Genomic DNA, 72,089 nt, shown 5'->3' on the forward strand with positions numbered 1-72,089 from the left:
GACATGGTTTATTCGCCCAGAGACCTGCAAGGTGCATTCCAGTGACCCCTGGTCACAGAAGAGCCCGTAAAGCCTGGTGTCAAGAACACAGTACTTGGTCATTGGAACAGTGGTCCCAGGTCATGTTCACGGACGAGTCAAGGTATAGTCTGAACAGTGATTCTCACCGGGTTTTCATCTGGCGTGAACCGGGAACCAGATACTAACCCCTTAATGTCCTTGAAAGGGACCTGTATGGAGGTCGTGGTTTGATGGTGAGCGATGGTATTGTGACTGGTGCACATACACCCCTGCATGTCTTTGACAGAGGAACTGTAACAGGTCAAGTGTATCGGGACGCCATTTTGCACCAGCATGTCCGCCTTTTCAGGGGTGCAGTGGGTTCCACCTTCCTCCTGCTGGATGATAACGCACGGCCCCACCGAGCTGCCATTATGGAGGAATAACTTGAAACAGAAGATATCAGGTGAATGGCCTGCCTGTTCTCCAGACCTAAACCCCATCGAGCACGTCTGGGATGCTCTCGGTCGACGTACCGCTGCACGTCTTCAAACCCCTACGACACTTCAGAAGCTCCGACAGGCACTGGTGCAAGAATGGGAGGCCTTACTCCAGGAGCTGCTTGACCACATGACCCAGAATATGCCAACCCGTTGTGCGGCCTGTGTACGTGTGCATGGTGATCAAAAAATGGTTCAAATGGCTCTGAGGTCGTCCCCTAGAACTTAGAACTACTTAAACCTAGCTAACCTAAGGACATCACACACATCCATGCCCGAAGCAGGATTCCAACCTGTTACCGTAGCGGCCGCGCGGTTCCAGATTGTAGCGCCTAGAACCGCTCGGCCACCCTGGCCGGCGCATGATGATCATATCCCATACTGATGTAGGGGTACATGTGTTTCGGGACGGTTTTCTCAACTTGTCATCAATACCGTGGACTTACAGATCTGTATCGTGTGTGTTCCCTATGTGCCTATGGTATTGGCGCCAGTTTTGTGTAGTGCCACGTTGTGTGGCACCACATTCTGCAATTATCCTTAATTTATGAGCACGAGTGTAGATAGATAAGACTTGGAATTAGTAGGTCCTCCGCGGAATCGGCAAAGAAAACGTATATGGAAAACGCTCACTAGAAGAAGAAACAGTAGGATATATCTTGTGGTGAGATATGGAATTACTTTCACGGTTCTACAGGCAGCGGCAGGGGTAAAATTGGGGAAGGACGGAGATCATTTTTATTTCGCCGAGTAGTTGAGAACGCTGGGTGCAAATGCTACTATGAGACATTGAAAGTGGCTCTGGAGAGAAAGCTGTAACTCATAAGGCTGATGGGAAAATGAAAACGGAAAAAACAGAGAGTGTGCAAAGAAAGTCAACGTTGTGTCTCATAAGTAATACGCCACGTAGAGAGTTCAATAATGAATAATAGAATTTGCGCGTATCAGATTACCAGCCTGGATCAGAACTTTGAAGACAGCTCTGGCAGCCGTCTGGTAACGTAAATAACATTTGTACAGCTACCTGCAATATACAGTATAGTATAAACTCATGCACCAAAGACTGTATAACTCAAACTTGCGCTTGAAATTTACAAATATTTTACGCTTCCTCCGTCAGAATTGAATCTTCTTTGTGAATTCACAATGGAAAAGTGGTCGATATAGATATCAGGAAAACGCTCAGTCGCAAGGAAGTATGTTAGCTACTTGTCTCCAAATGTGTACTGATTAGTCAGTCACAACTCTCACCATTTATGCAGACGACATTGCACTGACTGCAGAGGCGAAGATTTTGAAACAGGGGAGGATTCTTTAGAAACCGAACTTGGTGGTTTCACTGCACAATATACGAGCAGTAGACCGAAACATAATCCATCCAAACCGAAAATATATGCTTGCCATTTACCAGCCAAATATACAAGCTAAGAGAAAATTGGATTCAAGTGGATGGCCTCTGCTTCAACCTGAAAAATCGTGTAGTAATTTCGAACAGTAGTCTTAGACATAAATATCAGAAAGTAGCTGCGAGAAACAGTAAGATAAGGACAGCTGCAGGTACGAAATCGGCTGCACACGTGGAAATACTACTTTTATCAGGCCTTGAACTTTGGCTTTCAACTGCATAATATTAAGCAGAAGACGACTGCCAAAGCTAATATCCTAGTTACAACCAAACCAAGTAACATAAGGCATGAAGTAGTAGTAAATGTGGAAGGGAATGAGGTGGAATGTGGTAAAGACGACATTATGTACTGGCGCCAGCCAACCACTCAGACACTGAAGTCGACAAAGAATTTTCTGAGCACTACGATGAACACACGAGTAGAGTACCTTGACTGCACCTTTGTCAAACTTGACTCAAGCTGGATCTCACATAGGGAAATCCATCCACCTGCTGAAAGTCTAATGAAGGCTAATTGAGGATCAAATCACTCTGTGAGACAGGGGTGGGACATAGTCTACGTAACACCTGTACTTCTGTCCGCATTGTCCCACAAATTGCACAGTGGAGACAAGGCCGTCGAGCTTTCAGATTTGTCGACTGAAATAACATTTGTAACTGCGCTTCTCTTTGTCAGTATCATTTTGCTGTAGTGGGTTTCAGCCTGAAGACGGATTATACTTGATGCAAGTCTCCATGATAACTTGTCGTGTGTAAGTATTTTCATCTCTGTAGAACAACTGCAACCGACATCCATTTGAAGCTGCTTATTGTAGTCAAACCTTAGTCTACTATAGTTTTTACTTTCTGCACTTTTCTCAGTTACCAAACTGACGACTAGTTCATGCCTCAAGAAGTGTTCTGTCAACCACTTGTATTTTAAATCCTCTCTATTTCAGAAATCATCAGCTGTGTTACTGTTGAAAACTTATCTACCATTTTATGTGGTTCACTATTGTTAAGTGTATCATAATAAAGTGTAATTTTTGTGGTCACTGTGTGCATCCCTTTTAAAGCGAAACGGCTGAGGAATTATAGTTCCCCAGAGACGTATGATTTTTTGAATGCCAAAGAACTATTCACGGATGTACTGGAACTTTGGACGACCATGGAAGATTCAGGTAATATACCCTGTTCTAGAAATGTAAATCAAGCTCGGCAGTCACAAGACCTGCCAATTTTGAATCTGTGTAGCAGCTATTTGCTGACTGAGCGTAGCATATAGCAGGATTGTAATTGTCAGCTCAGAAAAAAATGTGGCGTGGAAACTTTCAGTCTATTAGCTGCGGCCGGTCTTCATTGCCCAAAGGCGTAGCAGCAAATTTCTTCCTCAGTGACTCAGGTACCTATTAGAATATGGTTGAGCGAAATATTCATAGACGTTAGCACGCCAGTAAAACAAGGAAAATCAGCTGCATTTATGCCATTACATTTACTACAATGTGGTGCTACTAGCTGTAAGTGTAGCCATAGCGAAACCAGTAACGCTGGTAATTCAAAGCATGGAACCTGTTTAATCATGTACAGTGTTGAGCTACTTAGTAGCTGAGCCGTGCGTGGCTCGTGTTCGTGCCATATCTCATTTGACATCCTGTTTTTACTGTACTACCACCGCGTTATGTTAATGTCAATTACTGGTGTCACTGAGTTGCCGCCTAGCCTGCCCGTGAGGGGCAGTAGCGGCGCTTATCAATATAAGCCCTGGCGTATTATATATACTGACTGCTATTAGTTCCCGGTTGTCGTGTGTTGGGAGTTAGTTCATATCTGACAGTGAGTTGCAACGCGCCAGCAGTCGAGTTCGCACCTGGCAGTCGGACTGTTGGGACGCGGCAGGAGTCGGTTGGATTGGAGCGGCAGTGAGGTTCGGATAGCCGTGACTCGCCCAATCGTTGCCGGCACACATGGTTTCAATAGGGACGGTCTTGGTTGATCGTCAGTTAGTCGTCTTACTGGACGACGTGATGGCTAGCCGATCATTTATGGAGAAGTGTGTGTCTCAACTCGTGGTTCGTTCAAATGGTTCAAATGACTCTGAGCACTATGCGACTTAACTTCTGAGGTCATCAGTCGCCTAGAACTTAGAACTAATTAAACCTAACTAACCGAAGGACATCACACACATCCATGCCCGAGGCAGGATTCGAACCTGCAACCGTAGCGGTCTCGTGGTTCCAGACTGAAGCGCCTAGAACCGCTCGGCCACACCGGCCGGCCGATGTTTTGCCGTGCTGGGGCATGCAGCGTCAGGAAGGTGCGGATAGCCACCACTTGCCCGACGATTGGCGACAAACATGTTTTGCGTTGGGACGACTTTGGTCTTCCGTCGGTCGGTCGTCTTGTTAGACGACGTGTATTTGGCCGGCGATTGCTTATGGTTTGGCTGTGTGCGCCGACTCGTGGTTCGTCCTCGTTATTGCACAGTCACTGCCGTGAGCATCGTCTAGTCCTCGTACAGATGTTAGTTGGGTTGTGTGTAATTATGAGATTTTCACTGACAAGTTTATTTAAGTGTTGTCGGCGTACTGCCTCTGAGTTAGTCGGTCGTTAGATTAAACTATGTGGGTTTACGGGTCGTCCACCCGTTATGGGTTGTCTGGGATCCGTTTTGTTTGGTTCCACAGTCTCTGCTGTTAGCATCGGTGGAATTTTGGTGCAAGTGTGGAGCGGAACTCTCCTTGATCATTGGTCTGTTGGCGTTCTGTCGGTGGGGTTGCCTGCGGATCGGATATAGCTGGGCCGACTACCTGTCTCTCCTAAGCGAACGTTAATATTTCAAGTGCAGACCGACTACCCCGAAACTTCTGAGCGTCGCTGGCTGTACTGCCCTTTCTTATTGATGTTTGATTGTGCATTTTAATAGCTCATAGCCGACGGTTTGAATAAGTATGCGTTTAGTTGGATTTTAAATAATGGGCCTTGAGCCATTTTAGAATTGAAAGTTCCTTACTTGTTAAGTCTTAGATTGTTAGGGCCTTCAGCCTCTTTTAAAACATTTTTGGATACAGCTTTGGGCCTTCTGCCTTTTGAAAATTTGTTGTAGTTGTGTTTTTCAATCACGGGCCTTCAGCCGTCTTAAAATTTAACTTCAATACTTGTTAAATCTTAGATTGTTTGGGCCTTCAGCCTCATCTGAAATATTGTTTAAGGATAAAACCTGGCGATAGTTAAGGTTGGAAATTTGCGCTGTAATGTTTGGGCAACTAAATAAAGTTATACGTGTTCGAGTATAACTGACAGCCGTTTATTTTGGCCCCTTTCCACAATTCCAACTACCTGTCCTGACTTGCTGGTTTAACCTGGCGTTTCAGTAGCCTGTCCGTGTTGACTTGTAGAACAAATGTCCTCATTCTGGTCACATTGTACTGTGTCCGATATGATTAAAATAGCTCCAAATCAGTGCTGGATTGCACCACCACCATGTCCAGCGCTGGCAAAAATTCACTAACATTGGACAAAGTGCATCTCGATATGTCCTCTAATAAACCGATAGTCTGATGTCGTCACTTGACTTTTAACTAAGTACATTAATTTAGTGGACTATTCAAACAAATCCGACACAAATCAGAAATAGTGGGAAACATCGATCTGTAGCACACTATTTAAGATGAACGAATGGAGGCACATACGAGAGTGGATCGACATATTTAACATAGACTATACAATTATGATTGCGAACCTATCCAAGATAGTAGGCGCAGTAGATAACAGGCTGGCTTTGAATTTGGGGGACCGAGGCTCGGTTCCCCACCCAACCATAAAAATTTTCGTTTTCTGCTATTTCCATAGACATGCTAAGATGAACACAGGGATACTTCCTTTGAAAAGAGGACGATTGATTAGCTGCGTCATCTTTCCCCAGTAGTTAATTGTGCTCCGTCTGTAATGACCGCGACGTCGATGGGGCGTCAAACTTCAATCATTAGTCCTTTCACCATTCAACTCATAGAAGTTGGTCGGACAAGAATCTAAATTTTTAATTGTCTGAGAAAGGAAATGATGTGAATAAAACATGTCTTCAGCTGTTTTCACCTCTTCAAAAGGAGCGCAAAGATAAGTGTCTATAGTGTTCAGCATTGTGCAAAAGGAGAAAGTGCAAAAGGGCTCATGACTTCATAGAGTCCACCCAGGCGGTTCTGTACCAACAATAAAGTTAAGTCACTATTGGGGTCTTCTCATTTTCTGCAGTTCCTGTTCCCTAATGGTTGTGCTGATACCTGCGGCAAATCAACGAATTCATGCCCTACCACTGACAGATTGTCTTTGTGTTGAATTGTGACAGTATAACCAGAAAAAAAAGTCCGTAAGTTCGTGCTCACACTGTATAGTACCAGGAGTAGCCTCCCCTAGGCTACACTTATCTGCGTTTGTTACAGAGTCTCCTTCCTTCCAGGGCATGTCAGACGTTGACAGTCAAAACCATCAATTCACATCATGAATGTACGGCGTACGTGTCCCAATTAGGCGTGAAGGGAATACAGTTACAAGTACGCAAATCAGGGAATTCACATTTCTAGTGTTTATGTGACACCGTTTAAATTGTCCAAAGAAGAGAACATAATAAAACCTATAGATTGATACTGCTTTTGTACACTGATGGTAATACAAATCATAACAATAAGAAACAATTAAGATAGGATAATGAAATTTCAAAATACATTTTTCTATGTAACATATTTAGGTGATTAACGTTGCAAGATCACAAGTTAATGTAAGCGTGAGGTAAGCCTTTGCAAATGTAAAATGATGGTACATTAATAACCAGCGTAACCAACAATGTTGAATGCAAGGATGGAAATGTGTATGAATTGTATCGTACAGGTGCCAGATGTCAGTTTGTGGGATTGAGTTCCATGCCTGTTGCACTTTGTCGGTTAATACAGGTATGCTTAATGGCGGTTGTGGATGATACTGGAGTTGTTGTCCAGTCAGGTCCCATACGTGCTCGGCTGGAGACAGATCTGGTGATCGAGCAGGCCAAGGCAATATGTCAACAGTCTGTAGAGTATGTTAGGTTACAACAGCGGTATGTGGGCCAGCTTTATCCTGTTGGAAAACACCCCCTGGAATGCGGTTTACCGATTGAAGCACAACAGGTCGAATCACCAAACTGATGTAAAATTTCGATGTCAGGTTGCTTAGGATTACCGTGAGAGTACTCCTACTGTCTTACGAAATCGCATCCCACTCCAGGTGTAGGTCCAGTGTGTCTAGCATGCAGACAGGTTGGTTGCAGGCCCTCAACTGGCCTGCTTTTGACCAACACATTCATCGGAAAACAACAGATCTCTACCCTACCCTCCAATGAGCTCTCGCTTGACACCACTAAAGTAGGAAATGGCAATGATTTGGGGTTAGTGGAATTCACCCTACCGGGCATCTGGATCAGAGCTGTCCTTGCTGTAACCGGTTTGTAATAGTTCCTTCTGTCACTATGATGCCAACAGCTGCTCAGATTGCTGCTGCTGATGAAGTACTATGCGCCACAGCCATACGCCAAACACGACGGTCTTCCCTCTCGGTAGTTCCACACGGTTGTCTGAAGCCCAGCCTTTTTGCGACTTTACATTCCCAGAACCACCGCTGCCAGCAGTCATGTACAAACGTTATATTCCTCCCAAGTCTCTCTGCAGCATCGCCGAATGAACATCCAGCTTCTCGTAGCCCCATTACACGAGTTGTTAGGATCCTGTGAACTGGTTATAAAGACATCTTCGTCATCTTAAAGGCATTCTTGACTAACGTCGACTCACTACATCCAGTCTCAAAGGTAACTAACATTCACGACAGTAGCGCATATCTAAAGCAAATCCAATCTGCATCCTAATAGCGGCGCTGCCAATGCCACTCTTATGCGACTGGCACGAAATCTGGATATACGAGATCTTTGAGATGCCGAAACGCGCCTACCAACTTTTGAACACATCCTTCTTGATGTCGCGATTTTTTTGTCTTCAGCTTATGGATGCATAAGCTGAAGACAACCATCACTAACTGTTTCTGAGGGTGATCGCTTTGCATCCAAAGGGCCACAACAGTGAGTTCAGTGAATGAAGCTACAAAAGACTTTCTCAGTTATCTCTATCGAATGGGGTATCGTCTTCTTCGTCAGCTACTGCTGGTAGGATTCCAGTAACAGACAAGTAGGTGAGCTCTATAATGTTGACAAGCCTAAAGCCATTGAGAATCGCCGCTTCCGCTTTCGTTGTTAGCAACATGGTGGAGACTCGAGTATTCTCGGATGAGGACCCACTGTGGAGGCCTCTTGGTAGAACAGGTGCAAGTTGAAGATCTGGCCCGACAGCAGCAGGGCGTGTGCTGAAAGCGGATCACCCTAGGTACCAAGTGTGTGAAGCCCTCACATGGCCGCCACCGCCGCAGCTGAGGGAGCAGACCTCCCCTGCAAGCTCCACTACAGTCCCGTTAGGCCGTGATGCCAGCCGTGGTGGCCTAGCGGTCCTAGGCGCTACAGTCTGGAACCACATGACCGCTACAGTCGCAGGTTCGAATCCTGCCTCGGGCATGGATGTGTGTGATGTCCTTAGGTTAGTTACTTTTAAGTAGTTCTAAGTTCTAGGGGACTGATAACCTCAGCAGTTAAGTCCCATTGTGCTCAGAGCCATTTTAACCATTTAGGCCGTGATGACCACACACCAGAACACAGCAGTCACACCAGCAGCATGGCCTTCTCTGAAGACTCGCCGTCACAATATGCAACATGATTACCAGGAAGGCAATACAAATCCCACTAAATGTTCTTGTTATCAGTGGTACTAGCAACAATAGCTGTACAATAATTTTATAAAATGAGAGAGATCCTTCACACAAGGTTTCTTGATGAGAACTAAATCAGATCTGAGTTGAAGCCACCAAAAAACAAGCAGACTGACTTTAGATTACATTCTTCCTTCAGTACACTGTGAACCAAGCAAAACTCATTTTCACACTTACCCAACAAATATCCATCTTTTTGATTTGCAGCTCCTTGTATTGGCCGTGTTTCCAGTTAAATATTTTGGATTTGAGGTCCGCCAGTTATGTAAAACACCGTTTTTCTCAGTACCCAGACAACACAAGAAACACCCATGGATAAATTTAACAGGTCAGGAATATATGAATTCACATGCAACACCTGCCACTCAGTGTACGTAGGACAAACACGCAGAAACTTCAAAACAAGATATTCGGAACATCTCAGAGCTTTAAAAAGCAACAGCTCCCATAGCAAATTTGCTGACCACCTTGTAGCCAACAACCACCACCCAACCACTATAGAAACAGACTTAAGAATACTAAAACCCAGCCACAGCCTACACAGCAAACTGACCATGCAGGCCGGCCGCGGTGGTCTAGCGGTTCAGGCGCTCAGTCCGGAACCGCGCGACTGCTACGGTCGCAGGTTCGAATCCTGCCTCGGGCATGGATGTGTGTGATGTCCTTAGGTTAGTTAGGTTTAAGTAGTTCTAAGTTCTAGGGGACTGATGACCACAGATGTTAAGTCCCATAGTGCTCAGAACCATTTGAACCATTTTGAACAATCTGTCAACGCTATTCTCGTCAACAGTGTTGCAATGCGTTAAAGTGGTGAAGGGTCAACACTCTTTAGTATCAGTACTTATCCTTATTGTAATTAGAATTTAATTAAATCTTGTGCACGGTGCTCGTTATCTGAAACTTAAATACGCTCGTTCAATGAGCCTTAATGTGGGCCGCTACTGACAAAAGTAAATCAACAATTCTCAGTAAAATTGCGTACGTTGTTTTTGTTAACTTGTGCCAATTATGGCTTTAGTAGTAATTCATTTATATAATTTAGACCTCTTATTGACATCAAATAACTATAGCTATCGCTGATTATTTACGTCATTCACGCAAGCGATCGGTATAGTTTACTACGCGAAGATCGGTAATTTCCAAGAATGATTGCCTATGGAAGTCGCGGGGTCCAAACGATACATATCGAACGTGCTATCCTAAATCGCTCATGCGACTCTGGTGGCGGGCGTTATCATAAATTATTCGTGATCGTCTTTTTTTTTGTTTTCCGTCGTTCCCCTAGTTGCTCTAAATTACATACTCTGCGAATTGTTTGTGAGCTGCTAGGGAAATCCAGACGATTTATGTCGGTAGCGAGTGGGATGTCTGGTGGTCTTGACATTTCTTCGGCGGATTCTTTAAGATGGAAAAATCAGATTCCATGCTTATCCAGCACAGTAAATTGTTTGACTTTTTGTCGCAAATATGAAGTACTACCGGACGAGGTAACGAGGGTCTGTGTAGACAGTGGTGGTGCGAAGTGTGTAAAACTTCGTAAGAAGAGTTTCGATGCTGACATACCGTTACAATTTCATTGCGGACAGTGCGGAAAACGAACGAGTAACAGACAGAATACATAGTTCGGCTCTTCCAAATTATCCATCCAGACAAGCGTAATTCTTCTATCTTGCTGGATTCGAGACTACACCTTGCAAGCAACAGCATCGGAAACTGACTTATCTGCTAACACCGTGTGCGACTATTTCGAATTTCGCAGAGAAGTGTCTCATATGGTAGTGACGAACGACAGTGCACCGATGGGTGGACCGAGTAAAGTTGTTGAAGTGGACGAATCCCAAATAGCAAGAACGAAGAACCACAAAAGACGACCTTCAAAGAGTGAAATCTATCATGTTTGGGTATTTGGTGGAATAGAATGAAGGTCCCGGAAGTGTTTCGTTGTCAGACTATTGTCGAGAACCAGGTCACTTTAGTGTGCCCGACAAAGCACATCATACTGCATGGTAGTAAAGCCATTACAGAAGGTTTTCAGTCTTACAAGACACTCACAGCAGAAGAATTCGAACACGAGTTCGTCAACCACTCTGTAGAGTTCGTGTCCTCGGATGACCCCAGTGTGCACACGCAGACCGGCTGTGGAACTGACTTCCATTAAAAGAGAAGGGCGCCCAGGACAGAGAGACGAACTATACTTGTTTCAGTACCTCTATTTCAACAACTTGCGTTTGCAGGGAAAAGCTGTCGCATGTGACACACTACCCATATTCATGATTGATATTGGCAGAGTTTACCCAGGCTACGGCAAAAAGGAAATTATTCCCGTAGAGAACACATCACCTGGGCTTTCACATGACGACAACACCGACGAGTAACGTAACGTAAGTCGTCTCCTTTGCAACTGCAAGTATTTTTGTAACGCTCTTCTTTTGTCGTTGCTGTAGTTCAAATGGCTCTGAGCACTATGGGACTCAACAGCTGTGGTCATAAGTCCCCTAGAACTTAGAACCACTTAAACCTAACTAACCTAAGGACATCACACACATCCATGCCCGAGGCAGGATTCGAACCTGCGACCGTAGCAGTCGTGCGGTTCCGGACTGAGCGCCTAGCGTTGCTGTAATGACCATCGTAAACACACTCATAACGCCCGCCACCAGCGTCGCATGGTCGATTTGGGATCACACGTTCAATATGTATCGTTTGGACCTCGCAACTTCGATAGGCAATCATTCTTGGAAATTACCCTAAGATCTTTCACTCATTACTATAAAACAGAATCACCTAAAAACGCGTAATAAGTATTTACCGTGACCAACGCTTTACTTACTTACGCTAAATCTCAATGTCTTACACCCTTGTTCACCTAAATTTAGTAAACCGTTTCTTATTACGGTAATTCCGAAAGTAGCAACCAGAGTTATAATTTCATTGCAAATCATCGATATAGCGATAGCTATCTCTGCTATTCTATTAATTCTCTTACGATCTGTCAACGTTATTTCTTGTTGTTTCTTTTCCTTATTTCTCTCTCTTTAATCCTTAAAATAACCGTTAAGTGAATAAAGAAGTTAACACCTTTGCCTTTTCCTTAATGAAATCTAACTAAATCTCTTCTCTGTAATTACTGATTTTTAAATCGCAATAAAATCTCAAGATGACATTAATCCTTTGAGTGTAGTTCTCTGAGCTGGAATAACTGACTTATCTTTGCAAGACTGACTTGAAACTACTTTGTATCAATGTAGCTCTTCATTATTTACGACACTTGTGAATATTTTAGTGGTGGTTCAATCCTTTCCACTGTAGAATTAGACTCCGAACTCAGAATTCAGTTCAACTTTTCTTTATTAGGATCAAATTACTATCTCACATACATCTTATAAGCGCTACAGTCTGGAACCGAGCGACCGCTACGCTAGCAGGTTCGAATCCTGCCTCGGGCATGGATGCGTGTGATGTCCTTAGGTTAATTAGGTTTAAGTAGATCTAAGTTCTAGGGGACTGATGACCTCAGACGTTAAGTCCCATAGTGCGTAGAGTCGTTTGAACCACTTTAACCATACATCTTCCACATTAGGGAGTGACACTCAAAAAGTCCATTCCCTACACAAATCGGTATAGAAAGCACAAAACAAAAACACAAAAAATAATCCTATGTGCCACCACCACTTTTGTGCTAAGTTTAATACAACGATCAAGGCTCGATATCCACTTCAGATGTTGGCAGTCGCGTTCCCTTAAACAGTCCGTAAGTTAAATTTGCCACTCGTCACCTTGCCAAACAATGGAATTCAATATCGTCGAATAATATTAATTGATTTTGCTAGTATAAGAAGTCTGTTTTCAAAGATTAGTGTCAGGAATTTTCCGGGCAACAATAACTGTGTCCTCTTTTACATAAGTTGTGCCGATTCTGGTTCCTGGCCTTATAAAACACCAGCTGAGACATAAACTCAATATTGCACCAAACCACAATTATTACGCCACTAACCCTGCAGTATGTACTCAAATATATACATCAACATAAACCGCTCATCACTCTACTACCTTAGAGTGGTCGTCCCAAAGTCACACAATACCGCAACCGCTCAATTACCTTCTAGCGTGAGTAAGTACAACATTCACCAAGCTGAACCAAAACGATTTCTAGAGTCCCGTGTGGACTAGGAATACCACCAACCTCTCACTAAGTTCAGTCCAGTGACTGTCTAACACCTTCAAACATCAACTTCTCCAAATATGGACCACAGTTCTACAGAAATTAGAGTGTAACTTTACAACAGCATGCTAGCCCGTTTCTTCCTACGACACGTGAACACTAATTAATTTTATCCACGCTATTGCAGCATCAGTTAATCAATTCCTCCACATATTTGATCGTAACAAAGATGTCTCGCCGGCCGCGGTGGTCTCGCGGTTCTAGGCGCGCAGTCCGGAACCACGCGACTGCTACGGTCGCAGGTTCGAATCCTGCCTCGGGCATGGATGTGTGTGATGTACTTAGGTTAGTTAGGTTTAAGTAGTTCTAAGTTCTAGGGGACTGATGACCACAGCTGTTAAGTCTCATAGTGCTCAGAGCCATTTGAACCAGTTTTGAAAGATGTCTCCAGCCCTACTATCCACAATAACTCAAATCAGTTAGTTTAACGTACCCTACTTTCTCTTGCAGAACAATATAAACTGAAGTAGGTACACTGCTAAACACGTCCAACAACTCGACCACACTAAGTTCTGATCGATAACAACGACCGAATGCCACCTCAATAATTCAATAAACCCTCTTGACGATATTCTCATCCAGTTTATTAGTCGTATTCCCACCTAGATCCTCGATCTATTTTCTTTCCCGGTGACTGCTAGTCATGATAATTAATTAGAGCTTGCACCTACAAGCTTTAGCGCAGCTTTCTGTAGCAAGACTTAAATCAGAACTGAACTTCTAAATCCCAAAAACCATAGGGGAACCAATTTACAAAAAAATTGGCTCGGAGCACTATGGGACTTAACTTCTGAGGTCATCAGTCCCCTAGAACTTAGAACTACTTAAACCTAACTAACCTAAGGACATCACACACATCCATGCCCGAGGCAGGATTCGAACCTGCGACCGTAGCGGTCACGCGGTTCCAAACTGAAGCGCTTAGAACCGCACGGCCACACCGGCCGGCGAACCAATTTACACCATCACATCACAATTTCATTGCTTTAACATTAAAATGTAAGTTCTTCGGCAGCTTTTGTGGCGTTGAATAGCGGCCAGTTCGATGTGATAATATCTCTGGCTGGGACAGCTGACGTCTGCTTTTGCCGGCGCGAGGGGACTCTTCGCCGCAACTTGCTGTTTCCGTCAACCATGGTCGAAACCTCGCTTTTCTACAACATTTGCACACATAGAGACCAGTTACAGAACATACACTCCTGGAAATGGAAAAAAGAACACATTGACACCGGTGTGTCAGACCCACCATACTTGCTCCGGACACTGCGAGAGGGCTGTGCAAGCAATGATCACACGCACGGCACAGCGGACACACCAGGAACCGCGGTGTTGGCCGTCGAATGGCGCTAGCTGCGCAGCATTTGTGTACCGCCGCCGTCAGTGTCAGCCAGTTTGCCGTGGCATACGGAGCTCCATCGCACTCTTTAACACTGGTAGCATGCCGCGACAGCGTGGACGTGAACCGTATGTGCAGTTGACGGACTTTGAGCGAGGGCGTATAGTGGGCATGCGGGAGACCAGGTGGACGTACCGCCGAATTGCTCAACACGTGGGGCGTGAGGTCTCCACAGTACATCGATGTTGTCGCCAGTGGTCGGCGGTAAGGTGCACGTGCCCGTCGACCTGGGACCCGACCGCAGCGACGCACGGATGCACGCCAAGACCATAGGATCCTACGCAGTGCCGTAGGGGACCGCACCGCCACTTCCCAGCAAATTAGGGACACTGTTGCTCCTGGGGTATCGGCGAGGACCATTCGCAACCGTCTCCATGAAGCAGGGCTACGGTCCCGCACACCGTTAGGCCGTCTTCCGCTCACGCCCCAACATCGTGCAGCCCGCCTCCAGTGGTGTCGCGACAGGCGTGAATGGAGGGACGAATGGAGACGTGTCGTCTTCAGCGATGAGAGTCACTTCTGCCTTGGTGCCAATGATGGTCGTATGCGTGTTTGGCGCCGTGCAGGTGAGCGCCACAATCAGGACTGCATACGACCGAGGCACACAGGGCCAACACCCGGCATCATGGTGTGGGGAGCGATCTCCTACACTGGCCGTACACCACTGGTGATCGTCGAGGGGACACTGAATAGTGCACGGTACATCCAAACCGTCATCGAACCCATCGTTCTACCATTCCTAGACCGGCAAGGGAACTTGCTGTTCCAACAGGACAATGCACGTCCGCATGTATCCCGTGCCACCCAACGTGCTCTAGAAGGTGTAAGTCAACTACCCTGACCAGCAAGATCTCCGGATCTGTCCCCCATTGAGCATGTTTGGGACTGGATGAAGCGTCGTCTCACGCGGTCTGCACGTCCAGCACGAACGCTGGTCCAACTGAGGCGCCAGGTGGAAATGGCATGGCAAGCCGTTCCACAGGACTACACCCAGCATCTCTACGATCGTCTCCATGGGAGAATAGCAGCCTGCATTGCTGCGAAAGGTGGATATACACTGTACTAGTGCCGACATTGTGCATGCTCTGTTGCCTGTGTCTATGTGCCTGTGGTTCTGTCAGTGTGATCATGTGATGTATCTGACCCCAGGAATGTGTCAATAAAGTTTCCCCTTCCTGGGACAATGAATTCACGGTGTTCTTATTTCAATTTCCAGGAGTGTACATACATTTAAAACCATTTATCCGTATTTAATATTTACCAACCGCTAAGTTAATATGTTGAAGCGAGGCCGGCCGGTGTGGCCGAGCGTTTCTAGGCGCTTCAGCCCGGAACCGCGCTGCTCCTACGGTCGCAGGTTCGAATCCTGCCTCGGGCATGGATGTGTGTGATGTCCTTAGGTAAGTTAGGTTTAAGTAGTTCTAAGTCTAGGGGACTGATGACCTCAGATGTTAGGTCCTATAGTGCTTAGAGCCATTTTGTTGAAGCGAAGCAAATTCCGTGATGACTCGCCAAAAACTTTTCTCACGTCACATATTCTATTCCTGGTCATCTATGCTTTTGTAGTTGTCTCACCTAGCTCTTTTATTTGCTTTGATGAATTTCCACCTTGAATTTTTATTTCCCATTGGATAGCTTGTAAGCTAGTAAAGTCAAAGGCTGGAGATAAATGTAGCGGTGTGTCCGAGCTCGCCTCATTCTGTGCTGCTGCCATTTCGGAGAAGTTCATCCCGTACAACGGGATGTGTGTGACCTGCGGCCACTTTCCAGGCACTCAGCCCTAACATCCCCTGTTAGGTCCATGCTTTCCTTTGGTAGGGACCTCCTCACCGCTACCGACCGGTAACGCGGTCTGTTAGCTAGCGACCTCGCCTGCTGCATTCTTTGAACTTTCAACAGTTACAGCTTCCTGCAAATTCTCCTCCTCAGCAGAGCCAAAACAACCAGTGCTCCTTGCTTACGATGGCATTGGCACATTCATCGTGAAATTAGCTCAGAAGAAACTAGAGAATCGTAATTGCCTCAGACAGGTAATGTCGTTATCACCTAATCTCTTTCAGAAATTATCATAAGCTACAAACAACAAAACGATATGTGAATCAAACCGGTAGCCAAATAAAACAACCACAAACAACGACATATACACAGCAACACCCGTTTTTCTTTTCTTCCTTTTTTTAAACAAAGGTAAGCCAGAACTTCCCTGTGAATGCTAAGGAAAAACGTTAGTTACATACATACATAATTTTTTTCACTATCTGACACAGTTCATATGTGGTGTAGGTTGTGATTTTATTGTTTCGTAGCATGGAGTTACCTGATGCTAACTAATGATCTTAATCTCCATTGCTTTTCGAAAATAGGCAAAAATGTGACAGTAATCCCTTAATCACAAATTACTATTGTTCTTTTAAAACATCCACTGATGTGTCTTATCCCACTCGTGCAATGGCTACAATGCGGTTAATTAGAGTAGGAGGGATTTTTGCCCTGAAAATCTAGCGCAACGGTAACAAGCAGTGCAGTATGGGCTCATGAAACAATGTTTAGCCATCCCTCATAAAGTCTAACTCTATTGTATAGTGCATCTGAAAATAACTTGGGGAGCTCAAAGTAAAAGATGAATTTATTAGGAGTTACTTTTACAGGAAGGAAATTTTAATTGCGTAATAAGCAATATTCTTTAAGGCTAGTGTCCCTTATGAAGTGAAGACTTGACAATAAGTTAGCAAACGACAAGCATGGAGGGGTGCCCCTTTGGGAATAAGGGAAAGGATTTTATAAGTTAGTGCGCGATCCAACGTGCTGCAACAAAGATAAGCGTTGCTGAGGACAAGGAACAAGAGAGAAAAATGCTATTACTACTTCACAGAGATTCGTGGGGCTGATGAACTTCTAATTCCGTTTACCGATTTTCACGGAACAAGACCAGAGCGAAAGAAAAATGTATATATCAGAGTTTCCATTATTGAAGCAAGAGAACAAACATATTGGTCAGCCTAAAATAGGACATATAAGGAATTTAGCTTATGATACATTGGAAAAGATTTCAACCATTCTGAAAAATGTTGGTAGAAATAATTGTGGCTAAGAACTAGCTCTGATGGTGACCTAACCAGCAGTACGCCAGCAAGCAGTTGCATTGCTCCTCGCCAGTGTTACCTCGTGGTGCAGCTGCGTAGCGTGTCCCCATCGGCCTACAGGATCTCCCACATTGCCATTTTTTTCGCAGATTCCAGCCAGTCAAGGGCCTAGCTTTCCGGCGCAACACAATGGTCCATTCGGCGCGTCAAAAAGCGTCTGTGTTAACGGACAGATTTTCTAGAAAGAACTCGTAGCTTCTATCGCGGAGTTCCAGCAACCAATGAAAACACTAGACCACGGATTCGACGGGACAGGCCATTCCACTTACGAGCTCCAAGTCAAGTACGTCAAGAGAGAGAGGCTGGGGTCCTCCGCCAACCCCCTCCGCTACTATTGCCCTATGCGTTCCAGACGATTCAGTCCTCCGTTTCCAAGCTCGGAGAGAGCAGAAAATGCGCCTTAGGCCACGGTCAGACTAACAGTGAATTTCATGCAAGGCAGGGAGTGTGCATGAAATAGAGGCTGCTGATCATGCCGTGGAAATTAGGGTTAAATAAAACACTTACCCAATGGATCAATTTCTATAGGCATTGGACCGAGTAGAGTATGATAAAGATAGCATATAAAACGATAAAAGACCATTTATAGTCGATAGCATAAATTGTAATGAAAGATGCACTCAAATAAACGTACGTCTTTCACGATTTGAGAGGTTGTCTCTTCGTCGTGACTTCCGCACTAACTTGCTGTTGTACAACTGTTTCTTCAAAAAGTTCACTGACATTAGCAGTTTCAGGTTGTAAAACATTTGCAGTCGAATCTACCTTTTCCATTGCCGAGCCAGTGATATCGCTGCCATCAACAAGGACTTGGTTTTCCGTTTCGTGATCCGTCCCCATTATTGTCGGTTTTTCGATTTTAGTCATAATCCACTTCCCACAATGTTGTAATATTTAAGCGCCATTGACAACGTCTCATTTAACACTCTGAATAACTAAGTAATTGCTACGTAAAACAGGCAGTCAAGACGGACGCTCATGAAACAAAACATTAAAACGACTAAAATTCCATCTTGCTGGCGTGCAGAATACAGGTGGTCATATTGACAACTTCTTTCAACAAAGTTCTGAGTTATTTTACAACTAACAAAATACAAATACCATTCAAAATACAAAATGAGTCATGAGTTTTCTGATCAAATATTTGAGAAAGTTGTCGAACATGTAAAGCGGATAAGCAGCGATGGTATCTCTTACCTTTTCCTTACAGTGTTTACCTCCAGAAGCATAATCCCGCATTCTACAAGATTGTACAACTGGTAGACATTCCGCGCGACTGCTACGGTCGCAGGTTCGAATCCTGCATTGGGCATGGATGTGTGTGATGTCCTTAGGTTAGTTAGGTTTAAGTACTTCTAAGTTCTAGGGGACTGATGACCGCAGATGTTAAGTCCCATAGTGCTCAGAGCCATTTTTGGTAGACATTTTCCTTTGGTTTGCTGAGGGAGTCCTCCCAATAATTGTTGGTTGAAATACATGAAACAATGAAAACGGACATGTAAAACACATACAAATATTCTTCTTGGTCCAAAAAAAATGACGTTTTCCCGATTATTATTTTATTTTTCTTGAATTTTGTAACTTCACGGAGGATAACACATCATTTTAAGACGGTGAACCATCTAGATATTGAAACTGGGGCTGGTGTCTGACATGGGCAAAGATTGGCAGCATCGTTGTTCGGAGACGAATCACCGAATCATTCGTAATATACTTGCATGAAATGAACGGAAGATACATTACAATGATTATCCTTTAATCTGAGGGCTACTGATTGCTGTTAGCAAGCGTAAATTAATGACTGAACGCAATACACATTCGGTGATTACGTCTCTTCACAACGATCGGTCGACTTCGCTGGTTCCAAGCCATAACATTTTCCACAATAACAAAAGTAATGTATTTATCCGCACTAGGAATAGGTAGATTTAAAATAATTACAATAGTTCCAAATAGACGATACACTTAATGGGTTTAAGCCAGCAAACGATGAATTTTAAACACAAGTTAAATAGCATGTCTGTTTGTGACGATAGACCACCGAAGAAAGACCAAGTAACGGTGTGTGAAGGCTCATTTTATGAAAAGACAAGATAAATGTTTTTATAATTTCCTTTGTTTTAGCGACAGGCTGTTTCAACATCTCTGACCATCGATAAGTATCCACTAGGATGTCACAGAATACAATTCTTATTAAATTTTGTTGAACAACTAGACATTGTGTGATATTCTTCTTCTTCCTTGTACAAAAGCTATAAAAGAGAACACATTTGCACAGAAAAGTGGTTCTTTACGATTCTTCCTACAAAAAGACACCCTTCAGAAGATGTTTATCTCCTAACAAATGTAATGTAACCAAGAAACGGAAGATACTATATGTGTGAAAGTATGCTACAATAACGACTCTTCTTCGCAACACGCATGCCGGCACGTGCTCATAGAACAGGAACATAGTTACGTAATCTGTTTCTTGTTGGGACTCAATGTAAATGAATTAATTACTAAAAGAAGGCCTTTTATTTTCTTAATTGTTCTTGTGTTTGTTACTCCCTACGTCTTAGGCAATAAAGGCCTGATGCATGACTGGTAGGTTTCACTGCGGGTGGGCCACGACGGGAGACCAGGTTGCTGCATTCTTTGGAGGCCGACGACCGTTTGGATTCGCTCCACGACATCGGTACATTATTACCATCTAGCGTTTTTAGCACTGTACACTCTGGTCTCTCTAACTCATTCCAACGAATAAGTTCAGTAAATTCTTTAAATGTTGGTTTCACATCAACGTCATCTCTCGCGTCTATGTGTTGTGACTTTATGGCACAGTATTTCTTTTTGATCTGTAATGGATCAATCACACTGAACATAATAAACTATCAATTTTAAAAAAATTATGAAGCTATATGTCGATATGGACGTGTTAGAAGACTTTACTATCTTTAGAATTTATATAATGAATGTTTAAGTATAGGTATAAATTAGATATATGCATGTAAATGAAACTACGAGTATAAAATTTTAAATGACAGTAACACTCCCAAGGAATTGTACTCATATTTTGTTAATCATTTTTAAAAATTCAGTCACGAAAGCTGGGGAACCACTTTGGGTATCTTGTTTGGATGACCTTGACGCACCAAGTGATCATGGATGCAAGAAATTCCACGCAAATTGTGTAAGGTACTCGGAAGTTGCAAATTTCATTTTTCCTGAAGATATTTCATGATCCTGTTGCGTACGTCAGTTGTTTTAATTACTCCTTTTTTTTGTTAAAATGACGATTTCATACATAGCATGTGTGTAATATGAGCGTCTCACAGTCATATAGATAACACAAACAATTTCAGTCAAAACTGAGTGTAGAAACTACTGCATTGGTCGCCTTTTTCCGTTCTCTGATGTTGATTTTATCGAGTTCATATCAATAATTTTCAGTTTAAAGTATAATTACGTTGTTTAAGTAAATTCTGCTTCAAAGGTACTGAGTAAATTTCAGAACCAATAAAAAAATTTCTTCTTCCGAGCTTGGCGACCACATTTTCATAGTTCAGTATATATTCCAGAGGGTTTCTCCTAAGGTTAGTTAAAAGCAGCTCTCGTCAGGTTTTGGGACAGAACAACTGCTAACTGCTACTCTGGTGGATCGAATCAAGTTATCAAAAGCGATAACGAAGGTAGGAAGTGCTAAAATACAGTGAAGTTTATTTATGAATGTGTGTTAGATATACGACTGAATGCACTAACCACCTCAAATTTTGGGGAATAAATAGTCGACGGCCTTCTAAGAAAAGTTTACGTTATTTGCGGTTAAAAGTTATCATAACTGCTATTAGTAACGTTCTGTGACGGGTTTTGTTCTGTTTGTTCAAAGTTGTGGTTGTACGTGTTATTGTGAAACGTATGAAAATTTAGCAGCCAGAATAAAAGTATGACTTAAAAGAAATAAATAATGTCTGATAATTCTTTTTATGTGCTGCTGAACCCGGTTATAATGAATTATTTTGTCATACCTTATCATTACAAATAAGTATTGAAATGCTATATCATTAATTCAGTATGTGACTTTAAAATGTATGCACCAAATAATTAATATATCACACCACAACCTCTTCCCATTACAACAATGGCGTTATAAATATGTTATTTTTAACTGACTGATAAATTACTCTGAGGAAGTTGAATTTTATGCACCAGCCACAAAAATTATTTCGTTTACGTAAGGTGTAAGATTGTTCTACTGAATGTTGTTTTCACTGTCAGAACAGAAAAATAATAAATACCTGCGGGCTATTGTACTCCGACTTCAAATGTTGTAATATCCATCGAAAGAATTCAGGTCTGATTATTTCTGCAGTCTGAAATTGCCACTCGATCCGCTCAGGCAATGGCGGTAGACAAAACACAGTCTGGACTGGGTATTCTTACCAACGTAATTTTTCGTAGAAAATCACTAACATCAACCTTTCTCTTCATGCAAGATTAAATGTCAGAATCAATAATTCAGTATCGCCGTACCAAGCGCTGATGGCCGCTTTCATGTTTGCTGCAGACATGAAACTTAAAACATTCATAGTAGGTTATCTAGTTACAAATAAAAGTCTGTGCACTAGAATTCCGTTTAGTAAATTGCACGTTATATTTTAGATTGCTTGTACCTCAAACAGCACGATTATTTCTTACAATATTTAAAAGACCTCAGCTTCATCTTTGATCTCAGTCGCTTCATATATCATGGAACAATGGAAGGAAAAAAATTCACAGACAGTACTATTCCAACTCATTCTTTTAGTGGTATTATCTTTTTTTATATGATTTTTCTTTGTAGAAAACTGTTTATAAAAAATAATGAAACATTGTTGTTGGAAATTGTTTGTATTTCACCATATAGTAATAAGTCTTCTCTTTATCAGTTTTCACATATAGGCTTAAAAGTCATTTCTGGAAAAATATTCATCACTTCGTAAATCTCGAGCATTGTTGCATACACTGGTGACACAAAATATTGGCGTTGAAATTACAGTTCTCGCTTAAAGTGATACCAGTATGCAGAACTATATTTCACATATGTTATTATAAAACTTTCTGTTTCACGTGGCAATTACGTACGAAATTAATAGACGAGATAAGGAGCATGCAAGGTCAAACAGCCATAGCGTATCAGTATTTCAATACCTATTACATGCAAGTGGTTCGGTTACACGAGATTTGTTACTAAAAAGTTGCAGTTTGGCAATAAACGTGTAATCGCGAGGGGTCAGTCACACATTGAGGTGACAAAAGTCATGCAATACAATATCGTCTCGGACCTCTTTTTTCTGGCATAGTGCAGCAGATCGATGTGGCATGGACTCCAAAACACGTTGGTAGTCCCCTGCAGAGAGACTGAGCCATGCTGCCTCCATAACCGTCCGTAATTGCGAAAGTTCTGTCGGTGCAGGATTTTGTGTATGAACTGACCTTTCGATTATGCCCCATAAATGTTCGACGGGATTCCTGTCGGGCGATCTGGGTGGCTACCACATTTGTTCGAACTGTCCAGAATGTTTTTCAAACCAATCGAAAAAGAGTATAGCACGGTGCCGTGGCGCATTGCCATCCAAAAAAATTCCATCATTGTCTGGGAACATGAAGTACATGAATGGCTCAAAATGGTCTCCATGTAGGTTCAAATGGCTCTGAGCACTATGGGACTTAACATCTGAGGTCATCAGTCCCCCTGGAACTTAGAACTACTTAAACCTAAATAACCTAAGGACATCACACACAACGATGTCCGAGGCCGGATTCGAATCTGCGACCGTAGCGGTCGCACTCTCCATGTAGGCGAACGTAAGAATGTACAGTCAATGGTCAGCTCAGTTGGACCAGAGGACACAGTCTTTTACATGTAAAGACAGCCCACAACGGTATGGAGCCACCACTAGCTTGTACATTTCCTTGTTGACACCTTTGGCCCATGACTTTCTGCGCTACTAAAAAATGGTTCAAATTGCTCTGAGCACTAGGGGACTTAACATCTGTGGTCATCAGTCCCCTAGAACTTAGAACTACTTGAACCTAACTAACCTAAGGACATCACACACATCCATACCCGAGGCAGGATTCGAACCTGCGACCGTAGCGGTCAAACGGTTCCAGACTGAAGTGCCTAGAACCGCACGGGCATCTGCGCTACTATCAGCGCTTACCAACTGATATCAGGACTCGTCTGACCAGACCATGGTTTGGCAGTCGTCTGGGGTCCAAACGATATGGGCAGAAGTCCAGGAGAGACGCTGCAGGCGAAGTCGTTTTATTAGCGAAGACACTCTCACCACTCCTGTCATAGCCCATTAACACCAAATGTCGCCGCACTCTCATAACGGATACGTTCACCGTACATCCCATATCGATTTCTGCCATTATTTCACGCAGTGTTGCTTATTTGTTAGTAGTGACGACTCTACGCTGTCGTGCTCTGACAAAGAATAAGGGAAGACATGGGGTTTACGGTCAGTCTGCAATTTCCGAGCGGTGAGGAGAAAATGCAGAAAGACAAATTCACTGTGAAGGATAATGTTAAACACTTTCAGAGGGAACCAAGAAGAGTTGCAGAGTCTGGCATTCGACAGGATGCTTGCAGCACGAGACTCATGGAATTCAGGGGTCTCGTTAACACTATTTATTTGTGACTAGACTGACTATTACAGTGAAGACTAATTCTAAACTTTAGGAAAAGCGAAAGAGGCAATTGGTTGCACAACAGAAGTCATTCTCAGAAGCCACTGGGGAAGGTGCTGACAGAAGTAGCGAACACCAGCAGCGCGTTGAGTATAAAATTGAGAGCAGCACTCCAAGTGAGGAAATCAGACTCGTCGGAGGTTACTGAGAGATACGGAGTCGGCACCCCATCTGTCTGAGAACTCCCTATGAATACAAAAACATTGGTATTTAAAGAATAGTGGCGGCGCACCATTTCTCCCTTCCTATAGCCGACCCTTCAGTCCACCAGCATTTGACAATCTTCGGCCAGGCTGGCGAGTAGTTCTGCACCTACAGGGGGCCTCTGGCCAACCACATTTAGATACCTCTCCTACTCCTACTAGGTGGATAGGGATGCTTCTGGTTTCTACATGAACAAAGTTTGGTATCAACAGCGTACAGTTGAAAGTTAAACGTGACTGTCACTCCCATTATGGCCAGCAAAAAAGGTGTTTTACGTCACGTGGCCCCACCTTCAGCCCTTCTGTGGGTGGGGACTGCTGTAGTAGCACTCTAACCGGTGTGAACCGACTTATGTTGCAAAAAAAAAAATGGCTCTCAGCACTATGGGACTTAACTTCTGAGCTCGGCAGTCCGCTAGAACTTACAACTACTTAAACCTAACCAACCTAAGGATGTCACACACATCCACGCCCGAGGCAGGATTCGAACCTGCGACCGTAGCGGTCGCGTGGCTCCAGACTGTAGCGCCTAGAACCGCTCGGCCATTCCGGCCGGCATTGATGTTGCAGTCCTCTGGAGCAAGTATCAAGCTTGCTGCCTCTGCTAAGACTTGTATTTTCGTGGCCATCTTCTATAGTGATGCCTTACGACGGCGTCTAGATGGTGGATGGAGTTACCAGTTAATTCTCTGAAGTGAAACTTCTCCACTGGGGCAGCTGCACAGAGCGTATACGGTTTGCATGGCTGTAGTATTGCTATTTATCTGCGGTAACCTAAGCCCTACCATTTTCACCTGCTCTCTGCATTGTCTCTCTGATTTACTACATTGGAGTGCCCTTCATGGCTCCAAACAGCCTTAAGCGTAACAACGAACAAGCATTATGTCGTCAATATATGACTACGCAAACGCCGCTGCTCTCACTCGTTAAGTGAAGGCCGTCGGCCACTGCATTGTCTGTTACAAGTTAGCGGTAATGCCTTAAATTTTGTGTTCTCGGAACACTCTAGACATTGTGGATCTCTGAGTATTGAATTCCCTAACGATTTCCGAAATGGAACGTCCTATGCCTCTAGCTCCAACACCATTCCACGTTCAAAGTCTGTTAATTTCCGTTGTGTGTCCATAATCACGTCGGCAACCTTTTCAAATGGATCACCTGAGTGCAAATGACAGCTCCGCCAATGCACTGCCCTTTTATACCTTGTGTACGCGATACTACTGCCATCTGTAAATATACGTATAGCTATCGCATGACTTCTGTCACCTCAGGGTCTACTGAATTTTTGTACTAAGCTTTATATAACAAATAGCGAATATTTCACGACATGAAGCCCATGTGATAGTAACATTTGATGTAATTTCTGCGTTTTCTGTAAATAAGTAGAATCCCACATACAAAAAATCCATGCCCTGTATTTAATATTACGATTAGTTACTTTTACACAAGACGAAAATGTCGGCCATATTTAAGATTTTGTATATGCTTCAGTGTCACTTGTCTTCATTGTAGTAGTAGTAGTAGTAGTAGTAGTAGTAGTAGTAGTAGTTGTTGTTGTTGTTGCTGCTGGTGTTTCTGTGAAGGTCTTGACTCTGAGGACTGGTTTGATGCAGCTCTCCGTGCTAGTCTACCTTGCGCAACTCTCTTCATCTATATATAACTGCTGCAAACTACTTCTATTTGTACTTCCTTACAGTTGGCAGCCCCTGGTCTCCTTCCACAATTTTTACCGCCGAACTTTATTATAAACCGACTATCCCTTGATGCCTCAGGATGTGTCATATCAATTGGTCCCTTCTCTTAGTGAAGTTGAAACATAGCATTTCTTTTCTCTGTGAATCCATTCAGTACTGTTTCACTAGTTATTCGATCTATCCATCCAACATCCATAGGTCTTCTGTAGCACCACATTTCAAAATCTTCCAGACTTATGTTTCAATTCCATACAAGGCAACCCTCCAGACAAACATTTTCAGAAAAAGTTCTCTAACACTTGAATGAATATTACATGTTGACATTTTCTTTGTTTCAGACTACTTTTCTTCCTATTGCCACTCCATTTATTCCTGGCGTCGTTAATTATTTTGTTTCTCAAACACCAAAAATCGTTAACTACTTTTAGTGTTTCATTTCCTAATTAATTCCCAAAGCGTCACCTGCTTCGATTCGAGTACACTATATTACCCTCGTTTGACTTTTATTGATATCTGTGTAATAACTCCTTTCGAATTCCATTCAAGTGATCTCCCAGGTCCTCTTCCATTTCTGACACTGCAATTGCAGTTTTTGCGTCCTCTCCGTGAACCTTCATTATATTTCAAATATCTCCTCAGTTTACTTAACTTTCCTGCTCTATGAACATACTAAATAACATGGGGGATAGGCTACAACCTTCTCTGACTCACTTACCATCTCATGTTCGCCTAATTACTATCTGATTGCTCTACAAGTTGCACATATTCTTTCACTTCCGTATTTGATCTTCTGTCAGGTCAGTGTCTACGTTTCGTTCCATTCTTCAGTTGATGTTAGTATTTTGCCATCATGTTTTATTCGGTAGTGCTCACACCTCTCCATACTTGTTTCAATCTGGGGTATCACATACTTCTTGAAATTTTTTGCATGTATCACAAGAAAAAAATATAACATTTGTGTACGATGTCAGTTGGGTGGTAGTTTTTTAGGTATGAAAAGATATTGTTACTCCGGCTGCAGTAATTATTCGCTAGAAACCAGAGACTGACCTAATAACTGTTGTGGAGAACAGACACGTTAATGATGGTTTGGGCTGCTTAAAAGGACGCTTCAGTGGGTCTCATGGTTGGACACATTGGTCTGCGCAAGACGAAGAAGCCAGCAAGGTTGTAACTATACCATTGAAATGAGCGTGGTTTTTCAATATTTAATGCGAACGTGCGTTGACAGCTCCAGTCTCCTCAACAGAGGTGACAGCAACTCTGTAGCAGGTACGGCCACATCATAACTGTTTTAGCCAGAATCACTCACGTAGAGCCAGTTAGTATGAAGGTTCCACGAATTTTATTCACAATTTTTCTACCACAGTTCGTTATTTCGCGCTGCAGTCAGTGACTAACCCATTGTAATTGCCTGTTATCATGATTACATGATACCATCATTACACGTTATTAACTGCCAGATCAAATTTTGCCTGGTCAGTTATGAATTGCATCCAAGCAAATTGTTCAGTAGTTGGAACATGCCTGATTTGATGACACTGGACAAATGGGAAATTTATCCAGGTTTGTTCCAAGTGCTGTCACTGAATAATGCTACTGAAATGCAATAACGCTATGAACTTGAGTGGATGTGCAGCCCTTATGTGCAGATATTAATGTGTGTGAAAGGATATCTTTGTTACAGATTTCTTTTTTTGTGTGATCTGTGTCATTTGAACAAAAGTGGGCATTTCTGAATACTTTGTCATCTTGATCTGTGTACTGATTATGTTATATAACTGCACAGAAGCGGATGTAAATTAATTAGATTTCACGACAAATGTACGGTTATTAAACTTAGCTGTATTTCTCGAAAAGCCATGAAGTTATCTAATTAGGACCACCGTTACGTCTCCTTGAAGATCTATCAAAATTAAAATTAATTCTTTGCATGATTGTCACGATTCCCTTAGACTTAAAGGATTACCAGCGTGTGCAAGAAGCTATAAGATGGTGTCCTTAACCAAAATCCACTGAGTGAACGATTAAAAAAAATTCGTTATATTTATTTCGTACACTTTCCAGTTATTGTTGCCTCCATTGTAAAGATAAGCACCTATGTGAAGAAGAAACCTTGCTCTTTTGCTTTATATTTGTCTTCATTTTTTCACATTGTTGTCATCGAACATGAAAGAAACAATGCTTATTCAGAAATTAAGTAGCGTGAAATTGGAAGAGTAAAGTGGAACATGGATATGACACGAAAACTATCAAGTTCATCACACCAGTTGTATCATGACTGATACTGCAATTGAACTTCTGTGGCAGAATGGACGTTTCCTGACATGATGGCCATCGTCCCACCAGACAATTTGTGATCAGCTGTTTCGTCCATCTCACCATAGCTGCCAGACACGTACTGCCCACCACCTCCAATCCACCATATAGGCGAGTTATTCGAGGAAGCGGTGTGAGTTGCCGGGCACCAGTCAGAAAGGGGCCATTGTCTGGCAACAACAACTACTTAAACATTTACATTCAGACTGCCAAAGTTCCGCTAGTCTCAGAGGAGCAATAACTATACCATAGGAAAGAAAACTATGATGTTTTCACTTTATTAATGTGGGACTATAATTGTTTCTTTATTTGAACCATAGTGATAAAAAAGCTATTTATGATTTATATTTGTCCTGCGAAGGATAAACGAAATTGTCTAGAAGAGACTAGCGCCATTAATCCCTTAACTGATTAAAGGAAGTCCATTTCCCAGATACGCATGCAAGAATATTATAAATAATAATTGCAATTAACAATTGGAATGCGACTGTTTTCTCAAAAACGGTCCCATAATCCAAATAAAGTCAGAATATAAAGACCTGTTATATCATAATAATTAATCAACACTTGAGGAATGTAATGCAAAAAAGGACTAATAACATTTGATGGTAATTTGTGGTAATTAAAATTTTTGTTGGAATCTGTATGCTTTAAAATTGTAAAGGGAAAGCCACCAACAACACAGGAAATAAAAGAAATTAAACAACTTAAAAACAACAAATCAAAGAGAAGACAATATAGTTGCTGAATCGTGGAAACACTCTAATGACAACATTTTCTACGTCTAACAGAAATTCTTAAGGAAATTAGGACAACAAACAGCTTACCATCAGGATGGACATCGGCATCGTTATTTTCTTTTTATCTCCAGCGGTCGTTACCCATTGTATGTCTTCTACTGCTTTGTACACAACAAGTCTTGCGAGTTTTCTGTATCGCCTCGTGTGTGTGGTCCGATGACAAAGGGAATGGCGTACTTGTTCCGGATTGCATTGGGTCAGATGAATGCGTACTCAAAACCGGTGCCAGTTGTTCAGCGCCTTTGTGAATCAGTCTCTTCTTTTTATGCTTTTTGAAAGACAGCGTCTTTTTCCATGACCTCTTTCGTCAATTGCACACATTCCTTTAGACTGGCGAGTGGGGAACCGGTTTCCATGTTGTTTTCTGGGGTCTACTCCGTCTGAAGAACCACAGTCGGTTCTGGTGTTTGTTCCTCTTAACGGTTACGTTATGTTGTTCTTCTCGTCGCTTCGTTGTGTTTTCACTGTCGAGTCGGTAAAAGCAATTACTAATTCAATGTCACGAGCAGTGTCATACTGGTTAGCTTTAGATGCATGAGACATAACGCTTTGTCCGCTAGCTGCATGACTATAACTTTAAGATAGCATTGGCAAGTGTTGACATGGTTCGTGGATCCACAGGTTTGCCCGCCGGTAGCTCCGCCACCCGACGTAGTATACACTGCGAGCGGCCATAGCTTGTAGCGCAGCAAGACGCACAGCTTCTTGGCTGCCCGCCATGTATTACGATGGCACGATGGTGGCAAACAATGACGTATGGCGATATGTACTTGTATAAATTTACTCTGAATTGCGTGATTCAAGTCAGGACGGATAACTTGTGAGCAAGAGACCACTTTTCTGCAAAATTGCTGATTACTCTTACATAAGGAGCTATCACGGAACTGATCTGCTCAGAAGTAACTTCAAAAGGTAGTTGGAAGCTGCGAAGATTCCTAATCCATAATACTGCATGCATAACAGAAAATTCACTATTAATGCCATCACAATGTTTGTACTACAATTTATCATAACTGTATTCTACAGTTTTCTCACACTATTCCTTGATTTTAAAGTTTAACTAAAATTTGCTACTCACAATTGAAAGGTAGATAACTATAAATACGTATACTAGGCTCAAAAAAAATTTTCACGATTGCCTCTAGCTGTGCCTCAATTTTAAAGGAAGGCAGTCCCTGAATGTGTTATTGTGGAGAATACAATTTGTCACAGACCTTTGTATAATGAAAACGATGTGAAACGTAATAAATCAGTAAATAATTTTTTTACAGTTATGTAGTGTTCCGGGATCATAGCTATAGTGAAGTTCTATTAAATGAGATATCGTTCATTGGAATCACATGAAGTGTCTAGAAGTTTTTAATTGAAAGGTTCGCTGTGAAAATGTTGTCAGTGTAAAATATTTTTCCATGGAAGCGCCTCATTTTTCTAAGATTGTACACTGCTGGCCACCGTAAATGCAACACCCTGAAGGAAGCATCCGAATCAAGTGAAATTTACACCGTGGGTTTGCAGCGATGAGATATGCAACTGATTAGAATTTCAGCGCAGACGCACATCACGCGCGCCTGTGGCGCCACCTCATAGCGCCATTTAAGGCTTGGCGATTTCGATGAGTGTACGTTCGGCACGTGTGTTTACCTTGTGGTTGTTTCACAAGACGATCAGTTATGCCTTGTAGACAACAGCGAACATCGTTTGATCAAGTATCCGAGTTCGACAGAAGAAGGATAGTGGATTACCGAGATTGTGGATTATCATACAGAGAAATCGCTAGTCATGTTGGACGAAACCAAACAACTGTAATGCGGATATGTGACCGTTGGATGCAGGAGGGTACGACGGACCGACGTGGTCGATCGCATTCACCTCGGTGCACCACTGCACGTGCTGATAGGCAAATTGTGCGCATGACAGTGACGGATCGCTCAGTGACATCCCGAACCATAGCACAGCACATTGCGTCTGTAACGCATCATCCAGTGTCTGCGCGTACCATTCGACGCCGTTTACAGCAGAGTGGTCTGTCCGCAAGACGTCCATTGCTTCGTCTACCATTCACGCAGAACCACAGACGTCTCCGTCGCCAATGGTGTGATGACAGACGGATGTGGACGGCAGAATGGAATGACGTTGTCTTTACTGACGAGGCACGCTTGTCTGCAGCACCACGATGGTCGGATTCGAGTGTGGAGACGCCGTGGAGAGAGGATGCTGGACAGCTGCATTATGCACCGCCACACTGGTCTTGCACCGGGTATTATGGTATGGGGCGGTATTGGATATTACTCTCGCACGCCTCTAGTACGCATTGCCGGTACTTTAAATAGCCGGTGCTGGAGCCAGTTGTCCTTCGTTACCTTCAGGGCTCGGCCACAGCAATATTTCAACAGGATAATGCCCGACCGCACGTGGCACGCATTTTCCAAAGGTTCTTCGTCAATAACCAGATTGAAGTGCTTCCCTGGCCGGCTCGCTCTCCGGATCTTTCGCCGATAGAAAACATGTGGTCCATGGTTGCTCAACGAGTGACCCAGATTACATCCCCAGCTGCCACACCAGATGATCTTTGGCAACGTGTGGAAGCTGCTTGGGCTGCTGTACCCCAGGAACACATCCAACGTCTCTTTGACTCAATGCCGAGACGTGTGATCTCCAACAATGGCGGCTACTCTGGCTACTGATTCTGGCAGGAACCACATGTCACAGACGTCTGTAAACGTAATCATTTGATACTTGGTCAACATGTGATCTACAAAATAAATTTTGTTGTGCTACCTCTTGTCTTTCTTGGTGTTGCATTTACAGTGGCCAGCAGTGTACTTGTATTCAGATTTGCTGTATTGTGTAACTGTGATTTGTTAAAGAGTTTATAAATGGTTCAGGAAGCCATATTCCAGACTGTCTCAAAGTCCGCCATTTATGGTGCATCTTCTGCCCTCCAACTAAGTAAGCTCTACCGTCCAAATTCTAACTGTTCTGGGTTTTATGCATTTGCGGCCAAGCTCTACGTACCACTGTCCAAGTTGCCCCAACTGGGCCATCCACCATGACATGCCGGATAGTGTTCAATTGCACAACGAAATTTTCGTTGCTCCTACCAAATCCAGACAGCAATATAACTCACCTACATATGCATGACGTTACGCACGCCAGCATAAGACAGACTAGAAGAACATACAGCTACACACATTCAACAATAGTATAATGGTTAAGAGAACTCTTCCATCATGCCCCTTATGCTGTATCTAGTACTTTAGGTCTTAAGATACGGAATTCAACATAAGAATAAAGTAAAGTAAATGTCATACATAGAAGCCCGTGTCTTTCACTTAAATCAGTTACCCCCTGACAGGATCACAGCAAAATCGGAGTAACTCAGACAATACACAGTTACATTTCTGCGATTTCAGTGTACATGTAGGATGTATAAAAATTAAGAGGAAACCCTGACACGAGTTAAACCATACGATAACAGAAGAAAAAGGAGTCATTTGCAAGAGAGTGGCAAATATATGCATACGAGCTGCCACTGACTTCAATATTTACTTATGACCTAGTTGATATATATCTATTTGAAACATAAACTTTTTAAATGAGTCACCACCCAACTGGGCTCAAATTCCGCTCAAAGTGTTTTGGTTGGGAGATGTGATATAAAAACGACGAGGCAATTTATTCACAGCTGGGTTCGCGGTAGTTTCAGGACGCCAATACCAAATGAAGCTTTTGGTGAATGCTGAGACAGTTAGGCTGTTGGGTCTATTTTTTCAAACTTATTACATAATATGATTGCAGCACTACGAGAAATGCAAGACGTTTTGGATTTTGTACTGAAGAGCAATACACAAGCATTACTCTCAGTTTTTTGTATATGTAAAGCCATGATCATCTCATTTGGAAATGAGTTTGTGGACCTGAAACCCTGGACTATCAATGAGCGCAAGATAAGAGTATATCTTCTGGAGTTATTGTGTTGAGAATCTGCTGATGGAGGCCTACTTTTTGAAAACTGAACGAAATGTAGGTAGATATCATTCACACAATATCTACCTCGATGTTTTCGAAGCATTACATCACTACAGCATACGGTTCATGTGTAGTGTTATTCTAAATGACGGACCCATTTTCAAAAATTCGTATGTATTCAAGTACAAACCCCAAATGAACAAGCTTTACGCCAGTGAAAAGAGGAAGTTTCAGAGTTTGCGGCGGGTGGGTGGTGATGCTTTCAGAAGCGGCCGGTAAGACTTGGCGCGGCAATAGGGCCGTCATTCCTTTCACTGGGGGTGTCAATTGTGAGTGAGATGGCTACTGTGGAGCACCAGGTTTCCTGCGTTCTTGAGTTCGCAAAAAATGTCTGAAATTGCAATGCAGCAGGCATTTCATACCAGATTCGGTATTCAACCACCATCTCGCAAAAGTATTAGCCGTTGGTTTAAGCAATTTAAACAGACTGGGAGTGTGTGCAAAGGAAAAAGCACGAGCCGACCGCGTGTGAAAGAGGATTATTCAAATGGTTCAAATGGCTCTGAGCACTATGGGACTTAACTGCGGTGGTCATCAGTCCCCTAGAACTTAGAACTACTTAAACCTAACTAACCTAAGGACATCACACACGTCCATGCCCGAGGCAGGATTCGAACCTGCGACCGTAGCGGTCACAGGGTTCCAGACTGTAGCGCCTAGAACTGCAAGGCCACTTCGGCAGGCCAAAGAGGATGATGTCCGACGTATTAAAGAAAGTCTACCAATAGAGCCAGTCGAGAACTTGGAATACCCCAACCAACTGTATGGAAAGTTCTGAGACCGCGTTTGCTGTACAAGCGCTACCTATTACAACCTTTGCAGGCTCTGAACCCCAATGACAAAAGAGAAGCGTCTCGCATTTTGTGGTTGTGTGCTATCAAAGATGGATGACGCATTTTTACAGCCTGTAATTTTTAGCGATGAAGCGACGTTACAACTTAGTGGAAAAATTAACAGACAGAATATTCGCATATGGGGTTTGGAAAATCCACATCCGACATTGCAACACGAAAGAGACTCACTGAAGATCAACGTCTTCTATGCCGTATCCCGTACCAAGGTTAAGGACCATGTTTCTTTCCGGAAAGAACTGTAACGGGAGCCACGTACCTGGACATGTTGGAACAACGGCTGATCCCTCACGTTATGAAAGATTCCCAGCACTTATTTCCAACAGGATGGAGCTCCGCCCCATTGGCACCGTGATGTACGAGGCTTTTAGAATGACTCCCTTATATGTTCAAATGTGTGTGAAATCTTATGGGACTTAAATGCTAAGGTCATCAGTCCCTAAGCTTACCCACTACTTAACCTAAACTATCCTAAGGACAAACACACACACCCATGCCCGAGGGAGGACTCGAACCTCCGCCGGGACCAGCCGCACAGTCCATGACTGTAGCACCTTAGACCGCTAGGCTAATCCCGCGCGGCGACTCCCTTAGATTAGGCGCAAATAGAGAAGCGTTTAGCACGTGTGACGTGACTCGACATAACAGCGCAACACGCACGTGCCGCACGGGTCGCGCGGGTGCAGCGCATGTTGCGACGCGTACACCATACTTCGCACGCGCCGGCTGGCGACGCTCTGCGCTGACTGAACTGAAGCGCGCGCAACCTCTTATCTTTCTCGAACGATTTTACAGAAACTATTCTCTGAAAATATATGATTTTTGCCTTACTTGTAGCGTTATATGTCAGCTTCGTGACGAAGTGCCCATCACCTCGCTAATGAGAATTCTTATTGTGATGTACACATTTTAGTAAGGCACTACGCAAAACTCAAAAAGTTTCCAACGAAAACGAGGGGTCCCGATGATTTTGCGTTTGGTGCGTATTACACCATATGTTGCTGCGTATGAAATTTAGCTAACATGCTGAATTTTTGTTTAGACTTGGGAGGAGATCTCTATCTGCCTCCGATCTCGAGAAAATGGATCCCATGTAGCGCGCTCACTTCCGATCTCACGCCTGCGAGAATTAAATACTCGCAACATCCCTCGTATCTCCTAAACCGCTCGAGACATCGAAACGAAAGTTTGGCGAATGATAGCACACAAGGAGGAGAGTGTTTTGCCAATTATTAAACACACGGAACTTCCTTATCTATCGCGATATATCACTACTTACACTTCTTTTTTTATTTATTTCAGTCCAGTGACCGTAATTTTTTAAGAGTTATCTACAGTTATCGAAACAAGAGCTTCCTAGTATGAAAATAAACATGAAATTTCTTCTTTTATGTTACTGACAACCGATACTATGGGGTTTTTCGTAAGCTATTGAGCTCTGTGATTGCCAATTACTTGTTAAATGAGGCCCTCCGTTTCAGAATTCTGTCTCAATAGCTGCTGTGTGACGTGACTCGACATAACAGCGTGACACGCATGTTCCGCACGTGTCCAGCGCATATTGCGACGCGTACACCATACTTCGCACGCGGCGACTGGCGACGCTCTGCGCTGATTGAACTGAAGCGCGCGCAACCTGTTGCCTTTCTCAAACGGTTTCACAGAGACTATTCACTGAAAATATTTGATTTTTGCCTTACTTGTAGCGTTATATGTCAGCTTCGTGGCGAAGTTCCCATCATCTCGCTAATGACCATTCTTATTGTGATGTACGCATTTTAGTAAGTCACTGCGCAAAACTCAAAAAGCTTGCAACGAAAATTAGGGGTCGCTATGATTTTGCGTTTGGTGCGTATTACAACATACGTTGCTGTGTATGAAATTTAGCTAACATGTTGAATTTTTGTTTAGACTTGGGAGGAGGTCTTTGCCTCCGATCTCGAGAAAATGGATCCTGTGTAGCGCGCTCACTTCCGATCTCTCGCCCGCGAGAATGAAATACTCGCAACATCTCTCATATCTCCTAAACCGCTCGAGACATCGAAACCGGGACTTGAAGACCTGGCTTCGCACTTCTGGCCACCGAAATCTACTGATCTCACATCCTGCGATTATTTCTTATGGGGTTAAGTGAAGGAAGCTGTTTACCTCCCGCCTCTACCGATGACTCTGAACGATCTGCAGAACCGGATGACCGCTGCCGTGTACTAATAACAGCAGATACGCTTATAACGTATTACTATCTTTACGACGTTTCTCATCGAGCCACAACGTTATCTCGCATTTCTAGTTGCTTCTCTTACACAAATAATGATAAAAATTCAGAAATTCTGGGTCGCCACCAGCCCAAGCCCTTCCTAACTAGGAGCCGGAAAATTATTAGTTTAATTACTTTAATAATTTAATTACAAGTATGCAAATTAGTTAAGTAGCCAGATAAATAGCACTCCATGTCGTGCATGAATCAACTTGATTAATTCAAGACTGGAAATCGGAGTAAGTGGGTAAGATAAATACCACAGATTCTATCTTTCACGTAGATTATTTATTGTGTCTAAGTATTTGGTTGCACATCCTAACTACACATAGCTGGTGCCTGACTAGAAATATTTAAGTAAGAATTACGTGAGAATGTAAAAGAGCACAATTTAACTACAGCAAGAAGAAAAACAGAAAACGGGGGTAGGAGGCAACGATACTATCATCTCCTTTGCATTCATACCATAAAGCTATCTCAGTGAGATTCGCATTACGATTCTACGCATGCACTATTCTGGACAGAGGTTTAACCAATGCACGAGGTTGTGCGATAATTATTCAACATACTAACTGATTCTGCTGCTTGCAAACGGCCAAACTAGAGCACGTGGTGCATTCCGAATCAAACTGTTGTGCTGATTTGTAGAAAGCGCACGAAAGAACAGATATTATTGCAGAAATTATAGCTCATCAAACAAGCAAACTGTTAAAGTAAAGCCTATTGGGGTGCCGTGGTGGACCAGAAGGGTCATTGATTACCAAACACGTGGCACAAAATCGACACACAAAGGCGAAAGCAACTTCCACACTTTTAACACAAACACCCAAAAATCGCCTATTTGAAGCAAAATAATTATGGCACATTCGGAAAAATAACTCGCTTCACACGCTTCAGTTAAGCTGAAGTTCTTATGTATTTCAACAGTTAAACATAACAAAGTCCTAACTCAACCTGCTTCCTATCACCTGAAACCCCCCTTAAGAGCTACGATCCGTACTCACCAAGCGTTCACCGAAGAGTGCCCCTTTCTCTTTCCAGATTACCTAGCTCCCCGTGCAGCGGAAGCAACCAGAGGGGTAGCCCTCCGTCACCAACCTCACACACAAAAATAGCCTTCGACACAGCCCTCGATTAAGATGGGTAAACCTGTCAGTTCAGGTATTGGATACGGAAGTTGGTCATCCTGTGCTCTCCTTCGAACGAGAAGCAACATCGACTGCTCCCAGCAGACGATGACCAACTCAGCGTTTCCCACACAACAAAACTGAAACCCCCCTTTAACACACATATAACATACAATAGGCCTTATTTGAGTGCTCAGTCTTTATGGAAGAGTTCATGAATTGAGCTAAAATCAGGTAGTAAAGCGAATAAGTTGTACCGAATTCGACAAGCGTCTTATGAAACGACGTCACAGAGACGTTTCACGCTCTCGCGTGTGTGGGTCGAGTTTGGCTACCGCGTCGATGTTTGCTGTGCAGCCAACGGTGGCCACATTGAACGTTTGTAAGATTTATCACATTTCTAATTACTAAATAATGATTAAGAACTAATTTAATACAAATTATTAAATTGATATCAAACATTATCAAAAAAACTTTGAAGCTTCCTCCTTTCATTGGTATAAAGCTTGTTCATTTTGAATTTGTACTAGAATAAATACGAAGTTTAAAAATGGGTCCATCACTTAGAATAACCCTGTATATATTTTTATGACATTTTGTAAGGCTTCTCATTTGTTTTCGTTTTTGTTGCTTCTAAACGGGGCCCGAACAGGAGAGCGACCTTACTCATGTGTGGTTCACGAACTGGTGTTATCGAGTTCCGTCTTCGACACCTTAAGGAAGCGAATGGCGAGACGGAAAAAAGCACAGCGGATATCTGCAACGGGCCTGAAACGAGCGCAAAACGAAAAACTACGTTCGGGCGGCGGCTGGGAACCTGGCGCCGTGAACCGGTTGGCTGCCGTCGGTGCCCGGTGGCCACTGACCAGCACACACGGGAGAAGCCCGCCTCTGTCCAGCCTCCGCTAGTTCAGGCGGGCTCATTCCGTGGAGAGGTTACTATCGGTTTTTTGAGTGCAAATGGCGCCGAAACATCAGCCGAGTGGTCTGTCGCTTACTGCAGAAACACACTTGTAACTAACTTGTTTCTACGGGTTATTACGTTATTATTGGGAATGTAAATACTTATTGCTTGTGAAATTAACGTGTGAAGATTAGGGTCGCCACCGACTCTAACCATACAGCTAATCAAAGGGTTGGCCGAGTCGGAAAATAAAATAATTTGATCACAGACCAAAAACTCATAAATATACGCACGTCGTGATATCGCTCACAGAGGATCCGACGTAATTAATAGTATTTCCCGTGCACTGTTCACGAGAATCAACCATTTAAAATGAAATAGCACATGCAAGAACACTGTGCAGAAGATCAGCTCCCAGCAACACACCTGAAAATGAGACTTAATCTAAGGCATTTGTTTTAAAATAAAGGGAAACTAATCACTGGACCTGTGCGTAAGGAAACGAGTTGGATGTGCTAACAGGAAAGCTACGAGGTGAGTGGCTTAGGTGCAAAAACGTAACCTCGGAATACAAGAGAAAATTGTGGATAACATCATTTATTTGTAAGACAGGGATGTGAGGCATGTACACAATTCCTGATAACATTGAAGAAAAGAGTCGATACGTTCACCGCTATACTCTACACCTAAAATCATTGGTGGAATCGTTCATACAACTGCTGTTGCCTTATAACTGATCGCAATAACTCGTGAAACGGTACACGTTTCGCAGTACACCCGCATGCCCACGTGGTTTGTGGAGAGACAATTTCTAGGTATAGTGCCCAAATTGCAACTATCACATCACACAGTCATGAACAGTTAACATTATTTAAGACAAACATGAGATCGGACAGTTAGTGATGCCGGTAGCCCAACAACTATAATGTTCTATCATGTGGTTGGCTCCCCACGGACGAAAGACACATAAAGCAAGGAAAATTTACGAGAAGGCAAAGCTATAAATATTTAGAAAGGTGAAAGCTTATACAGGCACAGCTGAAGGCAAACAGACATTCATACAGAAGCGAGTGCCCACTTCATATGGACACCTTTGCGTGGCGCTCTTCCGGTGGATCCAAGTCTGCTATAGAAATTTGCTAAAAGGAAAATCTGCCAAAGTTTTCCATTCCTTGCTGCGACAAGGCAAAGCAATCTTTCAGAGCTGAAAAGCGAGACTAAAAGCTAACAGCTCTCCCCTCGCCAAGTAACAACGCGCCACGCAGTCAGTCTAACTCACCCTTCTTCGACTGGAGCACAGCTGTGGACACTTCCCGTACCGGCGGCAGACTGCCTCCCGCTTCTTCTCCAGCCTCTTCCACGCTCCGCGTGGCCCGGAAAACCCAAAGATGCCATTTCCGCCACCAACCTAACGCAGGTGGATTTCTCACAAGTAGCGAAAACCTCTTTGCCTACTTGACCACTACGAGAGTTGGCTATTCTGTACAACTGCTGCTGAATCTGTACGACTACCGCAGACTTTCTGCAGCAGACTACACCACCGTCTAGCAACGTGACACACAACCACATTCATTCAATCACACCACTATGATAATTATGAGAAAAGAGAAACAAGGAAGGAAGGAGAAATACTAGTGAAAATGGGCTACCGGACTAATGAAAGGTGGCTACAGGACCCTTTCACACTTTCGCCGATCACTCTCTGCTAGAATGATATTAGTTTTCTGCGCACTCTCTGCGAACTCTACACCGCAGCATCCCACTCCCGATACTGTGAAAATTTAAAAATCACTATAATAATGAACCAGTGTACATGCATGTGATTAATACCAACGAAAAGTTCATTACCTTCTATAAGTCCTTTTACTATATGTCGTGAATGTTGAGAAGTCATGAATTTCTAAATTTGTCTATCATTTCCCTATCACCTTCTTGACGACGGGCTAGTTCATGAAAAATGGTAAAAGAATAAACATTTCGTAAGGTAAATCAAAGATGTTTGCTTTTCAAAATTATCATTGATCAAGTTATTCAACTGTCATTCATTTGCAGCTTCCTGTGGTTAATAGACATCAGCAAATTATGATGGCTAAATTTATGATGACCATAGTTAGACCTATACCTTGCTTCAGATATAGCGTTACTACGAAATGTTTACAGTGTCGAAGTGCAGTTTTACTCTGGATGGCGCCGTTATCGTGCGCGAACTAACATCCCTAAGATGTGCGGGCTGACATGCGGTTCCCCTTCATAGAAATGTATTGGCTCAAACTCATCTAGGGGTTGAACCGCACGTCTCGCATTATACACCCTAAATTAGACACTGGTGAGCCTTTGGTTAAATTGTCTATCTGGCGGCAAGTTTGCGAAATACAAAGTTAATATAACATATAATAACAATAATAAAAATATCGGGAACTAAATTAACGACCCATAAATGATTTAAGCCACTCAGTTGCGATTTGGTTAGAATAATTTTTATTCAGAAAGCCAACTAACAGCGAAAGTGGTCGTATTTAGAGTTACTGTTACACTCGAGCACGCCGGCCGCTGTGGTCGAGTGGTTCTAGGCGCTTCAGTCCGGAACCACGCGGCTGATACGGTCGCAGGTTCGAATCCTGCCTCGGGCATGAAGGTATCTGATGTCCTTAGGTTAGTTAGATTCAAGTAATTCTAAGTCTAGGGTACTGATGACCTCAAATGTTAAGTCCCCTAGCGCTTAGAGCAATTTGAACCATTTGAACACTAGAGCACATATCCATTTGACACAGTTCGATCATTCACAATCTCATCGCGAAACACAAGTCCGATTCTGCACCTCGAGATTTACACGAAAAGGCGTGTGGCTGCTCACCGCTCAGAGACTAAGTCCCGCGATACCACACAACGCGAAATTTTCTAAGTTTTTTCACTTCATAGCTTGCTAAAGACAGACTGTCCGCTTTCGCGTCTCAATCCGAACTGTACCTCTCTGCCCGTTCCTGAACGCATTTTCCCCCGCGTCGAACTTCTTCGCTCAACTCACTAGGGCAGTTCCCTTTCCTGAGGCCGTCCATCTGACTGGCTACAGCTTATTCTACATTATTTTACATTTGAACATATTTAAATAATCAAAGCTTGACCACTTTCACGTTCTAAATAAAGTAACGATAATATCCTCTAAATTCTCTTACATAAAACCAACAGAATTTCCTTCTTAACTTTGAATGTCACGGCCAGTACCCTTGCACCAATGTGCTTTCTGATAAATAAATAAAGAACAAAAGAAACTATTATGACCTAAACTGTACAACAAAAATTCTATTACCTATTCATTCATTAAGGTGTCATGTTGTCATCGTACAATGTGTTTTATGTGGAGGAAACCATGAACTGATCCTTAAGTGAAAATACTGATAATTTAAATTTACTGCCCCTTTTAAACAAATACAGAGTTAATATTTACAATATTTGTCATTTTAATAATGCGCTTCTATATAAAATGTCGATCGTTTAGATTTTAGCGTTCAGGTCTTTGTTACAAAACTAGTTAATTTCACATAACAGTAAATCCCAAATTATTATAGATAAGAACAATATTCAAGGTTTATTTGGGTCACCATGAAACTTTATTAAGGATGGCAGATTAAAATTACTATGGATTCGTTCGTTGAATTACTACGGAATTAAATAGTTTCATAAATGTTTCTTTTTATGGCCGATCTTAAGTCCGCCACATTTAACACTGCTACATCTCCTTGGCCACAAACAGCTTCTATGGGGTTTCCCTATGACATTAAACACTTAGGCCTCATTCAGGCTCACTCTTCCGGCCGTATATTTAAATGAGAGCAAAATGATCGTTAACTCACACACGTACCAAGTTTTGGGAATACGTGGCGCGTAAGTGCAGAACTATGATGTGATTTAACGCAGAGAATACTTTTCGTACTAGAATGGCTAACTAGAACGATTTCAGTACTCAGATCTACTGCTTCAGTTTATTAGTGCACTAGTACAAATGCGGATTCAGTGTTACCAATCGATTTAGACTTGGATTGCTCAGTAGAAGTCTGCAAAAATCAAACAATGAACCTAGAAGACTTCTGAAAATTGTTTCAATATATCAAACAAACAGAATTGTTTACCAACCTCTAATGGAGAACAATATGTAAATAGCTAGTACAAATGAGAAAAAACAATGTTTTATGTTTCATACCTATAACATCTCCCATAAACATGGAAGGAGGTCATGTTCTTTTTTCTCAGTTAAAAAGAAACAAAAAAGAAGAGTAACACTATTATGCCAATGGTTCAAATGGCTCTAATCACTATGGGACTTTACATCTGAGGTCATAAATCCCCGAGAACTTAGAACTACTTAAACCTAACTAACCTCATGACATCACACACATCCATGCCCGAGGCAGGATTCGAACCTGCGACCGTAGCGGTCGCGCGGTTCCAGACTAAAGAGCCTAGAACCGCTCAGCTTCCCTGGCCGACAAACACTATTATCACTAAAAATAAACAACACAAATATGTCATGTAAGAATGTTTGTTTGTTGCCTTGGATTTGGTGTAAGAATTGTTAGTAGTAATTCGAACAATAGCAGAGGAGATTTATTGGCAGCTTCCATCTCATGCACACTAAAATATATAATCGTATATATATATATATCGTATTCTGCAACCTTATTATTTCTGCATCTATCCTCACACTGAATACCATTACCACGAAAATATTCTGTATACGTTGTCTGCAAGTATAATTAAAATTTGTATACGAGGCATTCCTTCTAACTGTATTAATGTTCCTACAGTGGAAAGTATGTTAACGAACAGACGCCTTGGTTTGTGTGACAATCTGTATTTCCTTTTCAGTGAAAATATGAAATAGGGCTATGGTCTATCCATTAGTCAATCAGCTGCATTAAGAAGACAGTTTGCGGACAAGATTTCGGAGGGGTAAGGGGGGGGGGGGGGAGGAGAGGAAGGCAGCGTGATATGTAGCCACATCTACATCTACACTCTGCAAATCACCGTGAGGTGCATGGCAAAGTGCACGTACCATTGTATCAGTTAATAGGGTTCCTTCCAGTTCCATTCATATATGGAGTACGGGGAAGAATGACTGTTTGAATGCCTCTGTACTTGCAGTAATTATTCTAATCTTATACTCACGATCTCTATGTGACCAATACGTAGAGGTTCCTAGTGTGTTCCTAGAGTCACCACTTAAAGCCATTTCCTGCAACTTTGTTAACAGACTTTTTCGCGATAGTCTACATCTGCCTTCAAGAGTCTGCAAGTTCGGTTCCTTCAGTATCTCTGTGACACTCTCCCACAGGTTAGACAAACCTGTGACAATTCGTGCTGCCCTTCTCTGTATTCATTCAATATCCTCTGCTAGTCCTATTTGCTACAGGCCCCACACACTTCAGCAATGTTTTACCATGGGCTGCATTATTTGTAAGCAATCTCCTTTGTAGACTGATTGTACATCGCAAGTATTCAACCAATAAAGCGAAGGGTGCTACCTGCTTTACGCACGACTAAGCGCATGTGATCATTCCATTTCATACCCGTCAATGTGTTGTACCCAGGTATTCGTTTGAGTTGGCTGATTCCAACAGTGACTGATTTATAGTATAGACAGAGGATACCACATTTTTCGTTTTGCGAATTGCACAATTTTACAGTTGTGAACATTGAAAACAAGTTGTCAATCTTTGCACCACTTTGAAATATTTTCAAGATATAACCAAATATTTATGTAACTTCTTCCACGTGGAACCTCATTATGGATAACAGCATCATCTGCAAAAATTCTGATGTCACTATTAACAGTGTCTGCCCAATGAGGATTTTGTGAGCTAAATATACACCACGCATTCACAAAGCTTTGCTATTAGCTAGCGTACATTAGAAATATCAACAATATCAGATCTGCCAACATGGCATGCAGTTACCATATCAGGATCTGGTTTAGTCACTGGGCATGGAGCAGTCAGACGTACTAATCGCCTAGTGGCAGTTTCGATTTAGAATCATTTAAGGCGAATTCTGGGATGGCTCCAGTAGTAGGGTACTGGAGTTTCTGGTAAAATTTTGATGTAAAATTAATATGCAAATTAGTTAAATTGAACAATTAATTACTCCCAACCACGCTCACATGCAACACCCCCCCCCCCCCCCCCGTCGCCTTCATCCCCAGATGATGTACATGTGTTCCTCAGCCTGTGTGTGGCTTCCCTGAATCCTCCTCCACACACCCCCTCTCCACCTCCCCCAACTACCATATTTTCGGAAAATTAGAGTTTTGGAGATAATTCCAAATTTTGGTGGGAATTTCCTATCCCAACCCTCACCTGATAAGTGGTAGGAAAAATAAATGGTGATGCTCTTTGTGGAACTCAAACCCTGGTATTCTGGATGGAGAGCCCAAATGCACACCCCCCTCCCCCTCCCCGAACACATCGAAACTGTACAAATCCAGGAGAGGAAGGTTAGGTTAGTATATTTTATTTACTTTGGTTGGGAAGCTGAAGTAGACATCAGTCCTCAAACTGCCCTTCACCTACAGGTTAGCGGGAAAAAAGGCTGGAGTGGGAGGTACTATCTTAATTTTTGGCGGGAAATATATTCAACTGACGAGATACTGGTATTGGACAGAGAGGAGTTCTGTAAGTGTATTACCCGTAAACATACAACTGAGGACTCTATCGATCTCTGTTTGACGTCAGAGTTCGCTAAAGACACCTGCTCAACAATCACCCTGGAGCCACCAGGTGATTGAAGTCAATACACACTGCTGCAACTGATGCAAAACTTTTGGCTGCTCTAATTACATATTGAAACTGTCATGAAAAATACCAGCACTGTAATGAACAGCTCATAACGCAACACATCTACTGGAGAAAATCGTTGTTCCGAAACATTGCAGAGGGGATGGTTGCTGAACCTGCAGCCGTCTCGATGTATGATCACAAACTGCCGAAACTAGAGTTCCTCTTACCTTCACTCATCTCTTCCTCCCTCCCTACGGACATTGCTGTTTTGTACACTACAACGAGTCCTATTTTACCAATGCGATGCTGTATCACATTGGCATTTAGGAATCAAGTAATGAGAGCCGGTCTTGTAACAGAACATCCTGTAAGATTTTACTGTGTGTCCCTCTTCCAATACATAAAAAAGAAATACCGTCTTTCTGCTTACATTTGACAATTTTGCTCCATAACTCCCCTCCACTGACGTGCCTGTACAGCAGATTTTGTGTTTTAGTTTTGTAAGAAACACAGCCTGTTTCACCCAATCTACTCACATGTAGAGAAAAACGCTATCTCTTCGAGATTCCACTGTGAGCTATAATTCAAGTGGTGTGCACTTTATAAATAGAGGCTATGAAATATGAAATAACACGGGAGACGCGGTAACACGTATTTTTTATAGATGCAATTCTAATGATAATAATAAAAACACTCATGATTCTGTGAGAACAGATACAACTGGTGTAGTTTTGAGCAAACTATCAGCGTCCAAACGTGAAGAGTTATACCACTTCTTGTAACGAAACCACCTATAAAATTTTATTGCATCTCTCTCTTACAACATGTCGCAAAACCAATAATGTCTGCATGTTGACACTGAACATATTATATATACATGTATAACTCCATTGGAGCAGATGGCCAGTGCTCAAAGTTGCATGCACAGATCTGCATAAAGTTTAGTCGAATGTACTGGAGGAAGACCATATCACACACACTATAAATCACAACTGAGGGCCCCTGTACTGTTCCTTTGATACTCTGTTTTCTTGGCTGGAACATGTTCAAGCAGTGTACAACTACAGCTTTGTGCACTGCCATACAATTTGATCTTGTGCTACGATTTCGAGGTCTGAAGAAGGTGCTAAACCGACATTAACACATTTTGATCAATTGGCTCTCACAGAAAGCTAAACATTGCATTGTCAAAACTATACAGCTTGTTGGTAGACTTAAAATACGGTTGGTAGAAATAAAATACATAGGCGATGTTACTCACTGACAAATGTGGAAGACATTGCAACATATGGACACTTCAAGAGTTTGCGGCATTGTAGACTGTTTCCAATGGCTATCCGAAGGTGATGAGGTACACCGTTAATCTCATCTTCCACAGCAGTGGGGTTGCAGATGTCTTGGTGCTCCATTTCAAAGAGCATTCTTTCCTCATTTTGCAGTCACGTACATGATCACTCTTCGATTGTTGACCACCTGCGGATGGAGTTGTTCATAATACATGCAAGGTATTGATGAAAAGAAAAAAAACATGTGGAGGGCATCGCAGCATATCGAAATAGAATGAGTCTGTAGCATCGAGGAATGCTTGCAAACAACGGTCTGAAAGCGATGACTGCTGTATTTAATCCCATGCTCTACAGTGACAAGTAGCAGATATTCAATGTTCTGCCATGGCGCATTCCATCTCAACCAAGTAGTGTTACGTCAATCACTATGTAGTAATCAGCAGCATACCGGTGGACGGACAGGATGGGAAGGACACTGTTGAAATGGGACGATGTACTGTAATACACAGTGCAGTTGATAGTGTGATCATATTTAGTAGTTTTAGTTTTTGTTACATGATTTAACGCTTGCTAGTGACACTGAAAATTGCTTCCCAATTTCTAATCGGTACTAAATCTCTCCTCCACTGCTTTGCAAGCACTATATACTAGATTGCGAATACAGATATATGACTATGCAGTATGTCCATCGGGCAATGTACATCAGACTATACCAACTGTTCTGTAATGTCAACACGAGTCAATGACAAAGGAGAATGATTCCCAAAGTCTGTATCATTGCTAAACACCGCTCCACTACCTTGCAAGTGCGATATGCTAGATTTCGATTGCAGATAGACGTCTGCGCAGTACATTCATTTGGTCATATTCATCAAAGTATACAAGTTGTGCCATAATTTAAATGCCAGCAAATGGCATAGGACGATGATTTCCAATTTCTGCATCAACGGTAAATCACTCCTCCACTACTTTGCAAATACCATATGCTAGATTGCAAATGCAGATAGATGACTGTGCAGTACATTCATGGCCCATATAGACCGAAGTATACCAGGCAGCGTCCTGTATCGATGCAATTAGGTTATCTACATATTCTCAGTGCACTGATCATAGTCCAAAATTTGCCATTACGTCTGGCCATATTTCCTGGTGTGGATGGACGTCACAGAGTATTCTCGCATTTGTAGGATAAAGTCGGAGATTGACAGATCCCTCCCAAATTGCCCATGAGCAATCCTCCATGCAACACCAATGTGACCCAAGATCTTGCCAGATGCATGCGTGTCGAGCAGGGTAGCGCCTTTTATCAATGTATAATAGACATGAGAGTGTTGCAGTGACGTATCAGACGGTTAAGAAGAAACGTTTGGATTATACATGATCGAGCTACAGACAGATGGAGTTCGAAACATTTGACGTAAATCGATGGTGCTATCAATTCTGAAGCCTTATTCCACTGTCTGCATAAGAGACATGATCATAGAGCATAAACACACATTCCTATGGTTACACGGTTCTGCACCTAAAATGCTATATTGCTGAAGCCATATCGTTTCTGAAGTCGTGTGGAATGCAACAGTCTTAATAATCTAATGCAGGATGTATTCCCTCGTATAAAAGAGGCAGAGTTCTCGACATAGGGGCCAAGTTCAAGCATTTCCCAAAAACGTACATTGTCCAAAACCATCAGATTAGTCCAGCGCTAAGGAGGAAGAAACGTGACCACCCACAATATCAAGAAGATATGAAACTGCTCAAGTCCAGGGTGTTCCTTCCATACGTCGGGAGCCTTTCGTCTAAAGTCGGCAGATTCCTAACGAAACAACAAGTTAAAGTAATCTTGCAGCCAGTAGCGAAGATTAGTGCACTTCGTAGTTCCGTGAATGATGATCTGCGTCTGCAGAAGGCCAGAATTTACAAAATTCCTTGCCATTGTGACACAGCTTACATACGCACAGTACAGAAAGATGCGTTCAACATAAGCACTACACTCGCCTTTCGCAGCCCAGTAACCTAGACGCAGCTGAGTATTGTGCTATCACAAGACACTCTATCCATTATTCTGCCACAAAAATGTTGGCTCCGGCTAAATCCATTTGGGATTCAGTAATGAAAGCATCTGCGAAAATTCGTCTAGCACAAAATCTTATTAATAGGGATGACAGCTTTCAATTGGACAAGTCTTGAGACGCAGTGATATCTTTAATATCTTCTGAGGGAAAACATCTTGCGACAACTGACGTTTGTTTTTAGTGATACGAGTGCTCGTTCCAACAGAGGATGGACATGTTACTTCACCTTCATGCATGCGACAGAGGGCGCGGATTTCGATAGAGGACGCTCCTGTGATGGCCGCCAATGCTCATGTATTTCCGCGTCAAGTTTTACTATAAACGCGACACCGTGAACTCGCTGGCCCCAGTAGGAGACACTCAACTGAAGATGGCTGGTCTCTTGCCAGCCGAAATACTGAGGCAAGAAGTCAACATGATCTGGCTGCAATCCCGAAACCTCATAGAATATTAGCAGGAAACGAGGGCTTGTGTACTTTCTGTTCTCTTGAGTCGTTACAAAAGATCGACTGGTGGTAAAACAGTAGGACGTTACCTGATATAGAGCCGTCGTCCAGTTCTTGGTTGGGAAGATCTAACCCTGGCAGCGCAACAACATACAAGTTTATCTAAGCAATGTGCCAAGTTCGACCTACCGGATCGCGGAAGAACTGTTGTGAAACCAATAAGGCCCATACAACGGTTGTTAATCTTTCCAACTAAGAACTGGACGACGGCTCTATATCAGCGCTGAGTAGAGGCCTCAACTTTTCTCCAGCTCCACAACGTCTGCCAATATTGGATTTAATTAGTGGAATAGAGCAGTGCATTAGGAATCTTTCGCACGATGCAGCTGAGGACATCAGGCTAACTACCAACCATTATCCGGCGAAAGCTAAGCCACCAAAATCTAATATTAGCCAGGAGGAACGACGTTGCTTACGGTTATTACGTGAGAATGAAGACTTGGTTGTCTTGCCAGCTGACAAAGGGAATGCCACAGTGGTTCTGATTTCTGCAGACTACCACCTGGAGATGCTGCCTTTATTAGAAGACTCCACGTACTGCAAGCTTAGTCGTGATCCCACACAGGCCATTGACAGAGAGACAGGGAAGTTATTGAAGGATTCTGGCTTATCAGATGAAGGGGTGATGAAGTTAACGCCTCGTGCCGCCAGACCTCCCGGGCTTTATGGATCACCAAAGATACACAAGAAAAGTGTTCCCCTGAGGCCCATTGTTAGTGCAATCACTTCGCCCACCTACAGACTTGCTAGACATCTGGCAGGATTATTAGCACCGAAACTGGGACATAGGGAACACCATGTTGTCAACTCGCAGATATTTGTTGAGACACTCAAGAGAACGAAGATTGGCCCAAACGACCTAATGGTTATCCTGGAGGTTGTGTCACTTTTTACGAAGGTGCCAATACAAGATACGCTGGATCTTTTGGCCCAACATTTTTCATCTGGAATCATTAAGTTGTTCCGTCACGTCCTAACGACAACGTACAGCCGAGATTCGCTTAAATAACAACAATTTCAACAGAGACTAGGGATACACACTCAGCAGGGCATGGGGGCGGGCGTTGGACATCGAAAGGAAGCAGAGACAGATGCGCGACGCGGGAGTGGCAGTTCAAACGTGGCGCCTGCCCCTGGCGCCACCTGACGTCACCAGTGCTGCCACGGGCAATAGCTCCGCTAGCTGCCCGGGTCGACTTATGCGCGCGCCACATTGGATAGATCTGATTGGCTGCAGCTGATGTCATCATACCTATATAAGCGAGAGACTGTAACAGCCCCGGCACAGATTCGAGGGTTGGATTCCCTCACTTCGAGGACTCGCACTGTCTGGGCTACTCTCAGGGTGTATCTTCGACTTGGAAGAGCCCCAACCGTGCCTGTCGCGTTGTTGCCCGTCTGCACGCCGTCACTGCTGCCCGCCGCCGCCGTCGTCTGGTCGCCGTCGCCCGGTGCTTGCCGCCGCCGCCGCCTGGTCGCCGTCTCTCGGTGCTCGCCGCTTCCTCTGCCGCCGCCGCCGCCGCCACCGCCTGGTCGTCGCTTCTTCTGCCGCCGCCACCGCTGCCGCCGTCTCTTGGTGCTCGCCGCTTCTTCTGTCGCCGTCTCTTGGTGCTCGCCGCTTCTTCTGCCGCCGTCTCTCGGTGCTCGCCGATTCTGCCGCCGCCGCTGCCGCCGTCTCTCGGTGTTCGCTGCCGCCTGCAATCATGGACGCCCCAACTACCACCTCCCATTCACCTGCCCCCACTGTAACGTGATGGAGTGCTTCCTCTGGGATTAACCTGTCTCATCCACCTCCCCTACTCACAGTCTCCCCCCATGTATGTTCTCTCCGTCGCTATATCCCCACCTGTATGTCACTCCTGCCCCTACCCCTGCTACTGTACCTGCTGCAGCTCCTGCTCCTGCCTCTGTCCCTGCCCTCAACCCCCCTCCCGCTCCTGTCACCCGCCGAGACGACATTCTCCCTCTCCCCCCTGCGAATACCACTGCTTCCCCTGCCAGAGTCTCCGCCCGCCGCGCCACAGTCGCCGCCACAGAGCGCCCTATCCTCTCATCCGGTGCTACTGCGTCACAGGAGGGCCCTGCCTCCCACCACCTCCCCATCCATCCAGTCCCTCCCAGGCAACAAGCGCCAAAAAATCTTCCAAACGGCCCAGTGGCGACCTCTTCTCTACTCCCTCATCCAAAAAGCCACTGCCTGCCCCACCTCCCACTGACCCCGCTATGGATACCACCCCACCTCCCTCCTCTCCACGCCCCTCCCTGTATACCTTTGTCCTAGCCAACCCTGATCCGAAATTCCTGGATGCCCCCACCCTCACCCTTGAAATCCGGAAGTACATCCCCAGTGCACCCATCACCCAACTTATCCCTCGCACAGACTCTGTTCGCATCAAGTCTCCCTCTCCATCCTTCCATACTGATCTCCTCTGGCGCCTTCCCTGCATCACCTTTGGGCCCCACGCATCCCTCACACCATTCCTTACATCCTCCTCTCCTCGTCAGCCCCAACCGCCTCGTCGTCCGCCGACCCTCATTGCCGCCATCACGAAACTCAGCTCTGTGGTCACGGAGGCTGAGTTGTTGGCGGAACTGAATGTCCACCCGCCCTGGAAGTCCGCTCTGCCCGCCGTATTTACAACTCCTCTGGTCCTACTTTCCTCATGCGTATATTTACAGAGTCCAGCTCCTCCATCGACCACCTCCTAATGCAGGGAGCCCTGATTTTCAACCGCCGCCACCCTGTTGACCCGTCCTGTTCCCCTCCTCAATCCTACCACTGCCAGCATTGTCTTCTGTACAATGACCACCTCACCCAAAACTGCAAAAACCCACCCACCTGCCCCAATTGTAAAGCCTCCCACTTCCTCAGTGTCCCAACCTCGCCTCCCGCCCGTCCTGCATTGTCTGCAATGAACCTCACCCCACCTGTTCCTCCAAATGCAAAGCCAAGCCCCCTCCCACCAACCCTGAACTCACTGTCCCCGTTCGCCCCATTGACCCACCCATCCACCCTAACAATTCCCTCCGCCCTCCCCCTACAGCAGAAGACATCATCCGGTTCCTCACCATCATCCTACAGAACATCCACCCCTTCCAGCGCCCCTTCACACTCCAGCAGATTTCCCTTGCCGCCCGCTCAGTTTTCCACTTAAACACCTACACCACATACTCCCACAACCAGGCCCACTTTACCTTCACCCGCCTAGACACCCTCGTTTAAGAACCTCTCTCCCCTTCCCACACCCAACCTCATTGCGTGTCAACAGTATCGTCTCCTCTACCTCAACATTCGCTCCCTCCCTGCAAACAAATACCTCTTAATGCATACCCTCTCGCAGCACCATGTTGACTCCTTCATCCTTAATGAAACCTTCCTCCAACCTCACCATGTTGTCCACATCTCCTCTTATCTCCTTCACCACACTGACAATCCCCTTCCCCTAGCCTGAGTTGGGGTCGCTATAGGCCACCTCAGGCATCTCCCTGTCCGGCCACAACCCCTCCTCAATGCCCCGACCGAACGCCTTCTCCTCAGCCTATTTTTTCCCTCCGTCACCGTCACCTGTGCCACTATCTATATCCGCCCCACAGCTCCTCTCCCCTTTGACTTCATGTTGACCGTACCTTCTCCACCTATGTGATCGCCGCTGACCTTAACATCCACAGCCGTGACCCTGCCACCCTTCAGCGGTGGCATCAGTTCCTTGCCACCCTCCATGGTGACCTTGTTCATCTCCCACAGCACACCCATCCTGAAAGTAACTCCACCCCCAATGTTATCCTCGCTTCCCCCAACCTCCTTGGTCGCATTGCCGTTGATGTCCTCGATCCTGTCAGTAGTGACCATCTCCCTGTCCTTCTCACCATCTCCTCTACCCGTCCCACCGCTGTAGCCACCCACCCAGCTGCCCCTCCAAAGTCTGTGCATGACTAACACCGTGCCAATCGGGATGCCTACCGGGAATCCATTGCCTTACAGGTCGAAAGCCACCCCCTCACCTTTCACCACCCTGATGACATCAACCATGCCTCTTCCTTCCTTCAGAAGACCATCACTGACACTGTGGAGGCTCGTGTCCCTACCAAACTCATCCACCCTCACCGCGCTACGCTTCCTCCACAGGCCGTCCTTCTTCTGCATGAATCCCGCAGGCTCTACCGCTCCTTCCTCTGCACTCATGACCAGGATACTCTCACCCGCCACCGCCAATTATAGCGACATATCCGGAACCTTCTTACAGCAAAGAAACGCCGGGACTGGCGTCAGATACGCCTCAACTCCACCCTCCCTGTCAACTCCTCCAAGTACTGGTCAGCCTTCCTTACTGGTAGCCATCCCAGCCTGCATTATCCATCCTGCATGACGATCGACCCTTTCCTGACAACCTCAATAAGGCTAACCATTTTGCTTCCCACCTATGCAAGGGCTTCTCCATTCCTGATGATCCCCATTTTGATTACTCCCTCTTCCCCACCGTCCTTGACCGCACTGACACCTCTGTCCCCCCACTCGCCCCTAGCTTCCAGTACTTGGATCGGTTAACCCCCCTCAGACATCAACACTCCCATCACCACACAAGACATCACACTCGTCCAAACGCAACACCGCCCCTGGGCATGATGGTGTCACCTACCGTCACCTCAAGGAATGCCCTCCATCCTTCCTGTCTGTCCTTGCTACCCTGTACAATGAACTCCTCTCCACTGGATTTTACCCTGACCTGTGGAAGACTTCCCATGTCCTGCTGTTCCCTAAACCTAACAAACCCCCCTCTGCTACCTCTTCCTATCGTCCAATGTGCCTCACCTCCATGTGCAGTAAGGTCTTTGAGGCCATCCTCTCTCGCCATATTCACTGCCACCTTAACCAGCACCGCCTCCTTCCACTTACCCAATGTGGCTTCCGGCCTGCCTTCTCTGCTGACGACGAGCTCCTTAACCTTACCAATCTTCTTTCCCTCCAACTTAACTCCTGTCGCTCTGCTATCTTTGTTTCCCTTGATCTCCAGAACGCCTATGACCGTGTCTGGCATCCCGGGCTCCTCTTCAAACTCCAGACCGATTATCTCCCCACCAATTTCGTCCGTCTCGTTGCTTCCTTCCTCTCCCATCGTCCCTCCTATGTGACTATCCACAATTCCAACTCCCATACTTTCTACCCCTCTGCCAGCGTGCCCCAAGGTTCTGTCCTTTCCCCTCTATCTCCTGTACACCGCTGATATGCCCAAACCTCCCCCTCCTGTTCATCTTCTCCAGTTCGCTGATGAGACCGCCTTCCTAGCCCTTTATCCGACCCTTCAACGGTCCCAACATACCCTCCAAACCCACCTTGACAATTCACCGCTTGGTGCAACCAGTGGTTCCTCCGTGTTAATCCCTCCAAGACCCAGGCGATCATCATAGGCAGCACCACCCACTCCTTCCGCCTCCATGATTTCTACCCCACCATTTATGGCCGTCTTATCCACCTCACTTTTACCCTCAAATACCTTGGCCTCACACTCAACAGCCACCTCACCTGGACTCCCCATCTCCTTACCATCCAAAACAAAGCTCACAACCGCCTCCGCCTCCTGAAACTCCTGTCTGGCCAGACGTGGGGTCTGCATCCTTCCACCATCCTTCACACCTACAAATCCATGATCTGCCCCATCCTTTGTTATGCCAGTGTCGCTTGATTTCCGCCCATCCCCAGTTCTATAAAGCCCTCCAAATCCTCGAACACCATGCACTCCGCATCCGCCTTCCGTCCCCCATGCGCATCCTCTTTGACCTCATCCCCCTCTGCCACCTTCTCCTTTTCCTTGAACACATCCACACACTATATCTTGTCCGCCGCCTTGATCCCCCTCATCCCCTGGTGTCTCCCTTCCTCTCCACCCCCAACCAGTTGCCGCGCCTTTACCGTTGTGTCCCTCCCTCTCTCCATCTCCACACCCTCCATCTCCTTTCCCAACACAATTTCCACCGTCTCCCCTCCCGGATGATGAGCTTCACCCTGATATCTACCCTTCCTACCAACTCTAACCCCCTCTTCCTGCCTCCTCCTCAGTGCTCCCTCTCCTCCCCCTCCCTCCTTCTGAGCGGCTTTCCCCTCCTACTCCCCCTCCATCTCTTGTGCCTCCTTTCAGTGTCTGCACTCCCTCCTGCCCTGTCTTCCCTTTTCCTCTCCCACCCCACGTGTCTCCTGCCTCTTCGTGAACCCACGGTTGCCCCTCCTCTCTTCATCCCGCCGCTTCCCCAGCTGCCCCATGCTCTCCCCTCCTTTTCCATCCTCTCTGACCTTTCCCTCGGCAGGTCCCACCTGGTAGTTTTATTCTTCATCGTGTGTGCTCCAAGTCGGTTTTAAGTGTGTTGTTTCGGAGTGTTTTCAATACTGTGGCCAACTTTTGACCTGTGCATGGGCATTCAGTGTCTTCTAGGTGTTTTAAGAATCGCCAACTGTGTTTCTTAACTTTCTGGTGACTTTTTTAACTGTCCCCCATGAACGTCTACATGTCAGTGTATTTTTACATCCATTTTCTCCACTTACTCTGTTTTATGGTCCCCTTTTTTATCTCCTTATGTATGTATCATTTTATTCTTGTTTTAGTTGTCATGTCACTCGGCTGAGGAGTGGCGGATTGTGCTGCTGACAGCCCTCCCCTGCCCATATGGGGCAGGGGAATGAAATCACAATAAAGAAAAAAAAAACAGCCCCGGCAGTCAGTGAACTCCTGACGACGATGGCGGAGATGGCCATCGAAAGCTCGAGGATTTTATTCGAATTGACGTGGTTGGAAAACCGAGAACGTTTTATTCGATTATTTATGTGTATTGCTTCTGCATCCTTTGAGCTTGATCCCTAATGTTCGCGGCGTGTTTTTACTAGCGATTACTATTTCCAAAGGGGCATTTAGGTGTAAATGATCCTTGACTATTTTATGCGTTTTTATACGAGCGTATAGGAGGTCATTAAGGTGGCAAAGGTGTAAGAGGTGCAGTCACAACTTGTTTTGTATCCAGGCAAACATGTGGGAAATGCGTAGTTGGATTGAACATTCATCGTATAGTCAGGGGCGCTCGTATTGTTGCAGGCTACGTCTGGTGGTGTGTATTTAACTGAGACGCAAACAGCTTATCACTCTGTGAGCGAAGTCCACCGCAGAGTTCTGCGAAGCTCTGTCTGAACCGTGCATGGCATGAGTGAGTGTTACGTGGCTTGAAACTTCGTTTAGTCTGAGAGACATTGTTCTAATTAGCGTGCACCATTAAGTAGGGAAGGGGCGCGAGTGTTAATGATGTGTCTTGCGTGATGAGTACCTAAAGGTGTCTGCTGATACGTGTGCCAGTAATGAGTCTATACACTCGTTAGATCAGAGTTCGTTTTATTTTCAGAACGTGCTTCTTCACATGTGCAGGAGAACTAGATGGTCAATGGCAGTGGAGAAATATTCGAGATTGATGGAGGCTCACAAGAAAAAATAATGAAAATTCTAACTTTATTCAGCAGTATTCCACATCAAATTTGGTATGCTTTAAATGGACAATATTAACTGGTGCATGTATTTTCTAAAATGGTATGACTGAAAAAAATTGTCTTTTGGATAGGAATCACAAATAAAGCAAACGCTTATAAACAATACTGTTTCTCGTAGTTGTCTTTTTGTAAACGATGTGTGCTGTGGTTGGTAGATACCCGTAGAACGAGTAAGAATGCCATACAACTGTCAACGGTTTGAAGTGAAAACGGCAGTTCGCACAGAGGCGATTACAGGTAGTGAGGTCCAAGTTAGACGTAACGGTTCGGGTCGTTTCCCGAAGCGTTTCTAGAAACAGACAAGGACCGTGGTATAAGTGATCGACACAACAGATGACCCGTCTTAGTGGAGGTGTGGCGGTCTGTCTCGTTTCATTAGTAGTGCGCATACGTTTGAGCAATTAGGTCTGGCGCATGAGTGTTCCAGGCAAATACTCTGATCTTTTAGGCGGAGGCTGTTTCAGAAGTGTCTGCTTGGCGAAGAATAATACCAAACTGAGGAAAGGTCAGAAGAAATGGGAGTTGGTTGGCTGAGTTTCTTGTTTATGGCATTTAAATAACAAGGAAGTTTCCAACCGGTATAATAAGAGTGAAAGGGCAAAGGACACATAGTAAATCGTAAACCTGTATTTAAGTAGTAGTGCCACTGATTTATATTAGACCATAAGTGGGTTTTATTAGCAAACAATGCCCATAAGCCTGCTGGGCAGTTCTCCAGTGGTAAAGCTACGGTCAGGGAGACGCGAGATAGGGCGCAGTGGCGTAACGGGGAGCGCGTTTTATCTAAGTCGGTGTGCGTCGTGTGTGAACATACAATTCATTTCAGAAGAATGAGGGTTTCGTAATTAATGAGCAGTACAATGCTGGAACAGAAGAATATGACTGACAGGGATCACTCAACAGTGGTCGACAAGAAAATAGGGCTTCAAGGTCATCTCGCAATCTTACGGCATTGCCTGTGATAATTGCAAATGTTAGTAAAAATTGAAAAACAAATTATGGGCAACTCTATTTTTAGTCTACAATATGATGGAGCACTTTCCAAAAGAAAATTCTCACTAGCTGCTAGGTAAAAAAATAAAAAAATAAAAACCAACGTTACAAGAAATTTTGGAGGAAAATAATTTTTCACTTCAACCTGTGGTAGTAACAGAATCACTAATGTAATTGGACTGAAAAAAAATGAACATCCTCCAAGTTCACAGATGCACACGATGCGTCTTTTATTTCGGAAACATCAAAGCATTCTGACATAAAAAATAAAATATTATAAGAGGTGTGAAACTGTACCGACCACGTAGCGAAAAACGTAGTCGCTGATGAATTTTAGTTCTGTAGGACGGCGAAGAAACTTCCTTCGAGAAAGTTGTTAAAAAAACTACAAAATTATTTTTGGTAAGATTTCAGACATCATTATTGTATCGTATTACGCACAGAGGCAAATTAAACGCCAATATACGCCACGCAAAAGTAACTGTAGTTATTACGAAGCCAATATTTTCACTGAAGTCGAGCAAAATATTTGTTCGAAAGGTTTTGTGAAACCCAAGTTTTATCTAAATTTGCTGTAAGCCTATTTATCAGCATGCAATACGTGCTTGGTACACAAAAACTTTGTTCTTACAACTGCAGTGTCCCTGTCCTGTGTTACAAATTTCGTCCATCATTACAGTTTCTGAAATAAAAACCAAGTGAGCGGGGGAGACAGTACATTGAAGTTACTGGCCAGAATAATCAATTTTATCACGGACATTACCCTCTTTCATACTGAAGTAATACAATGCTAAGTTCTAGCTTTTGGTAAAAGTCGTCAAATAGCATAGATTTCTACGCTCTTCTCGGAGAATCAGAATAGGTGCTGGGAGAGTTCTGACGTTACTGCACTGTTTATATATACAGTCGATACAGAAGCGCCACAACGTTTTGTCATTTTATGAACTGCATTGTCCTCGGCCCGTGGTCTCGGGCTCGAGACAACTGGTGTTGTTGTTTCGCTCATTCATCCCCATTACGGTCGGAAGAAGGCAACGGCAAACCACCTCCATTAGCACTTTGCCTAGTATGGCGGTGCGGATCTCCCGTATCATTCTCCTACGCTCTGTCAAAAAGCATGGGACTTCATTTTCATTTCCATGAATTGCATTACCCTTACTACGAAACAGCCAGCAAATCCTTCTACGAGAAAAGGAGTTAAGTTTAGAATCTACAAGTAAATCGAATGCAGTAAGATTACATCCGAATATAATGATATTCGGTACAGGTTTGTAGGAAAAACGGTTGTTAATTAATGCAGACTTGACAATCTTATTTGAATTTATAGTTACTGTCGAGCAAACTAATCACCTCCACTTGTGATAAAGTTATCAGACGTCTGCTGTAACGAAAAACATTCGCAGTATGTCCTCTGTAACATTTAAATCAAGTCAGCTTTTTTACATAGACGGCACTTACCCAAACTGAAGGATCTTCTGGCTCTGTGTCTTCAGATTTACTGCGCCTGTTTCAGCCAGGTGTACCATCACAGATTCTGATATGGTGTGTGTTAAACCCTGGTTGAAGAAATCAGTTTCTTACAATGCTTCTGCTTGTTTTACGCACCTCTCACAGTCCTGCCCAGTAACATTGTCAACAGTTTCGTGTGTTAGCTTCCCGACATCAGAAAGTTTGAAAGTTCTATTTCTTTTCGCTACTTTTCGCTTTACTTGGGCCAATATCAAATCAATGGGATTTTAAATGGTTCAAATGGCTCTGAGCACTATGCGACTTAACTTCTGAGGTCATCAGTCGCCTAGAACTTGGAACTAATTAAACCTAACTTACCTAAGGACATCACATACATCCATGCCCGAGGCAGGATTCGAACCTGCGACGTTAGCGGTCGCCCGGCTCCAGACTGTAGCGCCTAGAACCGCACGGCCACTCCAGCCGGCAATGGGATTTTACTTGCAATGATACGGTGGTAGACGTTTTCCCGTTGATCTAATTCGTATGTCTTTCTGGCACCTAAGATTTCTTCCTTAGATAGGAGTTCAGCTTCCGTTTCGTCGGGCGTGGCAGCTTTTCTGTCTGAATGGGGTGGTAATCGGCGTTATCTCTGGTACCGCGCGCCGCGGAATTCGAATCCGCGCCAGACGACATGGACGTCGAAGACCCCTAGAGGTCTCTGCAGCATTGCGCCGTAAACTGTGGCGGCGCGCGCTTCCTGCCCCATGTTTAGTGTGAGGGCGCCACAGAGGAACACGTGGCCCCGATGCCCAATAGCGTTTGGCCAGGCCTTAAGAAAGACTAGTCACCTGTGGAAAAAACATTGAAATAATACGTCCCAATACGCATGTATCTTTATACTAGTTGTCTCATTGTGCGCTAGTTTGCCCCAACTGGCGGAGAGCGTTGCCGACGTCGAGCAATTACGTGACAAACAAGATAGTATCTCTTTATGTCCTCTCTTGTTTTGGCATCTGCCTCCTTAAATTCATTTTATTTTCATTTTTGCCTTATTGTCATTAACACGCATGAGTATAATCCGCATTTCCATAAAAGAGAAAGGTTGGCCCTCAGTCTTAAGGAATGTAGTACCAAGTCTAATTTGCGCTTAGTATTCTGTATATAATTAATTTCCTAATTTATTCTTACCATTTCTAGTTAATATCTTTTGCTACAGATCATCATAGGGTGAAATCAGTAAATGTTTCGTTACTTAGATTTTATTATTGAGCTATAAATAAACGTAAATTCAGTACTAATTATAAACATTTGGAATAGAACTACTCGCACTCTCAAAGTATGTATTTAGGTCTATTCGAAAACTTGTTGGCAAAGCCAGCCCTTAATTAATTCCAAAATAATTACCAGGTCTGGCAAAAGTTTTGTTTGTACAAGTATATCTGCTAATTTCGTTATTGAAACAAATAATTCGGCCTAACCTTCGTGGTAGATGGAACTGTTCGAAAGAAGGAATTTTTCGATGTATTCAGTTAATTAAATGAGTTATGTTTTAATTGTAATTCCTGTAACTTTAACATCAAACAATGTGCAGTTTCAGAGCCTACTATTCTGAGAATATATAAAGGGACCAGTTTTGGTTCCGAGTCAGTCAGTCCACGGCCGATTTTCTGATCTGAAACATGTATTCGTTAGATTAACAACAATGCATCAACTTAACAGTGGAGTAAGTGTAAATCAAATAGGTTGTGTGTTAGAACAATTAATGACAATGTCTGTTTAGTTTATTTGAAAAATAGTGTCCCATGTACTATATAATTCTGCAAGAACTCTAAACTATGTGTGGCCAAGCAGTTCTAGGCACTTCGGTCCAGAACCGCGCTGCTGCTATGGTCGCAGGTTCAAATCCCGCCTAGGGCATGGACGTGTGTGATGTCGTTACGTTAGTTAGGTTCAAGTAGTTCTAAGTCTAGGGGACTGATGACCTCAAGATGTTAAGTCCCATAGTGCTTAGAGCGATTTTTTTGTAAACTGTGTGGTTAGGTTTTTACCGCTCATAGATGTTCATCACCAGTCTACTGTAGCGGTATGCTGATGTTGCCTGCAACTTATTAACATCAACATTTGCCAACAGTGAACTGGGCATATAATTGTGTAATAGACGGGGGGTGGGGGGAGGAGTGGCAGGGGGGGGGGGGAGTTATGAACACTAAAAGTAAAGAACTGTGAAACGCAATTGTGCAACTACCGGCTACATCATTTGATCATTTGCAGTAGTCAGTGTCGAAGAACTTCCACTTTTCAGGCAGCGTAAAAATTCCATACATCGACAATGACGACTATCAATGAAAAACTGAAGCAGGCGAATGTCACAAGCTCACTTAGTTCTCATGGAGTAACACATTGCATGTCTGCCTGAAGTTGAAAGCCTTCTACTTACGTTTCAAATTAATAATAAAATGGCAAGGTACTGTTAATCTGAACTCAGGGAGAAGTGCTGATCTATATGACAACAGATTTATTCATCCTTAACATCCCAAGACAACAAAAATGACTAAAGAAACGTCACACAAACATTTATATTTGACAAACGCTTTCACTAACATAGGGTGTATGGTGGACAAAGTGATCAGCTGGGGATCGACACACAACACTAACAGGAACGCCGGCCGAAGTGGCCGTGCGGTTAAAGGCGCTGCAGTCTGGAACCGCAAGACCGCTACGGTCGCAGGTTCGAATCCTGCCTCGGGCATGGATGTTTGTGATGTCCTTAGGTTAGTTAGGTTTAACTAGTTCTCAGTTCTAGGGGACTAATGACCTCAGCAGTTGAGTCCCATAGTGCTCAGAGCCATTTGAACCATTTTGAACTAACAGGAACACTAATCGCTTTATCTGACTTCATACACGTGAATCCGGGTTATGGCACAAAACTATGCCACCATCAAGCGTCTATATTCTACCATTCCAAAAAGAAAAATATGATTCGAAAGAACAGGGTGCAGAGAAAAATATATTGGAGCCCTATGCCGTAGCTGCGAATACTTTACCCTCCTGCTGGTCAGGGTGGCACACCACGATGCTTTCGGCGACTGAAGTCATGGACAGCCGCAATCTGTTATTAATGGGGTGTTGCCGAAAAATGCAAGTACGTGGTTTCGAGTTCGGTTAATTCGGAATGCAGGTACTTTCCTATGAGCCTCCGAAACCCTGGTGGATTTCAGTGTGCAGGTGGACCAGTTTGCTGGTCTGCCAAACCAATTTGACTCTGTGCGATGACAATGCAAGGCGGAATATGTCAAATATTTAGGCTGCCGACTCATGATAAATAAGCACACCCGCTTATCACTCGTTGTGTGCGTGATGCTAGAAGCAGTACCTCTGACAGTTTAGAAGGTAACTGGCACAGGCTCTAAGTGGCACATTAGCAAAGGACACAAGTCTCACCGTTTAGGTGGAGACCTGCAGTTCTTTACTAGCGAAGTGCCAGTAAAAGAGTTTTCTCTTCTCTCACTGCCCGTTTTCCTGCTCAGCTCTTTAGCAAAGCCCATTTTACCTCTTAGACTTCCCCCACTTAAGCACAAGCCAATCACGAGCTGGAGCGCGGTGTTATAGGCTCGGAGAGCACCCCTTGCTCTGCATACACTGATTTGACCTATCAGCAACTTTAAAGTTAACTGGGAGAAAAGGGAAAAAGATTCAGCATCGCGGCCTCTTTCCCAAGTGGTTACACCATGCCTTTTGCTAACAACATGACCAGGATGGAACTTCAGCCCTCCATAAGAAGTTGTTATCTCCCCAGTTGCATCCATTTTCAAGTTTACACAGAGTGGTCATAAACTCGCTAAAAGCCTCGTGCTTTCACAAATATGTTTTGTAACAGAGTCTGGACATCTGGGCGCCAGTGGCCCTGTCCCATGGAAAATTGCAGAACGCTCACAGTTGTTTTGTCAGCTTTCTGCCTAACAAGAGCCCTTCCTCTGCTTTATTGCCAGTCTACAATGCGCTGGCCATTGCAGTGGCGACTTCTCAGCGCTAGTTGGTCTACCTGGACGCAGCTTCCTCCCGACCAGTGCCAACTAACGTGCCTGCACAATGAGACCGTGGAACTCAGCCGTCCGGAAAAGTTTCCCCCAGGTTCTGCAGAAAAAATGCGCTTCCCTGGGTCCACCGTCGCCATGCGCTTTTGCTTGCTGTCATTTAAATCCGTACCCTATTCCTTTGAATGCAGGTAAAGATTACCATTATTCCTTCCCTAGAGCATGCAAGCAAGAGCATTAACTACTGCCCATCATTTCATCATGATGTATGAAGTCAAAATGGCAACAAAGATCATATTCCCTAAGAACATGAAGCGGCATAACACTGAATTAGAAGTGAGAGTGCCATGCAATCTCTCAAAATGTAGCCGTATTTAGTACGTCAACTGCTGAAATGTCAGATCATTTATTTAAAAGTTGACTGAATAAAAATGAACACCCATTTCTTGCGTGAACTATTTCTCCATATATTCTCAAGGTGTGATTCTTATGCATGCCACAACGACTACTGTACCGACAGACTTCACCTCACATCATTTAAAGGGCATAGGCTTACCCTTTTAAAATAATACTGTGATGGGAAAAGTGCAAACATCGTTTATAGTACTAAAATCAATGAAATGTCCGGCTAAATAAGTGTAAACCGATATTCGTCGACTGAGTGAGGTGTCGCAGTGGTTACCACACTAGACTCGCATTCGGGAGCATGATAGTTCAATCCTGCAGTGCGACCATCCTGGTTTAGGTTTTCCATGATTTCCCTAAATCGCTTCAGGAAAATGCTGGGATGGTTCCTTTGACAGGGCAGACTGACTTCCTTCATCATCCTTCCCTAATCTGATGAGATCGATGACCTCGTTGTTTGGTCCCTTCCCCCCAAATCAACCCAACTCTTGACACCCATGGTATGAACTTGTGCTTGCAACAAAGATTATTGAACTGAGAACATTGTGTCTCGCGTGGAATATACTACAAAATAAGCGCTAAACATCATCCAGCAGCCCTTAAATATACGTTCAGCTGGAAATTTCCAGAGACTATGGTGAGTAGAAGACTTCACCAGTAACGTAATGGTGGTAGGACCAAACCAAACAGAAAAGATACTTCAGATCACACGTACTTGCAGTCACAAAGCACACACAGTCCGCTGACTACAAGACTGCTGGGGGAGCCGCTGCAGTGCTTGCCACGCCAGCTGTTGCATACTCATCTCCAGAATTACCAGACGCTCAGAGCTGGAAGACCGTCACCGAAGTCGCCCAGCTGTCAACCGATCGGTTTACATGTGGGACGGGGGGGGGGGGGGGGAGGGGGGGGGCGAAGAATCATCCAGCACAAACACTAGCATACTGAATATTCTCAAATTTCCAAGTAAAAGTCAGAGAATACATATAACACTCAGCTCCATTTTTTCCGCCGCTGAACGAGCATACTGGCAAGTTAGTTATTCAGCCACCCAGAGGGTGCCGCGAGCGCCACCACCAGCACTTGCACCGGTGGATGGGTGTAAGAGCCAACTAGTCCAAATCTATCTTTGTACTTGTCGGGCACGTAAGGCTAAACCGCGGCTTCCGGTCGGCCAAACCCTCATGATCACTCCTCATGCTGGCCACGGCACACTGCAAGACAATCAGATGCGACTTGGATGTGTATTTCTAACTGTAATTCCACCCTCAACATAGGCTCCCTCGTTTAAAAAATCCGCTTTAGCTAATCCAAAACAGCGGTGTTGTCCAAACACTCCGAATTTCTCAGGCAAAATGTATATTACTCCCATTCATATGGGTTAGTTTCGAAGACAGAAAAATCGAATCTAAACGCATTTTCACGTCGTTGAAGTTTCGCTTCTTGTTGTGAAAATCCTGTAGAACAGTTTCCTATGATTACTATGCTAGAGGTACGACAGTGTGAAGAGACCTTACTGATAGAACAGTGTTTCGTGAGAATTACATCACCTTTTCTCAGATGGAACATACCTCCATAACACAAATCTAACAGTATCACAGAGCTTCCAATGCACTATTCATCAAATCATTTACGTTGCTCCAACAGCACAGCATCACACTTCCACGCATAATTCAGAGGTACTGCAAGAGTAGGGAGAGATTCAAGATTTAATCACAATATTGCTCATTTTTTAACCCAATGTGCTGCTCGTTAGTGGACTGATCATGGTACTGTAATTTGTCTAGAGTAGAATATATCCACATGTACAGGGTGAGTCACTAACTATTGCTACCTATAATAACTCAGAGATATGAAGGTCAACTTCGTTTTTTTCAATAGGATGCTATAGTTTGGTACTTATTTTCTGATAGCGGCTATCGATACGAATCCAGTGATGTGCAACAGTAGGGTCTTTGAAGGTAAACGGACGTCAAAAAGGTGGCATGAACGTCCATTTACAGAAGGTGTTCGAAGCGATGACCATTGGTATTAATACAGTGCTGCAATAATCTTATCCAGAACTGAGAGGTATTCGTCGTCACATCGGCACATGCTCTGACAGTTATCTCTTGTATATCGTGCAAACAGTAAATATTCGCCGAATACGGCGTATCCATCTAACGTGCCTTTGACATGTAAACACCATTCGACGACTTCGAAATAGAACACTAACAGCAACGGTAATAGTGGTGTCGTCGAATCAGGAGAATGTGAATGATTTAGTCCTTCGAAGAACAAGTCGATATCCTTCTTATTTACGGAGAGTGCCAACGAAATTCAGCAAGAGCTACTGACTTATATACTGAAAGACATCCTCGCCGGCCCTGTTGGCCGAGCGGTTCTAGGCGCTACAGTCTGGAACCGCGCGACCCCTACGGTCGCAGGTTCGAATCCTGCCTCGGGCATGGATGTGTGTGATGTCCTTAGGTTAGTTAGGTTTAACTAGTTCTAAGTTCTAGGGGACTAATGACCTAACAAGTTGAGTCCCATAGTACTCAGAGCCATATCCTCAACGTACTCACTCTACACGTCGTACATTTAAATGTGTGTATGATAAATTGAGAAACGTATCCGACAAACGAAAGTTACTTGCGAGGTAACGGGAATTGGTACTCTTGCCACTGTGGTTCGAGGTCCTTGTGTTAGTTGGCGTCCAATCCCAAGGAAGTCTGTCATGAGCCAGAGTAGTATTGTTCGTGTTCTACATCGCCATAAATATCATCCTTACCACATCAGTCTCCACCAAGAATTAACTGGTACGGATTGTATTGCGTCGCATTGAATTCTGCCGATGGGCTCAACTTCAGATTCAGAGGGATGACACATTTATTCATTTGATTTAATTTACTGAGGAGCCTACATTCATGAACCATGGAAATGCACAACATACATTATTTGGCAACTGAAAATCCATGATGGATGCGGCAAGTTGGGCACCAAAACGCGTGGTCGGTGAATGTATGGTGTGGGATTCTGGAGGACAGAATTATGGGCCCATATTTCATGGAAAGAAATCTTAATGGTAGGAAGTACACCACATTCCTACAAGAAACATTAGTTCTATTACTGGATGAAATACCTTTAGGAACGAGGAATAGAATGTGGTATCAACACGATGGATGTGCGGCACATTTTTCGCTGATGGCTAGAAATGTGTTACAGAGACAATTCCCAAATCGTTGGATTGGACGTGGAGAAGATGTGTCGTGGCCACCTCGTTCGCCAGACTTGACGCCTCTCGATTTTTTTTTTGTGGGGATTCGTGAGAGACATTGTTTATAAACACGTTCCCACTACACCTGAAGATATGCGAGAGGGAATTGTCGGAGCACGTACTTCTGTAAGTGCCGATGTGGTAAGAAATACCACTCAATCCTTGACAAGAATATTGCAGCACTGCACCAATGATCATCACTTCGAACTCCTTGTGTAAATGGACATTCACGCCACCTTTGTGCCTTCGTTGACCTTCAAAGACCTTACTATTACACATAATTAGATTCGTCTCGAAAGCTGCCATCAGAAAATAAGTACGAAACTAAAGCAACCCATAAAAAAAAAAAGTTGAAGCGACCCCACGTAGCAACAAAGAACCAACGTCTTATTATGGCCCCCGTTGTCGCATGAAACATTCATCCCACAAGCTTTTCACCTCCTATCATACTTCTGGAATTATTCTTAGTGGCAATAGTCAGTGACTCACCCTGTATAGTAGGCATATGCATAGTGCTAGTTATTTATTTAGAAACAAACCCAGCAATCGTACATCGCAAGACAATCAATCAGCAAGTCGAAGCAAAACCAAATCAGTGTCAATGTTTCCTTCAACAGCAGCCATCTTAGCATCTCTTAGACCTTGATCCGAATTGTAGCGCAACGGTCTCTTGGTGACATACTGAAAGGATTTGCAGTCACTTGTCTCCAACGCCTTCACATTTTAGTGACCAAATCACACCCCTGTTAAAAATCCATGCACATGAATCTGAACCTGACATACTCGTTTACTTTATCTCACCAACTTGTCTGTTCTTAGTGCTTGGGTTGCTTTCTTCAAGATTCCAACAAATGAATCTGAACCCAACATTATTTCTACTTCAGTTTGCTCCAGGTGCTTAGTGCTCGGCATGTTACGGCAGTTAAAGTTTTCAGTGACACTGTATGCGATTTCTAGTCTTATTAATATGCAATAGATTTAGTTATGTACAGGTCAACTAGTAACTCGTCCGCCCCCGGTAGCTGACTGGTCAGCGCGAAAGAATGTCAACCCTAAGGGCTTGGGTTCGATTCCTGGCTGAGTCGGAGATTCTCTCCGCTCAGGCACTGGGTGTTGTGTAGTCCTAATCATCATCATTTCATCCCCATCGACGCGCAAATCGGCGAAGTGGCGTCAAATCGAAAGACTTGCACCCGGCGAACGGTCTAGCCGATTGGTTCCTCTAGTCACACGACATTTACATTTAAAAATCAACTCCATCACAGGTGTTCCTGCCTGCTTGCAGACAACTCCACCAACTACAAGCATTACACATCTAAAACAAAGTCCAAAACAGTTCGAGCGGCTGTAGAGTACATGGTGGAGGCTACATGACACCATTATTATCCATTACCCTTCTATCCCAATCTCATACTCCGACAGAATAAAAAATTGTCTATTTACTTCCATATATACCCTAATCCACCCCTATATTTCTAGATGAAATACGTCGTGTTTCCAAGATAGTTTTTGCCACATACTCGAATGGAGTACACCAACAAATATGATCCTGGTAGCATCCACATGGTGCTTTTGCTTCGCAGATCAGTCGTAAAACACAAACAAATGTGGCCTCACAGGATTGGTAGACAGCAACTATGAGGTGTCGAGCTGTCGAATTGCTGTCACTATTCACCAGTACGTATCATTTAACCATGTGTAAATCTATGCATGTCAGCGTCGGGACAGCAGCTGACAGTGGCCTCAAACTCATATTGGAAACTAGGACTGTATAGTGAGGTATGAACGTGGGGCTAGTTCGAATAGAGTGGGAGAAGCTATGCAGCAAACGGACATGTATACGGAGGAGCAGTTGATAGATAAGTATGATGTGTTACAACGCAGATAGTCTTTCTTGGCACGTAGTGCTTCGTAAGTATGTCTTAATCATTTTTAACTCAGAGTAACTTCTCTCAGAAGAAGCTGTACTGATCGGAGCTGTAAGTCTTATTCTGATTGTTACCTACAGATTTGGATATACTTCTTCCAAATTACTTTCTAACATGTACTGAATAAGTTGTTTTGCGTCTTTGATTGAGTCCTGTTGGTTGGATTTTAAAAGTTTGTAGTTTCTGAAGACCTTCTCTGTTTTCGCCTTCTCGAAGTATTGTACCTAAATTATTAGAATGGTAGCGAAGGTCGTCCTTGGATAACGATTCCAAATAATTCATATCGTAAATAAAACCAAGTCGTTCAAAATATTCGTTGAGCGCTTTGAGTCGACATTCATTGTCGACTATTATAGTATCTACCATTGTGTTAAAAAAGCTAATTCATCGCTGCATTTCAGCAGATTGTATAGGTTCATCAATTCGTTCATAACCGAACATTAGTTTTGTTATGCTATTCTTTTTTTAAACTGAGATTCAGTTTCGTAACTACTTTTTTCTACATACAATCGAGCGTCTGCAACGCTTGTTTCAAATCATATGTCACGGAATTCTTGAATCCAGTTACGAAATGAACGTAAAGAATCCATATTGACTTTGAAGTTCACTTGAACCGATTGCCATAGTTTACTTATATTGCTGACACATAGTAAAATCTCATACCACAGGTGTATTGCAACAATAAACTCAAAAGTTAACGTTTGGTTCAAGTCTGCTTCACAGTCGCGAGTTGCGAAATCATCAGTTCTGTATTTCATGTCAGTCACACTTTCGATCACATCATCAAATTGTAAAAATATCGCTTTTGCAGCTCTGATTCTGCTTTCCGATCGTATTTCAGACAGAGATTTCAATGTCTATTTCAGTTATTTTTTTATAAGATCCCAACGCTCGCTTCATTTTGTAAAAAAACACATAAAACTTTATTGATGAAGCCGAAAACCTTTTAGCTGTTGTAGAAGTGTTAGCGGCATCTAGCAAACGCAAATTCCAACAGTGGCATCCGCACGACTTGAACAAAGCTTGTGGATTAATATAGAATATCCTTGTTCTAACATCTTTATCAGTGCCAAGCAAACTTGCACCGTTATCATAGCCTGTCATCGACAATTTTGGATGTCTAGCCCATTATTTTCTAGTTCCTCTAAAACTACTTATTTTAAATAGTCTCCCCTTGTTTCTGCGACAGCAATAAATCCAAAGAAGTGATCCTCTATCTCTCTAGTTGAAGAATCTTAATATTATTGACATTTGTTTAACACAGCTCGAATTCCTAGTACAATCGAGTAAGAAGGAATAATATTTTGCTTTTATGACTCTGTTTATAATTTCATTGATAAAAGGTTTGGACATTAATGTAATTCATTCGTTTCGTATGTCGTGTCTTAGATAATGCTGACGATAAAATTTCCACTGTTTCCGCTATCGTTCAGATTAAGAGATTCTTGATGCTCTCTAAGTGCCGGAATGTGTGAAGCTAAGAATTTTATAACATATATTAATCTTTCAAACAAGTTATACCAATGCTTTTGTGATTATCTAATCAGTCTCTCGTTTTCTTTGTCTATTGTTTTTCCGTATTCGATTCCTTTACAGAATTCCACCCATTTAATCAAGCAGTCGATGTGTCCCTGACTTTGTTCGTGCCTTTGCATTATCCTGCTCAGATCTTCACAACATCCTTGTTTTATCATGTGTGTCTCCAAATGTGAAAAAGACATGGAAAGCAATAAATTTTGTCTTGAGATATGGAGTACTCTTGCGAGTTGCGATGTTGCTTTTCACCGTTACTCAGTTTCTTAGTAAAATGAAATTTAGAAAATTGTCTTTCATTTGCATCTTTGGGGTAAAAGTCATCAGGCTTTTTGGGAACCACTTCGAATTAAATCAAGATACTGCGAATCTGTTTCTGGAAATACCGACCTTCCCGTATCTAATTCTATAAATTACTGTCTTATATGAACGGCCTGCTCTTGATTATAACTTTTGAAGTCTTTATTCGGCTCACAATCTCGGATCACAGCAGTTTGACCCAACTCTGATACTGCATCAGAAAGGATGACAGATTCATTCGACCCTTAAGATGGTTCTGTTTCAGAAACTAAAGACACTTGGGTAAGAGCTTCATCGGACGCCTCTGGAGCAGTTACACCTAAAGTTGTCTTAAGAATTTTCATGATACTCGAACTCACTTGGTTGGAAATAATGTTCTGAGCCTTTTTTTTTTTTCGTTTTGATGCACCGGATTCCCATTTTCTCTCTATGTCTTATGTCTCTATCTCTTGAGGGTCCTCCAGACATGATGTTCTAAAAAACATTATGTGCTAAGTGCGCTGATAAGTACAGTAGGGTATTTAAAGTACTCAACGTCATTGCATAGAGCGAATAGGCTGTGCGATTATTATGCATGGTAGAATATTGTCATGTATGAAGGCACCCAAATAAATACGCCAAGAAATGTATTTGTATACTGACTACCCATAGTATGGGGTTCCTTTAGTACATATGGCTGAAACTGGTACAACCACACTTTGAGAGATAAAAGACTTGTCCACTTATACCAGTTCAATGACTTGAAAAAAGAGTGACGTGTCACTTGATAGAAATGGTTTCAGAGAGCTGGCGTTACTGGCCAAGACAATACTCCTGCTTGTATTGTCTCTTCCACAGAGCATTGTGGCATTTGCTTGTTGCTGGATCGAAGGGTCAATTCGGAAAAACTGTGCGTACCGAGTGGGCTGTGAATTTGGTATAACTAAAAGTAAGTGTATTTTCCGTTTAACATGCATCTTTCTTTAATATGGCGATCAGCGTCCTCTCTGAGTATATAATTTAAAAACTTGTTTTACCAAATTTTTTTAGTCTGTTTGAACGATTTTACAACAAAACAGTCTCCTTCGATTTCCATGCATTACTGCCATCTCGTGAGCATGCGCTGATTCGCTACACGTATATCCCGCGCGAATCGTGTAATGTAATAGGCCTACCAGAAACAGTCTGCGCCCCTAGATTTGTACGCTTGGTTTAGATGCATTTTGTAATGGGGCTTAACTATCATAATGTTGCCAAACGACCCTAGATAAATACTACTACAATCGTACGGAAATAGAGACGGGCAACTAAGTAGCTAAAATTTAAACAGCTTCAACAATTTTTTTGCGACGCCCCACACAGGCGCGAGGCCGTCAGCAGTGGACGCGGTCGCCGACGCTTAACGCCGCCACTGGTGGCAAGTTGCGGCAGCGGCATTCGATGCGCGCTTTGGGTGGTTGAACAGCTAACGGCCATCGTGCTGGTGTGTGCTGTATGTATTCTCCAATTTTTAGCTGGAAATTTGAGAAGATGAAACGTGGTGTCTGTTTGTGTTGGACGATTATTGCCCCGAAGTCAATTGATCGTTTGCCGGCCAGTGTGGCCAAGCGGTTAAAGGCGCTACAGTCTGGAACCGCGTGACCGCTACGGTCGCAGGTTCGAATCCTGCCTCG

The sequence above is a fragment of the Schistocerca serialis genome, chromosome 7, assembly GCF_023864345.2.
Source record: "Schistocerca serialis cubense isolate TAMUIC-IGC-003099 chromosome 7, iqSchSeri2.2, whole genome shotgun sequence".
NCBI lineage: Eukaryota > Metazoa > Arthropoda > Insecta > Orthoptera > Acrididae > Schistocerca > Schistocerca serialis.